The sequence below is a fragment of the Elaeis guineensis genome, chromosome 10 (assembly GCF_000442705.2).
Source record: "Elaeis guineensis isolate ETL-2024a chromosome 10, EG11, whole genome shotgun sequence".
In the NCBI taxonomy this organism is placed as follows: Eukaryota; Viridiplantae; Streptophyta; class Magnoliopsida; order Arecales; family Arecaceae; genus Elaeis; species Elaeis guineensis.
Genome location: NC_026002.2, coordinates 5,486,118 through 5,558,206, shown reverse-complemented (window position 1 = coordinate 5,558,206; position 72,089 = coordinate 5,486,118). Strand labels below are relative to the sequence as shown.

Here is a 72,089-nt window from a genome sequence, read left to right as displayed (position 1 = left end):
AGTCGTCCGTCGATCGTCGGTCGGGGTCGTCCGTCGGAGTCGTCCGTCGGGGTCGTCCGTCGGAGTCGTCCGTCGGGGACGGTCGGGGTCGTCCGTCGGGGACCGTCGGGGTCGTCCGTCGGGGTCGTCCGTCGGAGTCGTCCGTCGGGGACGGTCGGGGTCGTCCGTCGGAGTCATCCGTCGGGGACGGTCGGGGTCATCCGTCGGGGTCATTCGTCGAAGTCGTCCGTCGGGGTCGTCCGTTGGGGTCATCCGTCGGAGTCATCCGTCGATCGTCAGTCGGTATATCCCAAAAGTTGCCCCCCACTCCTGAGTCCGATGTCGTGTTGGCTCGCATGAACACGTAGGCGACGGCTTCGGACGAAAGGAGTGGTTTTCCGTCTCGTCTTGCCCCGACTCTGGCGATCACATCAACGAACGATCCAATATCGGTCGTCCCGACTGTAAGTCGAGCATGCACGTCGGGTCGGAGGTCGGCCAACCTCCGAACGTTGCTCGTCGACATGATCATTCCGCAGAATCTGATAGTCGAGTAGCATCCGACGTATTCGGATAGGATAACGATGGCAAGTCGAATATCCATTGTCCAGCCCTTGGTCGGACGTATGCGTCGGGATGTATGATAAACGGTGGCAAGCCGAATATCCTTCGATCGGTTGTGACCAGATCGGTATGTCGCGAATGCGACTGCGGTCGTCTTGGCGTTTTGCCCTTCTTAGTCGAAGCTAAGTCGGCAAGTTAGCCAGCCGCATTAGTCGAAGCCCTTTGCCTTCAGAGGTGGGGGCCATCGTAGATATTCCGCCCCTTCGATCTCCGTCTTAGAATCCGATGTGTCCTCGACGATCGAGACGTAGATTGAGCCGTTGGTTCGGCGATTCGACGATTAGGCCGACGACGGAGTCGTAGATTCGGCGATCGACAATCGAGCCATGTTGGTCGGGGCCTTTTGCCTTCAGAGGCCGAGGCCGTCGGTTTCGACGATCGGTGATCGAGCCGTTGATTCGGCGATCGATGATCGAGTCATGTTGGTCGGGGCCTTTTGCCTTCAGAGGCCGAGGCCGTCGGTTCGATGATCGGTGATCGAGCCGTTGATTCGGCGATCGATGATCGAGTCATGTTGGTCGGGGCCTTTTGCCTTCAGAGGCCGAGGCCGTCGGTTCGATGATCGGTGATCGAGCCGTTGATTCGGCGATCGACGATCGACCGTGTTGGTCGGGGCCTTTTGCCTTCAGAGGCCGAGGTCGTCGTAGATTCTCCGCTCCTTCGATCTCTATCAGGATCTGCGCACGAGGAGCGGGGAGAGGGGTGTAGGAGTCATACCTGCGATGCGTCGGTCTCGGACTCCGTCGTCGGGGCAAGACCCATTTATCGGTGGAGGGCCTGCTGGGTTCAGCATGGGCCCGACCTTTCTTCCATTTTTTCTTTCAGCCCGTGCCTTAAGTCAGACGTCGGTCGGAAGCTCCTTCGTCCGCGCGCATGTACTTGTACGCGCGCTCCAGCAGTTCGGCGTATGTCCGGAGGAGGGTCTTGTCCAAGGAGTATGTGAAACGGGACCCCCTTAGCCCCCTCTTCATGGCCGAGATAGCCATGTCTTCGTTGAGGTCCCGAACCTCAAGCGTGGCAGCGTTGAATCGCATCACAAAGTGTCGTAGAGTCTCATTTTCTCTCTGCTTGAGGGAGAAAAGACTGTCCGAGGTTCGTGGCGGCTTCCGACTGGTGCTGAAATAGACCACGAAGGAATGTTCGAGCTGCCCGAAGGAGTGGATACTTCCCGAATGGAGGCCAGAGTACCAGGCCCTGGCAGCTTTGCGGAGTGTGGCAGGGAAGCCGATGCAAAGAAGAGCGTCGGTTGCCCCATGAATTGTCATGAGAGCCTTGTAGCTCTCCAAGTGGTCGACTGGGTCGGTGGAGCCGTTGTAAGGCTCCACGTGTGGCATCTTGAACCGATTGGGGATCGGTTCGTCGAGGATGAGTCGGGAGAGAGGTTGGGTGATCTGGAAGTCAACGTCGTTTGAGGACTTCTGTCCGTCCACCTGCAGCTGGGCAAGCCGACGGTCGATTTCTTCGAACCTACGTTCGTAGTCGTCGACCCGTCGGTGCTGGGAGACCCCAGGAGTGGAGTCTCCGAAAGAGTCCGAGAGAGAGGCGGACGGCGTTCGCGGTCGCTTCTCCTTCCTCGCTCGTTCTAGCTGGGAGGGAGAATACCGTCGGGATCGATGGGTGTCGCACCACGGCCGCCCCTCCTCCTCCCTGTGGGAGCGCTGTGGCAGGTGCTCCTACGGAGGCGACGGAGATCGACGCGGGCATCGGCGGCTGCTCCGGGAGGGCATCGAACGTGCCGCCGGTTGCCCGATTGATGATGGCGGCAGCTGGACCGGCTGTTGCTGAAGGCTTTTGACCGCGTCCGTCAGCACGGTCATCTGCCGCACGATCGCCGCGATCTGCGCCTCCGTGGTCACCGCGGGGTGCGGAGAGCTGGGTTCCGCCGCGGAGGGTGGAGAAGCGGCCTCTTCCCGGCGGGAAGAGCGCCTCACCGACCCGGTGACCCTCGATCGCTGAGCTCTTGTCTTTGTCATCCCCCCTACCTGGCGCGCCAATCTGTTGCGGCCAATCCCCTCGTCGTCTGGTCACCGGGAACGAGCGCCTGCAAAAAAGAAAATCCACACTGACCGGAGGCGGCTCCGGCGGGGACCCTCCGACGGTCAAGTAAGAGAGGTGACTAGGCAACAGTGAAATGAAGACAGAGAGCTCAACGAGAGAGGAAGAGAGAGAGAGGGAGCAAGCCCAAGAGTTTTGAAGGGACCTCTAGCACTGTTGCCTTCCCCAATATATAGTGGAGCATGGTATGGCGCTGTCATTAATGACGCAGACAATTGAAGAATTGTCAACTCACTGAGGACTGCCAGAGTCGCCGTAAGGGTGTCAAATCACCGTGGGGCTGTCAAATTGCTAGGGTTGCCCCATATCTTAGGTGGGATAATGTCCCTAGGCGGCAGTGCCGCATGCCGTTGTCAGGACTGACAGTTTCTGGCAGTCGTACGGTATTTGGGAGGGCTGGCCGATCATACGTCGATACTCGACTGCCGGGACGTCGGGTGATGATCCGGCGGCACCGTCGGCTGGTCTGGTGTCTTGCTTAAGTCGGACGTCGGCTGCCACCCCCGACAGTGAGTCGATAATATGGGTTCGACCGCTCGGTCGGTCGGGAACAGCATGGGTCGGTTCGGCCGACACACCTTCGGTTTATCCGACACACCTTCGGTCGGATATTGTCGGCAGCCGTCTGTCGGGGTCGTCGGTCGGAGTCGTCCGTCGGGGTCGTCGGTCGGTCGTCGGTCGGGGTCGTCCGTCGGAGTCGTCCGTCGGAGTTGTCCGTCGGGGTCGGTCGGGGTCGTCCGTCGATCGTCGGTCGGGGTTGTCCGTCGGAGTCGTCCGTCGGGGTCGTCCGTCGGGGATGGTCGGGGTCATCCGTCGGAGTCGTCCGTCGGAGACGGTCGGGGTCGTCCGTCGGGGTCGTCCGTCGGAGTCGTCCGTCGGGGACGGTCGGGGTCGTCCGTCGGCGTCGTCCGTCGGTCGTCCGTCGGAGTCGTCCGTCGGGGACGGTCGGGGTCGTCCGTCGGCGTCGTCCGTCGGTCGTCCGTCGGAGTCATCCGTCGGGGACGGTCGGGGTCGTCCGTCGGGGTCATTCGTCGGAGTCGTCCGTCGGGGTCATCCGTCGGAGTCGTCCGTCGATCGTCGGTCGGTATATCCCAACACAAGTTTATCAACAAAAATCTTTGGACAGATTTATAGATATTATTTGAATTCTTGCCATGCAAACTTGCTACTAAATCACATGTCATAGATCTAAAATTAAATCCATGAAAAAAAATATAGTTACATGGCAATAATCCTATCCGAAAGTACTTGTATTTTTTTGTTTCCGAAGCAGTCCTTTGGAGATAAAAATGGGAGTTAATCTCAATATATCATTTATTTTTGAGAGAGAGGTTTATCCAATTCTTGGAGATGTATTATCCAAAAATCAAGCTTAGAAATTTACTTGTCAAGTAAAAAGATGAGATTGTCGGGGGAAGTCAAATTCTCATGTGCACAATCTAGAAATTTTTTATAATAGCTATGAAATTAAAAAAAAAAAAAAGAGATTGCGTTGGGATAAGAGATAATTTGCCAAAAAAGTTTTATATTATTTTGGATGCCCCCTTATAAAAATGAGTAATGGAGCTTGTTTTTGCTTCAGAATGTAGATGTTTTAAGCTTTGAACTCATACATAAATAGCACCAAAAGGCTAAGGCTTAGGGTAAGCCACTGATGAAATGATTGCTCATCAAATCTGATGATCTCAAGTGTATATTGTGCACCTTTCCTATTTGTTGATATAACCAAATGATGCTTGACCATGTTTTTATAATTAATGTAACAACTTATTAAAAACACATTTCTTGGCTTTAATGTGATACATCATCGGTTATATATTAGACTCTCAAAACTTAATGTGTGGTTGTTAATATGGTATAACTTTCTTTGTTGTCAAAATGAACTAAGGCTTGTACCAATGATCACATCTCTTCGCTTAGTAATTAGATGTTTTGGCTCAACTTTCAGGTGGTGTAGTTTCAAGTATTTGAACTTCGATAATTATAATATAGATATTTTTTTTATCATCAAAGCTTTAACAAGATTCAAAAATTAATATTTTTTTGAATAAAATAATACTGCATATACATTGAAGGGATAGAAATATCATATAATTTTGATTTACATAGTTCGGATTTCCTAGATTGGTCACTTGTACATTACTAATTAATTAATAATATCATGATAAAACCATCTTAACAAGATAGTTGCTATTATGAGCCAAATAAACTTAAACATCAAGACAATTTTCCCAAGTTTTTTTTTTATTTATTCTGCCGAGATCTCTAGGGGTTTACAATTATTTAGCTGTAAGTGGAAAAAAGAGTTGATGCTCACTGGTCATTTCGGTGCAGCTAGTTAGTCCTAAGTGGAAAAGAGAAATCTTCACAAATCATTACCAAATGGAGGCACTTTAAAATGCTAGTCAGTATCGGCCAACTACCCTCCGATCCAAATGTGGTAGAATTTGGTCTAATTAACCGATTCAAAAATTAATGTTGACTTTTACCCATTAATAATGCTATCCTAGTCCCAACCCTTCACACCTGCCCTCAGTTATTTCATCCATGATGACCAAGTATGTCTTAGAATCCATCAGTGCATGATCATTTAGCTTGACTTTGGGAGAAAAGTTAAAAAGATTCAAGCAACATGTGTTCACCCATAATCTTTTCATCAACTTAGTTTAAAATTCAATTGCAATGTGATGCTATTAGTAAAACAGATATATACGTAGTAGTAAATCATCATGATTAGCATTCAAATTTTCATCTTTGTCTTTTAACTCTAATATCACTTTTCAATTGAACTACTTTTCGCATCCGTTCATCATCCTAGTCTTATACCTATGTCCATACTTTACTGCACCAATTCACTCGATATACATGAATACTAACAAACCTCATTTTATAAACCTAAAACCTTTAGTTGTCGTGAATGTGACTTGAAACTACAATGTACTCATCAAAAAGGAGCAATCTCACCAACTAGGAATCATCTTGATAACCATAAAATCTCAAAGTCGGTATGTACGTCATGGCAAAAAGCAAACCTCTAGTTCTCCATAAAGAAGGCCATATGCAGATTCTTTTTAATACAATACACCACCAACAATTAACCATTAAGAATTAATGAAACTTAATACAGCTATAGCAATGCCTTAGGTGACATAATCCTCTTATCAATTCACCACTCTTATCAGTTAAGATGATAACTATCATATTTGTTTTGCATTGCTCATTACATTATCTTTGAAGCTCAACTTACTACGAAAAAGTCTTGATGCATATCCCTGAAACCTAGATTTCGGATCGGAGATATTTATGGATATAACACGAGAGCTATTGTGATTGTGTAGCTCATTGTCTACGAGCTTCTTTTTACTAGAAATAGTCAGATAGAGCACCATGATCTCTTGAAAAGTTTTATCAATGTATAGGTTCATGAATATTATGGTAGTTTTCCAACTAAGAATGCTTATCCTGGCAATAGTTTGTAATGTACACTCAGTACACACTATATGTGGAACACTAGCACCAGAATGGTCCTACAATCATGTAGTTATGCTTACTTTGGGCTTGAGTACCAAAGCTAAACCCTACACCTTTTCCTCCCACCCCAATTTGGATGCGGCACGGCTACTCCAGCTGGTCCACCAATCACAGCCCTATACTTTTCGATAGCGGTGGTCAAATGATACCAAAACCTTTTTACCCCTCCAGGGACTGAGATGTCATTTCAGAAAGTCTAGTGGCCTGAGCGTCAATTTAACGACCAAAACTACCCCCCGCTACCGCGAAGCCTCGCAAATTTTACCCATTTTTATCGCGCCAGAAAAACGTGGACCGGCATGCGGAGGTTTTACCCAAAATTCCCATTTTACTCCTGGTCTTCTCTTATACGAGAGCTGCTTCTCTCCTCTCTTCCCACCAAAATATTATAAAGAACCAAGCCAACAGGGAAAGGAGGCAGAAGACCCACCCCATTTCTTGATCCACAAAGGTGAGATTTTGGGAACAAAAATATATACCTAATGGCAGCTCCTATCGAGATTTTGAGCACTTCTTTGATCCAAAAATCTCCTCTCCTTCCTTCTTCGACCTCTCGAATGCTTCGAGGGGTGCAGAGCAAGCTCTGCTTCTCCCCTGCTTTGTTTCCATTGAGACAAAGGAGTCTTTGTGGGGTGAGGAGAGTTGTGACAACACCAACAGCAGCAGTGGTTACGGAGAGAGTGGTGAAGGTGGCGGCGGAGAAGCCGGTGAGCTTTAAGGTCAGGGCGGCAGTGACGGTGAGGAAGAAGAAGAAGGAGGATTTCAAAGCAAAGATTGCGAGGCAGCTCGATGCCTTCTCTGATAAGCTCGGTAGAAACATCGTTTTGGAGCTTGTCAGCACCGAGATCGATCCACGTGAGCCCATGTCCTTTCTAATTTCTCGACATTTATTTCAACTTTTTGCTGTTTTTTTGGTTTGATTTACCTGTTTGCTAAACACAAACACCTAGAACTATATATTTCTAAACAATATTTCTACTGTTATTTTCTCTAGTATTTTGTTTGAGTTGTTCATTTTGCCTGTGATTTCTGATTTCTTCTTCGATACCGAAGGGTCACAGAGGCCGAAGACTAGCAAGCAGGCAGTCCTCAGGGACTGGTTTGAGAAGAAGAATGCAAAGGGAGAGAGGGTGGTGTACATAGCTGAGTTCATGGTGGACTCCAGCTTCGGCACGCCGGGAGCCATCACGGTGCTCAACCGGCACCAGAGAGAGTTCTTCTTGGAGAGCATCGTCGTCGAGGGCTTCGCTTGCGGCGCCGTCCACTTCTCCTGCTACTCATGGGTCCAACCCACCAGAATTCACCCCAACCAGAGGGTCTTCTTCAGCAACAAGGTCTCCCATCCCTCCTTTGAATACAATTCTAAGAATGATTATAACAATAATTAACACCAACAATGATGATAATTAAAATATTATTATAGTAGAGAAAATTTGTCCATGTGCTAATGCTAATTATTGCTATTTTAAAGCCACTAGAACTTGTAAGCCATGCTAGTTGCCTTAATTAATGAGCCTTTTGGTCTTAATGGTTTGGTTGGAACAGCCTTATTTGCCTTCAGAGACACCCCCTGGCCTGAAGGAACTCAGGGGAAGGGAGTTGAAGGAGCTAAGGGGCGACGGCACCGGGGAGAGGAAGCTCACTGATAGAATTTATGACTATGCTACTTATAATGACTTGGGCAACCCCGACAAGGGGATCGAGTATGCCCGGCCACTCCTCGGAGGAGAGAAAATACCATATCCAAGGAGATGTAGAACAGGGAGGCCTCCAACCAATACAGGTATTGGCACATTTCTATCAGACTGGTATGGCGATAATAAACTCCTAAGACAAGGGCATGGGTGGCAACAAAGATGTCTTATAGATTTATATACGTAAGGTTACATGCATCATTTGGTTTGCTTTTTGAAGTTGATCCTAAGCCAAATTTTGTTCTATGCCAAATGGCAAAATTTGAGGCCAGGGTTGGACTAAAAATTGGTAGATGGAACAAAGACATTCTCCAGTATCAGATGTCAAATTGAATGAATTTTTGTCCCGTTAAGAATATGGAGGGAGTGTTGCTATTTGCATTCAGACACTGAACCTCTCTCTAGCACAAGTGTTAAGAACCAGCAAATTCTCAAGTCCTATTGGCGTCAAAGTATGATAATTTGCTTTCAGAAATCAGATAATTAATAGCCATTGACCGCTATACTTATAATGACCAATGTTACCCATATAGAAACAATATACCGTCACAACATTTCTCACCTCCTTTCAATCCCTTGCGTCGGCAAGAGCTGGATGTTGGTCAGAGTTGTGTGTTCACAATTGCTTCCATGGAAGCACTATTTTTCTTTTCTGGGTATAAAGTATTTGACTAGTAAAACCATGCAATCCTCTAGAGTGTTGGACTTGGCCACATGGAATAAGTAAGTAGGAGGATAGGAGGAATAAGTCTTAATTCTTGTCTGATTGATCAAGTCTAATCCTTCTTTAATCCTGACCAACCCCAACTGACCACATTAACAACAAAAATGGCCCCAAACATGTATACACTTCCATGAAGCCAACTTTATGAAAGACCAATCCCTTTCGGAAGATAGAGAATTCTGCAAACAAAAGCTTCTTAATATCTTGAATTAACAAGAATCTTATGACATTCCTACTGACTAATGATTTGTGTTGCAGATATGCATGCCGAGAGCCGAGCGGAGGATCCATTGCCAATATATGTGCCTCGTGATGAAGCATTCGAGGAGGCAAAGCAGGAGATGTTATCGGCAGGTGCACTGAAAGCATTGCTCCACAACCTTGTGCCATCTCTTGTTGCATCCTTCTCCCCAGAGAGCCATGACTTCAAGGCCTTCCACGACATCGACAACCTTTTCAAAGAAGGCCTTCGCCTGAAGCAGACCTTACAAGACCAGCTGTTCCACAAGATTCCATTTGTGAGTAAGATTGAAGAGTCAAGCGAAGGCCTACTCCGATATGATACCCCTGACATCATAACAAGTAAGCATCTTCTCTTTAATCATAAAGGTATCTAATAAAACTGAATTGAGATAGTTTGAGCATGTCAAAGTATAGGGATGGAAGAAATCCATTGCTTTCAATGAAATGCACATTTCCTTTGCCATCTAACTTTGACATCATTTATGACCAACCTTGAGCTAAAAGCGAAAAAGTGTGGAACTCATCCTGCAACCCCTTAATTATTGGAAGTCATAGACATCAAGCATCTTGGTTGTGGGTGATTGCAACTGCTCCCAACCGATCACCATGCCTAACATGGCACTTTTGTGCACATAGATCTTGGCCACCTGTCCATGGATGCGACTCGATGTTGACAGCTAGTACAAGTCACATTGAGTTCCATTGCACATGCCAGCTACCTTAAATGTTCAGAGACCAACACCTAAAACACCTTGTAATTAAACAGTGATGAGCCAATCAAGCAACATCCATGCAAGAACTCAGGATATACTGGCATCTTCATTTAAACAAATAGAAGGCATGTGAGTATATGCTTTTCAAATTCTATCTCCAAGAAGCTAAAAATTGGATCAAGATGTTATTGATGACAGTGCACGCGTGTGTTCGAGGGATGAAATTTTTATTTTGCCTTCTTCCAAGGCTAAATATCAGTGTGGATCGTCTTACTTAATGAGCATATCATTTTCTTTTCAGTTCTATGAGAAGGCCACTTTAGCCAGTCAATTCATACCAAGCTGCATATCATTTGCCATCATGCAGTCATCATAACTCTACATAACTTTCTGCTGTATATATTTTGACCATTGGTTTTCCCTGATGCCTTCTTGCAGAGGACAAGTTTGCATGGCTGCGCGACGATGAGTTCGCTCGACAAGCACTCGCTGGCATTAACCCTGTCAATATAGAGCGGCTTCAGGTAATTAAAGCATTTCTAAGGATAAGTTTGGCTCAGTTATTTTCTGGTTCTTGGAACAAAGAACATCCTTTCCAATGAGAAATTTGCAAATATTAAGGGTTTAGTTTTTGTTCCATTCAGGTATTCCCCCCTGTGAGCAAGCTCGATCCCACCATCTACGGTCCGCCTGAATCTGCCATCAAAGAAGAACACATCACTGGCCATCTCAATGGCATGTCAGTCCAACAGGTAATTCTCTTTTGAGAAAGAAACAAATTGATAGACTCTTGTTGGAATCCAGAGCCACATTCATGTTAAGATGGGATGCTTTTATATTGCTTGAAGCCCACAAGGCTCCTTTATCAGGACAAATGCTATCAGATTGTCCATAATTTGCTCATTTTTCTTTTAAAACTCTCATATAACAGGCATTGGAGGAGAACAAGCTCTTCATATTGGATTTCCATGATGTTTACCTCCCATTTGTTGACCGGATCAATGCACAAGATGGAAGGAAGGCCTATGGCACAAGAACTCTCTTTTTTCTCACTCCACTTGGGACTCTAAAGCCAATAGCCATTGAGCTCTGTCTCCCACCAGCAACGCCTGGTTGTTCAAGGGCCAAACGTGTCCTCACACCACCAACTGATGCCACTAGCAATTGGCTCTGGCAACTTGCCAAGGCTCATGTCTGCTCCAATGATGCTGGCGTCCACCAACTTGTCAACCATTGGTAGGTTCCATTGACTCATATATTAAGTAAATAATGAAAGTTTATATGGGCACAGGCTAATGAAGTTTACTAGATTGCACCTACTTCAAATCTGCAATTCAAGTGACAACATGGTAACATTTTGGTGGAAATTGGCTTCATTCAGGTTGAGGACCCATGCATGCATGGAGCCCTTCATAATAGCCGCACATCGACAATTAAGTGCCATGCATCCAATCTTCAAGCTGCTCAAGCCCCACATGAGGTACACCCTCGAGATCAATGCCCTCGCTCGCCAGATCCTTATCAATGGCGATGGAGTCATTGAGTCTGGCTTCACCCCTGGATCATGTTGCATGGAGATCAGTGCCTCCTTCTACCGGGATCATTGGCGTTTCGACCAAGAGGGCCTCCCAGCCGATCTCATCAGAAGGCAAGCATCAATTGATTATTTTCAACTTACCTTTATTACACACAACCATCACCAAAATGTTACAGACACAAAGTTTAAAACATTCAAGAACTATTAAATCAAAAAACCAAAAACCACAAACTAGAAGCAAGTTTCGCAACAAAACCTAGAAACTTATAAAAATCCCTAAGTAATGTAATGTTTTCCATTACTAAGGCAAAGTATTTCACTAACAAATCAAGCATGACCAGTCAATTTCATGACTAAATCAAACATGTTTCATCTTTGTAATTATTCCACAAGAATCCTTAAAATATACATTCAAGTATATAATTCAAGATCGAATTCACTTCAAATGATCACCCAATTTTTTGACAATATTAATATATATTTGATGTTATTTTGTGTCACAACAGAGGCATGGCCATAGAGGACCCCAGCCAACCCCATGGGCTGAAGCTTGTGATGGAGGACTACCCCTACGCCAACGACGGCCTCCTCCTCTGGTCCGCCATCCAATCGTGGGTCCGGACGTACGTAGAGGCCTGCTACCCCACCCCACACGTGGTCCAAGCCGACTCCGAGCTCCAAGCCTGGTACGCCGAAGCCGTCCGCGTGGGCCACGCCGACAGGAGCGACGCCGACTGGTGGCCCCGGCTCGGCTCCCCAGCCGACCTCTCCTCCATCCTCACCACCCTCCTCTGGCTTGCGTCGGCTCAGCACGCCGCGCTCAACTTCGGCCAATACCCGCTCGGCGGCTACGTCCCGAACCGCCCACCGCTGATGCGCCGGCTAGTCCCCGCCGAGGGCGACCCGGAGTATGAGAGCTTCGTCGCCGACCCCCACCGATTTTTCCTCTCGGCGCTGCCGAGTTTGACGCAGGCCACCACGTTCATGACCGTCATCGACACACTCTCCACGCACTCGGCGGACGAGGAATACCTCGGGGAGCGCCGGGATTCGTACACGTGGACGGAGGACACCGCGATGGTGGACGCGTGGCACGCCTTCGCCGCGGAGGTGAGGCGCGCCGACCAGGAAATCGCGCGCCGGAACGCCGATCCGGCGAGGAGGAACCGCTGCGGCGCCGGGGTTTTGCCGTATGAATTGATGGCGCCGAGTTCGCCCCCCGGGATCACGTGCAGGGGGGTGCCCAACAGCGTCACCATTTGAGAGGCCTCTCTTTTTTAATTGGCTTTCTTTTTTTTTTTTAATTGATAAATGGCTGTGATTTTTTATTATTAAAAAAAAAAAAAAAAAAAAAAAAAAAAGAGAAAGAGGGAGAGTTTTGGGGGCCATTAATGTATAGTATAGTGTAAATAACTATATGATAAGGTTGTTTACGTAAAAAGGAGAATAGATAGATAGCCTTGATAGCAATGTTACTGGGGGCAGCAAGCATTGTTTGCCATGTCTTATTCTCGAGGGGAAGAATAAATTAATCTGTGATTAATTATGAAATGCATTTTCTATGCATAATTGATTTTTGTTTTGAGTTTTCTTTATGATGGTTGGAAAGGAGAGCAATTAAGCCAGAAAACTACTTGTGTTAGAAAGGGAGCAATTAAGTCTATTTACAAAATTTAACCAAACTCCTTTTAGTAACTTTTTGGCTGGATTTTTATGGGAGATAGAGGACCTTTCATTTATCTCCAAACGAACAAATGAATGAATGGAGAATAAAATAAAGATCTTTTCTCTCTGTTACTTTGGTGCTCCAAAATAAATTAGCTTTGCTAGGAATGGAGGCTATATGAATATACAGTGTGAAAGGGGCTAAAGAACTGCCGTATAGGAATGATTGCATTGTTCTTTTCCCTTCAGCGTTTCTGAGTTTATTCTTGATAGATATTTGGACTTAGCCAAGACTCTACATGAGACTCTTCATCATTTGATGGTACCACATATTTATGAGGAAGAAAGTCAAGACATTGATTGGCCAGCTAGTTGTGGTGTCTTCTAGTTAACTTCTATGCTTTTAAGGATATGTTAATAGATAAGCTAGTTTAAAATTCATTTAATGTGCTATTGCATCAAAGACAATAGTCTAATAAATAATAATCTTCTTAAGTTTTAATACTTTGCTCCCCCTACAAAAAATTCCTGGCTCTGCCCCTGATTACAGAGGCAACTTTAAGTTACTTCATGACACACTAAATCTCTGCTGGTACAAGGCAGCATCCCGATCACCATTACTCAGCCTCCTGTTTCTTAACATTACAGTCCTTATAACCCATGGCAGTTGCTACCTTTGTGCATAAAATAAGCAGTAAGTGCATATTCGACTTCCCTACATCTGAAACAAGTTTCTTTTTGGCCCCTGTACTTCTCATCTACTTAGTTTGATATTGAACAGGTATTTGTTATCCATGAAATTTAAGCCGATAGACCCAACATTTGAGCTGTCCTCGATCTTTCATCACAGCTAATGTCCAAAGACTAAAATTAGTCATATCATTTATATGATAGTCTTCTAAGTAACCTGTTATTTTGTTGCTATTTGCCAACATATAATCATTAAAGCTAAATGATAACGGATGGTTCAATAAGATTTTCTGCATTCAAAGCAATACTGCAATCTTGATCTAACAACTGTCAGAAAACCATTCAAAGAGATGTTTTCAAGAGACTCTCCATCTCCTCTACATCTTTGAATTTTTGATGCTCTGCTTCCACCTTTAATTGTCCACAAGAGAGTGCAACTTGCTTCAATTGCCGATAACAGGTACAAAATCTTTCTTTTTCAGCTGGAGTATAGGAATCCTATACATAGCAGAGGTTGCAGAAACCTATATGGAGGATTCTACGATCATGATAATGAACCCTTCTAATTGGCAATGCAAAATCGACTTGCTTCCTGAAATAAATATCTTCATTCTCTACCTTTAGAAAACTGCAATGTGATATTCAGGAAAACCAAAAGTAGCTAGATATTCTCACAAAATATACAAATACCACCTCATTATTATCTATTCTAAAAATATCATAATTGACATACTGTTTGTCTATGAATCAGTGTTATCCAGACTTGCACATGCAAATTTTGTGGAACTATAAGAGTTAACTAGAAGACCCTATCATAGGAATGAAAATTTTCCCTTCTCATGTTACCTTTGTCAGACATCAGTTCCAGCTTGCATTGTCTTTTGCGACTTCTACTATTCTAGCTGCACCAATACCAACATTTTCCTGACAATCCTTTGCTCCATCTGCACACAATAATGAATCAGTTTTGCAAGCCTGCCTAAGTAAACTTATATATTATTCACACATGTTGTTGCAGAATCCTCCATGCCATTATGTATGCTGCGTTGTTTAAAGGTGATTTTCTCAGGGAGTAGCATGGACACACAATTTTTGTGGGCCAAATTCTTGTAGATCTGCTTTTGGATCAAAATTTTGAAACTAGAATTTGATTACGCTGGTTAGATTTTGGGAGGAAAATAGCTTCAAGCCAGATTTTATGAGAAGAAAATATTGAATCTAAAAATAATTTCAGTTCGACTCTGTCTTTGTGATTTCACTGTAGTTTTTATTCAGCACGTCTTTCGTTCGAGAGATGAACAACGCCGTCGATTGAGTTGCTTCCTTGGTGGCTAAATATACTGGTGAATAGATTTGGCGTCAAAGCCAAATCTGCCTCCAAACCTAGTAGAATATTTTATTCTTCGATCTTCTAGGGTGCACTCATGCTAGATCAATGTGAATATCCGTTTGTAATAAAAAAAAAATTCAATTCTGAAATAAGTACTGAACAATACATGCTATTTTAACAAGACAAGGTAGCCTTTTTTTTATTTATTTATTGAACAAGGCTCCTTCCACATTATTAGGCACAAGCGACAACACATGCACATGCACACCACAGTTAAATTTGACAGTCTTAACCCCACGAAACCCATGTCTTGAACCAAGCAACTACGTTGTATCCTCCTCTCATCTTCTTCCTTTTTTGCAAATTCTAGTCTAATCAAAGTATGCTCAGTATTACTTGATTGTGCAGACATTAATATTTTTTGATCACATAATAATCGAAATTTACGTCCAAAGAAATCGCTATCTTGTATATATAGGTTATTTACATGAGTTTTACTGGTTTGCTACTAGGTACAGCCTACAGCTGGACTAGTCATTGCAAGCATGAAAGTGTGGCATTTTCAAAATGTGATTATTCACACCAACAAGCTTCATGGGAACCCACTACTGTCCCTTTCCACTAAAGTTTGACTTAAAAGGTTGTCCAATATTGCAGGTGGGGACTAACCTATAAATATTGCTTACCACATATAAATGGAATAAGGCTTGTTGGTAATGGTTAGCTTAACTATATCACCAGTGTAGACCATCTAAGCTATTTAACAGCAATAAACACCATAGCAATCACACTGAGGGAGGGAGAGAAAGAGAGAGGCACAAGTAACCAGTTCAGATGCAACCAGAAGATATGGCAGAAAAGAACAAATGAACTAATCCATCCAGTTTAATGGTAAAGATACTTCTCTGGAAGATGTGAAAGTAAATAAAAAAAAAAAAGCAATATACCCGCAAATCTATCCACTCAATCTTGGCTGAAGGTGACTCCGCTACATCCTTTCCAAAATATATGATCCTCCCATAGTTGACACTATGCAATTGACAACCAAGCTCTGCATTAGTATCCTGATAAACATGAGAATCATTATTCTTCTGCTTCTTAATGTTACAGTCACAGCCCTCTTCTGGCACAATCCAGACCACCCCAAATAGTATCGCCACCTTTGGGAATCATTATTGGCATAGTTGAGTCCCATGTACAAGCCATATGCATAACATGTCGCAGGGTCTGGAGTCCAAATAAATAGTGAATAATAGTGGCCCAATCCACGTAGAGAATAATAGTGAGGTTTTCCCTTTTCTTTTTTGGCATTACCAGACTGGAATTCGGAAGTAAAAAGGAAAAAAGAAAAGAAAAGAGGAAAAACATGATATTCCATGCAACGTGAATGACTGAATTTTTGAACATTCATTAGCATCTATTAATTATCAATAGAAGGCAAGTTCTCTTTTTCCTCATTAAATGTGTGACAAAAAATCCTCACTTTCTAAAATCTTAATGAATTAAAAAAAGCTTGTAAATAGTTCATGGAGAAGCTTAATTGTGACCAAAAATAGGGAAAAAATGGCTGTTTATAATGATTTCAGGCACCCTCTACTATGTTATCTATTCTACTATATATTGGAACTCCCAGGTTCTAAGCATGTCCATGAGGTTCCATTGTGTATATACGCATAATAGCAGGGAAAGATAATGGCTGCTAAAATGCATTATATAGTGTTGTAACAATCCATTATAATGCAAGGCCATTATTCTTCACACGTACTTTTCTCTAAATAAAATTCTGCTTTTTCAAAATTTGAATTTTGTGCATCAAATTTCCCTCCAAAAATAGATTGTACCATCAGAAAAAAATATTTGGGTGGGAATAATAGCAACACCTATTGCAGGAAGGTGGAAAATAAAATGAGATAAAACAATAACAATAACAATAGTAGTTGAATAATGGCTTCCAGATATTAGCATATTCTAATGGTAAGTTATAACCACAATAAAGGGGAATTCAAATAGCGCTGTAGGTAAATAAAAGAACAAATGTGCTACATCCAAATACAACAAGAGCAGAAACTCTACATTTTGTAGCTACACTTTGCATATCAGTTATTATTCATTAATTTTGAGTTCTACATGAATAAATTTTCATTCAAAAAAACACCAGGGAAGAGGATATGCAAACAACCAACAAAACTGAAGGCAATCAGGAAGATTCATCAGCTGCAATATTAGTCATTTTACACTGCATTCTTACTTGAGAAACAATAAGAAGAGATGCTGGTCATACATGCACGCACAGACACACACACACAGAGAGATTAAATATTTTCCTTTTTACTTGTCTGTTGTCAAAGAATGTGGTAGGTACAGCTTGCTAAATTATCTTCACACCATTCCACTAGGAAGAGAAATTTATCAATATGAATGTATTGAAGCATGATAAATGAAATGTGAAGATAACAGCAATCAGCGAGTAAATTGTATTCGCCGGATACACTGATAGCAAAGAGGATGAAAAGCAACCATTGGAACTTTTGTTTCGAAAAGATAAGAGAGCAATCCACTTAAACTGTATATGTACATGGGATGCACATAAGAGAGCAAACAATAGTATGGTTGTGATGGAGCTTCTGAATGATCGTGATACATGCATGAATAATAGTATGGTTGTAGTTAATCATTTAATTAAATACCTTTTATATTTATAAAACTTGTTAGCTGATGCAGTTCTATCCTCAACCTATTCTCAAGCTTCAGAGCAAGAATTAGTTAGGAGAAGTGAGGGAACATCAAAAGAGAATCAGGATATGATGGAAAATGCTTTCTAGTGCGACAATGTACTGACAAGACATGACAAAGCCCAGAGTAGAATTATGAAAAGACTTAGATACAAGGCCTTTCAATTATAATCAGGGTTGGAAATGGGTCGGGCCACACCCCTAACCGAGTTCGATCTTTTGGGCTTCGGACCGGGCTTAAGTCCGAAAAAATTTTAAAACATAAAGCTCGAGCCCAAGCCCAATCAGGTCGGGTCAAATCTAAGCTTGTGACCCAGCCCAACCCCCTCTTCCTCTATTTTTCTCTCCTTCCTCTCTCTCTCTCTCTCTCAACTTCCACACGTTTCGTCGCCTCCCTCTTCGATCACCGGCCTTATCCTCCCCTCTTTTGTCGAAAATGGAGAGGTTGTGGAGTACTCCATGGGGAAGACCGCAGGGTGCTCTCTGCTTTGCCAGTCTCATGGAAATCAGATGAGGATAGGTTGGGGTGGTCTCCAAGTGGCGGACGGACGAGGGTGGTGGTGAACGGACGAAGACGATACTATTTTCTGGACGAACACAGACCAAAGGCTAGGGCTCCTTATGACGGCGACGGTGCTGGCAGGACGGTGAAGAGGAGAGGGTGCTCATGCACCAAGGAGAACTTCTTTCTGAAGGAGTCATTCAAAAGCTGGGCTAATTACTGGCAAGCTTTCTGGGAGATTGGGTGGCGGCTCCGAGATCGGGTGACGGCCTAGTCACTAGAGTAGACAGAGCTGCACGAAGTGCGGGCGAGGAGTGGGCATGAAATGAAGAAGAACCTCTTCTGATGGGATCTCATTTAGTTCGGCATCGATGCCGTCATCGATGCCGAAATCTTTGTGCTCACCGGCCAGGAGATTATGAAGTGCATTGCCGATCAGGAAAGATGGAAGACTGAAAGATAGGAAGGGGTTTTAATCTTCAAATGATACGGACTAGAGACTAGGGCTCTTGAGGTTTTAATCTTCGAATGGATGCGGACGAACATACTCCAGATATTCTTACTCCTGAATACCCAACAAATGGCCAGTTACTTATGGGTTGAACTTCGGACTGGGCTCAAGCCGAGTCCAGGCCGAGCCAAAGATCTATTTAAGCCCGGCCCGAAACTGCAAAGGGCTCTATTTTTTGATCCAACCCCAATCTGAATGGTTTCAGGTTGGATCCGAAATCGGCCCAGTCCGAGCCCACTTTCAGTCCTAATTATAACTGCAAAGATACTAGTTAAAAAAAAAAAAAAAAAAGATATTACAACATCTAACTTACTGTATTCAAAGATGGACCAATCTTTGAATAGAGTAAGGCCTCTTGCTGCAGCCGATTGAATTGTTTCACATTTGTTAAGTAAGATTCTTTCATTTCTTTCCTTCCAACAACTCCAGCTCGTTGCTGAAAATAACATTAGAGTAATAAGTTGGGTAGAATTAGGAAAGTATTTATACCTCCAATCCAAGCACAGGTCTTCGAAAGTTGATTGCGGGTGAAGAACTCCAAAGAATCAGCAAATTTTTTTCCACACTTTATGCGGACGGTTGTATTTTAGACTAGTCTCGTCCGGGTGCTTACCTTGTGGGAATTAGCGGTGGTTGGGGGTGAGGAACACCACACTCTCATGGTGCTCTGCCGCGGCGGAGGGCCTTCAAGCCGGAGGTTTTACTGGGCACGTAACATATAATTTTACCCATATTTATTATAATTTTTTTATTAAAATATTTATTATATTCCAAAGATTCATCATCGGGGCATGAAGGGAACCAAACTTGCTCAAACCCAAATTCAAACGTGGTTCATAAATCCCACGATTGTGGGATAGAGTTCGGGCCTTAACATACTTGAACCGAGTTGACATGCTTGGACCGGACTGGACCGAACAGAAGCCAATTCTCAGTAGGATGAAGTCTTTGATTGCAAATTTGAACCGGATTCGATTTCTAATCCCTCGTGGTTCCTTCAACCCACCGAATCCCAGTCCCCGTTTGCTTTATCGATTCCCACTTCCGTTTCACGTTGAGTGACCGCGCCTTGTTATACGTATATATTGGGCGCCTCGCAAACCTTAGGCGGCGGCCTGCCTGTTCCTCCATTCTCCGGCCATCAAAGAACCCCAACGCCGGAATCCTAACCCTAACTCTAATTCCCTCTCCTCCTCTCCTCCCATGGCGTCCTCCTCCTCTTCCACCGGGAGCGACCGCGATGAGGCCCTCGACGAGGACATGGAGGCTCTGAGGAGGGCCTGCATGCTGACCGGCGCCAAGCCGGTCGTCGTCGACGACTCCGACTCCGATTCTGGCGGGGAGAGCAGCAGCACCGATGACATCGATCTCCTCCACCGCCTCCAGGAGCGATTCTACGTTCCTTCCTCGGATGCCGATTCCCTGCCCTTCATCAAACCCCTCAGCTCTCGCCCGCCACCCGATTCTGATGAGGAGGATGATTTCGAAACCCTACGGGCCATCCAGAAGAGGTTCACCCAGTATGAGAGCGGTAAGCAGGGGAATGTCTGTGATTTTCTTGGCTGTTTTGTCAAAGCATGAGTTACTGCCACCAGAATGACTTCCAGCAACTAGCACCTAGGTGGTTTGCCTTACCCCTTAGGCAACGTGGTAGCATTAGCATCAAAGCTTCAAACTATTCATCAGATAATTATTTTAAGCTAGGATGACATCTGGAAACTTGACACAGTGGTCGCTGTTGTGCAAGCCTTTTTGACTCGAACTAGGCATTGGAAATCTTTCTTTTTTTTTTCCCTTCCCAAACATACAAGTTATAACAGCCATGCTCATCCAGAAAGAGTTGTGTGTCTCTATGGTACTTTAATTCAGGAAGTGTTCAATTTGCTACATTTTTTTGTCTTTTATATTTAAGCAAATAGATATTTGATTAAAGTTTTATGTTTAATCAAGCATCTCTTTAACCCAAGGTTAGTTTGGAGTTTGAAAGATTTTCAGAGGAGGTTTGAGCAACAAGGACAATTAGAAAAAAAAAAAAAGAAGGAAACTGGATGTGTTGTGATGACCATTAAGAAAAGAAGAGAGCATCTTCATAGAATTTTGTGCTGTTTTGTTTAGAAGTGTGCCACACTTATAAGCCTCTTGGCATCATATTATAGGAATTCAAATATAGGTGGGTTTCTTTTTTGTAAAAGATAGAAGGAAAGTCCAATCACTAAAGCCTAGAGGGGATCTTTACCGATGTTTTATATAGCAGAACTTCTGAACTTCTAATTCTAATCTCAATATTTGCAGGCCATAAAATTTGGATTTATATTGAATCTCATACATGTAGAAATCTCAAACACTTAAATGATATTAACGTTTCTAAGTCTCACTTAAATTGAGACCATATGACCTTTATTCTGCCAAATCAGGATTTTGTATTATTGCCGTGACATTCTGTATCTTTTATTTTCTTCTTTCTATCCTTCACTTTATCCTATTTTTGTTTATTTTTTTAAGTTATGAAAACATATTTGCGACATTATACAGACATATGGACTCTTTGCCCTATTTTGTATTCTTTCTTCATCATAAGAAACTTATCTTCTATTTTATTTGGACAGATTGGCTCTTTAGAATAATGGCCTCTATTTTTAACAGTCAATAGTTCTGCAGCTCCAACCAGCTATGTCATTCATATCATTGTTTAGTTAGAAATTTCATGTGTTTTACACTTGTAGTGATTTTGATATGGGTTTCCTTATATGTACAGTCGTCAACTCGTTGGAAAGTTTTATTTATCATTATGTTATTTCTTGCAGATGTTGTTGGAAGGAATTCTCAGAACTCCATACAAGATACTGAGATGGTTGTTGGTGATACGACATCTGAACAAGAAACTCATAATACATTGCCCAAGAATGGGAAAAGCATGGTACTGAGTGAAGAGCTTTTTGCTTCTGGATTCACTGAACATGCTGAGGATGGAGCATGCAATGTAAATATTGGGGGTTTCATGAAATCTCAGTTCCCAAAGTCTGCAAAGTTCTTTGTTGATGCCCTCAAGAAGAACAGGTCATGCCAGAAGTTTATTAGGAGGAAGCTGATAGAAATTGAAGCAAAGATTGAAGTAAATAAGGAGCTGAAAGAACGCCTTCAATGTCTTATGGACTTTCAGGTTGCCTGCAAAAGGAAAGCAGGGCGTATATTAAGTCAGAAAAAGGATCCTCGCGTCAGGCTAATTTCAATGCGAAAGCCAACGACCATTAAAGATTCCAAGGTTAACATGCTCACCTTTGTGCTTTTGACTTTGACCCCTTTCTTGTTATGCTGAAGAATTGCCTTCTGTCAAGTTGTGCTTTTTTGAAGATAATACAAGTGTTTTTTCATGCAGCAAACTAAAAATGTTTATTGTTTCTTTTTTCACTTGCATATGCGCATGCATACATCAATATGTCTTGAGATGTACTTAAGGTGTATCCAATTCTGTTGATGTATATTATATATATATATATATATATATATATATATATATATATATATATATATATATATTGCATATTTGTCTCTGAAGTTGCATGAGTTTGCATAACTAAATTATACACGTGTCCCTTGTGTGTCCATTTGCAAACGCATGAGTGTTTATGGGCATGTGTGCAAACATATACACATCCAAACAGCAAATGATATATGTGCGTACACACAAATAGAGAATGCTCCTAATATTAATGTAATATAGTTGGTATTTAATTCACATTGGTGGTTTATGAATTTTTATTTGTTTGCTTGCCTGCTAGCCTGCCTGCCCGCCTATCTGTTTGTCTTATTATGTTTTTTTGATATTTTGGTGTACTAGTCTCATCAGAAGTGAAGTGATATAATCATTACATAGAGGCTCTATTTGTTTATCAAGAAGATGAAACTAACCTAACTTTGTGAAACTAATTAAAGAAGAAATAAAAATGAGAAGTTTGTCATGCTTGATTTTGCTAAGTATTTTCAGAGTGGTTAAGGTTTGGTAACTTTGTGAAACTAATTAAAGAAGAAATAAACATGAGAAGTTTGTCATGCTTGATTTTGCTAAGTATTTTCAGGGTAGTTAAGATATGTTTGACAATTTTGGTACACTTGACTTTTGCTATTTTCTTTAAGGATAACACCAACTTTTTCAGGAAATTTTGACATTTTTGCTGTTGTCTTTGAGGATAACCACAACTTGGAAAAGAAAATTTTGTGGCCTCTTAGAGAAAAATTGACATGTTATTTTCTTATGTTTCTTGCTTTGAATTTTCCTTTCATTGACAAACAATGGGAAAAAATGATTCTAGTCCATCTTCTTTTCTCTTTCTTTATTAACAACCAAAAAAGCCTAAGAGTGCATTGTGGAAAAAGGAAGCCTTTGTATGTAGTATTCTATGCTATTACAAAATATGGAGGCAGTCTTGTCCATTTTTTGTTGACATTGTAACCTAATTCAATCTATATTCCTACATGTACACATAGATATGTAATTGTGTATTTGTATATGCATGGGATTATGAACTTTTTATTGATAATAACTTTACATGGATTTATGTACTGGTTTAACCTATACATAAAATTCTAAAATACTAAAATATGGTTTACTGACTTTGTTGGGGGTTAGATTGAATAGAATAGGCTGATGGGAAATCGATTTAGAAGTTTGTGGAAAGGACTCAAGAAACCTTGTCTCTAGACTCATAAGAGGCTTTGAGTAAAAACATTCAATCGGCATGGGTGGGCGGCCTTATATATTTATAATGTAAAAAAGAAAAGTTGAGAAAAATCTTTGCCCATGTCGGGGATTATAGAAAAAGAATGTATGTAATAATGGTGGAGCATGCAACATATATGGGTCTACAATGCATCGCCACTCAAAATCAAGATATTGGGATTGGAGTTGTGAACCGATTCATAATTTAAGCACAACCAATATATATTTGAACCCCTTTACTTGCAAGAATGCATCTTGGATCTATCAATTATATTATGATCAGAGTCCCACTCATGGTGACTGGTCAAATTGGGAGATGCATTAGGTATTATTGCGGGTTAACAATTAGGAAACTATGGACTCAACTAATATTGAGAACTTCATATATTGTTGGAGTATTATAGATGATGCTGTTAAACATGGACAAGCTTCTTCCAAGGAAAAATAAAATTGGATGGGTATTTGGTTTGTCCCAGATATATCCTGCTTTTCAGTGTCCTATAGACTTATGTGTGAAAAAGAGCCGTAAAAGATAATGTTTTTATTTCTCATCATCAACTTCATAAATACAGCTCTTTAAATAGACTAAAATGGAATAGCTATTATGATAGCTTTATAATTGTATCCACACACATATGGAAGCTAAACAATTGTGCCTAACAATAGGATAAATTTGATCCTGGAATTTATAATAATCACTATCATAATAGCTATAATATTTATGACCATAATAGCCATGATATTCTGACCATAATAGCCATGATATCTGATCTTGGAATCCTTGAGGTCATACTTACCATAGTAGTCATAATCTTGACAACTCATTATGATATTTACTCATCTTTCGACACTCCCTCTCAAGTTGGCACGTAGATGTCAAGCCCAATTTGTCAATGAGAAAATTGAAAAGATGAGAGGACAGCCCTTTGGCAAGTAAGTCGGCCACTTGTTGCGAAGTGGGAACAAACGGCATGCAAATAACTCTAGCTTCAAGTTCTTCTTGATAAAGTGCCGGTCAACCTTCACATGTTTGGTGCGGTCATGTTGAACTGGATTATGGGCAATACTGATTGCAGCCTTATTATCACAGTACAACTTCATAGAAAAATTTACAGAAAGATGTAATTCACCTAAAATTCGCTGTAGCCAAAGTAACTTGCAAACACCATTTGTCATGACTCATATTCGGCTTTCAGCATTATTCCTAGATACAACATTCCGCTTCTTGCTCCTTCACGTAACTCGATTTCCCCAAACATAAGTACAGTAGCCAATGGTGGATTTTCGGTTGGTTGAAGAACCTGCCCAATTAGCATCCATAAAAGTCTCTATATTCATCTGAGAATGTTTTTGGAAAAACAAATTCTTTTCAAAGAAACTCTTCAAGTACCGTAAGATTCTATAAACCGCATCAAGATGTGCTTTTCGAGGAGAATGCATAAACTGACTTTACTCACAGCAAATGCAATGTCAGATCTTGTGTGAGATAAGTAAATCAGCTTCCCCACTAGTCTCTGATATCTCGAAGTGTCAATCGTCTCGTCTTTTTCACTGTCCCTCAATTTGACATTAGTCAATGGGAGTATCTGCAGGTCTACACTCACTTATTCCAGTTTTTTTGAAGAGATCAAGAATGTACTTTCTTTGATTCACAACTAACCCCTTCTGAGAGCGAGCAACTTTCATTCTAAGAAAATATTTGACCAGCCCCAAGTCTTTGATTTCAAACTCTTTAGCCAAGTTACTCTTCAATCGTTCTATCTCAGCAACATCATCACCAGTTAAGATGATATCATCGACATACACAATGAAAACAGTAATTTTCTTGCTCTCTCCATGCTTATAGAATATAGTGTGGTCTGATTGTGCTTGGCAATATCCCCGATTCTTCATCGATCTAGTAAATTTATCGAACCAGACCCTTGGAGATTGTTTAAGGGCATCAAATTTGTATTTAACAGTGAACACCCACTTACATCCCACTGTCTTCTTCTCTCTAAGAAGATCCACTACTTTCCAAGTCCTGTTCTTCTCAAGTGCTCACATCTCTTCTAATATGGCGTTCCTCCACTCTGGAATTCATAGAGTATCCTGCACAGTTGTTGGAATCTCCATAAGAGAAAGATGAGAGAAAAAAGCTGAAAAAGATAGTGATAGATTAGTATAGGACGCATATTTGGACATTGGATACTTAGTACATGTTTTAATACTCTTATGAACAGTAATGGAAAGATTTAATTCATTGAGTACAATTAGAGAATTGGAATTTGAATCATAATTAGAATTAGAATTATCGGAAGAATCTCGATCCAGCTCCGGTTCAGACTCATGACTATGAAGAGAAGCATCGGACACCTTTCCTTTGAAGAACATCCTTCTAGAGTAGATTTTTTTAAAGCGTCTGTCTATATTTACTTCTCTTTCACTCTGATTATGAATATGTGGTGGGACCACAGGTGAACCTTCAAGTTCTTTATTATTTAAAATATTTGAAGGATTTTTATCAATGTTTGTTGTAGAATTTTCACTTTCAGCATCATTTGTCTGGTTTGGATTTTCATTTTCAGCAATAATTTTATTCTCGGATGCAAGTGTAAGGACATCCACACGATGGGGAACAAAAAAAAAATGAATTCATTTTCAAATATACTAAAATTTCTCACATTTTCTTTCTCTCTCTCTCCTTGAAGATGAGAGTTAAAATATGGAGTTTGTTCAAAAAAGAAGACATCTATTGTTACAATTTTTTTTTTTTGAAATGGGATCATAGCACTTATACCCCTTTTGGGTAGGTGCATATTCTACAAATACACACTTAATGGCCCTCGGATCAAGTTTCTCATGATTTTGATCATAATTATGGACATAAACCATGCAAGCAAACAGTCGAATAGGTAGACCAGAGGGTATTCGAGAGTTAGAAAATTTTTTGTGAAAATATGCAAAGGAGTTTTAAAATTCAAAATCTTTGAGGGCATGCGATTAATGAGATGCGTGGCTGTAAGAATTGCTTCATCCCAAAGATAGTTAGGAACATTAGTTGCAAAAAGAAGGGCTCTAGCAATTTTCAAAAGATGTCTATTTTTTTTCCGCAATCTCATTTTGTTGTGGGGTATTAGTACAAGAACTTTGATGAACATTATCCTTTTCAAAAAAAATTGCCCTAAAGTTGAATTAAAAGATTTTCTGCCATTGTCACTCCGAAAAATCTAAATTTTTTTGTTAAATTGGGTATGAACTGTAGAGTAAAAATTTTTAAAAATTTTAACAACTTCAGATTTTTTCTTTAATAGGTACACCCAACAATTTTAGTATGGTCATCAATGAAAGACAAACCATTTTTTTTCGAAAATTATATGGAATCCTTGAGGATCCCCACACGTTACTGTGAATTAATGAAAAATGTTATGTTGGCCTATATGGTTGTGAGGGAAAAACTGCCTATGTAATTTTGTTAAAGTGCAAATTTTACATTTAAATGAAGATGGATCTTTATTTAAAAATAAATTTGGATACAAATGTTTTAAATAGCGAAAACTCGGATGGCCTAATCTATAGTGCCACAACATTATTTCATGATTAGTAGAAAAAGAAACAGACACTAAACAGATATCCTGAACAAGTCTACCAGATCGTGATCCATCTTCAAGAAAATAAAATCCTCCTCTTTCTCTAGCAATGCTAATCGTCCTCCCGTTGCCAGATCTTGAAATTCACAGTGAGAATGGTGAAAATTAGCACGACAATTCAGATCGTAGGTAAGTTTACTGATGGACAATAAATTACAGGATAATTTGAAAACATGAAGGATATTATGGAGGGTCAGTGTAGGTGAGACCATGACCGAATCCTTTTTGGCAATTGCTGAAAAAGATCCGTCAGCAACCTTGATTATTTTATTGCCTGCATAGGGACTATAAGATAAAAATAACCGAGAATAACTAGTCATATGATCTGTTGCCCCAGAGTCAATAATCTAAGGATTTTGAAAATCAAGGGAGGTATTGAATGACACAATTGAATTATCTTGATGGGCTAGAGAATAAGGAGTGATAGAGAATTGTGAAGATTTAAACAGTCGATATAGTTGCTCCAATTGTTCTTTCGTGAAACTGGCCGAGTCAGATTCGATCGATTGCTTCTGAGTATTATCAGTGGTGGCTTGAAGAGCTCCCTATTGGGCTTCTTTTTTTGGTTAAGAGGTTTGCCGTGAAGGTGCCAACAAGTCTCTCGAGAATGCCCCGGCTTCCTGCAATGGTCACATCATGGCTGCTTTTTTTTTTCCTTCTGCCTCCGATTTTTGGATTGCAAGGGCTGAACTTTCAGCTCCAGGAGCAACATGAGACGAGGATGAATGAAGCATAACCTTCCTCCGTTTCTCTTCTAGTCGGATCTCAGAGAACACTTCCCTAATAGAGGACAATGGCTTTCGACTTAAGATTCTCCCTTTTGCATCATCAAATTTCTGATTCACATCAACCAAGAACATATACACCCTATCAGCATCTTCACCCTTTTTGTGCTTTGCATATTTTTTGAGATCCTTTAACTCAACTGTGCGATATAGGTCCAACTCCTGCCACAGTGTTACTATCTTATTGTAGTAGGTGGTAACATCTCGATCTCTCTGTGTTGATCGCTATAGCTTGGACTTTAACTCGAAGATTTAGGAATAATTTTTTCGATCAGAATATGTCTCCTTAACAGCATCCCAGATTTCTTTCGTTGTTGAGAGAAATAGATAGGTCTTTGCAATGGTCGGCTCTATAGAATTGAGGAGCCATGCTATAACCACTGCGTTCTCCATCGTCCAAGTCTTAAAATTGGGATCAGTTTCAGCGGGCTCTTTGACACTACCCGTCGGATATCCAAACTTGGCTTGATCTTTCATGGCCAACTTGACCGATTGCGACCATTTTAAGTAATTATATCATTCAGTTTTATGTGAATGGTAAGCGGAAGAGTAGAGCCAGCGAAATAGTTTGCCCCGGGAGGTGTGCTGGTGACAGTATTACTCTTCTTTATTGTGGCTCCGGATGAGGAGTCTCCTTTGTCTCTGATTGATCCCGTCATCGCTGTCTTCATTATCTTAGATCAAGAAATATTGCTGAACCAAGATCTGATTGCAATAGAAAAAATAGATCGGAGATGATCAATAGCAGAACAGGAATCGATAAAGGCTGGATAGTGGCTGGCCGGCGGCAAGGGAGCCTTTTTCAGGGCTTGTCAGTGGTGGCAAGACGTATAGCAGGTCTGAACTGCGACAGTAGAGAATTTTCTAGCCCTGGCCGACGGTAGCTGGGCATTTTTCTAGAGCGGCTGGCGGCTATGGTGGAGCACGGCTAGGGTTGGCTGGCTCTGATACCACGTGGAAAAAGAGCCATAAAAGATAATGTTTTTATGTCTCATCATCAACTTCATGAATACAACTCTTTAAATAGACTAAAATGGAATAGCTACTATAGTAGCTTTACAATTGTATCCACACACATATGGAAGCTAAACAATTGTATCTAACAATAGGATAAACTTGATTCTGGAATCTATAATTATTACTACCATAATAGCTATGATATTTATGACCACAATAGCCATGATATTCTGACCATAATAGTCATGATATCTGATCTTGGAATCTTTGAGGTCATACTTACCATAGTAGTCATAATCTTAACAACTCATTATGATATTCACTTATCTTCCAACATTATGTATAACCACTAAGACTCGGAATATAATCTATCACATGAATATTTCACTACAAAGTTCTATTTTAGTTCAAAATGATCAATATGTAGAATCAGAACAAGTGATTGCGGTGCTGGAATGTCCACTTTCATTTTAAGGAGAAGGTATGAAAGTGAAAACATATTTATTTTGAAGCAAAGGGAGAAATGAATCAGAGTTCCAATGTCCACCATGCATTTGAATATACACATGGTAATGTTCATTCATTATCAAAAACAAGTCATTATGGATATTAGCAGGAGGTTTTGTAGATCCATATAGCATCTTCTTCGCTTCACAAAGATCAAGGTCAAATGAAATTTCATCCTTTTTCTTTGTTGTAAAAAATGTAGGAAAATTCTTGACTATTCAAGACCCAATCGAACCATATTCAGTGAAATAAAAGGGTATGAAATTGCTACTTAAATAAGGACATTTTCCCAAGCATTCTCTTAACCTTGAAAGCAAATTCACTGGTAGCCCCCAAAATGCTGTTGTTAACTGGCCAGAAAAGGCCTGGAATGGCCATAGGAAGAGCACATGGCAGTGGGGTTAATGAGACAGGGATAATTGGTCTTGAGAGATGTTTTCTCTTCTTTGGGGAAATCTTTTGGAAAGGATGTTGACAGAATCCAGAGGCGATGCCTTTTAGAGTGGGATGTTGAATCTAAAGGCATCTATCTAATTTTTGTGGGACCTAATATGTTAGCCTAAGTTGGAAGGGGTCTAGCCCTCAGATGCTTAATGCCAATTAACCTAGCATTTTGGGGGCAATTTGGTGGAGGCCCCTGTGTGAAGAGAGGGCGGTGTAGAATCTTGTCATGTTTTACCTACGAAAAATGAAGATAGTCATTCACAAAGTAGAGCAAATTGTATATACTAGCACGGTAACACCTATGATGTTAGTGCTGTACACATCATCATCATCATGATCCAAGTCTTTCCCATCATGGGTCTGTTATAGAGTGCAACTTGAAGTTGAGAAGGCTTTCTGAAAGAGCAGATTAACTGACTATGAGCTTGACCTCAACACATTGGGAAACAAATTATTCAATAACAGGGGCTTGTCATGAAATCTATTTGGGCAATTGACAGGTAGAGAGATATCCCTTATTGCTCACAGTTTAAGCTCATGCAACAAATGAGCAGCGCTCAAAGTTCCTCTAAATCTTGAGAGAGTCAAGATGAACATGGAAGATGATAACTTTTGATATAGATAGCTATGTTCATCTCTAAGGTGCAAATAACCTATGTTCCAAATGAAATGCAATTCCACTATGACATTATATGTCTGAGATAAAAGCATTTGACTCAAAGGTCTTGCAAAAACCATCAGAAAGAAAAAAATATTATATTAAAAATTTTTGGTACCTATTATTTGAAAATTATATGGCCATCATTTTAACTGGTTCAAAGAGCTTAGGCCATTCATTATTTGAGGAATTGTTATGAAGTATAAACTAAGTACATTTTGGATTGTATGCTATTGTATACGATTTTTGATGCATTTTCCCATACATAACTGGAAACTTCCTTAGTTTTCAAGAATGTATCTTCTAATGGGAATATGATTAGATTGCCATGTCATGGCCACCTACGTTTGGCACCAACACTTTGTGAATTTAATCAAATTAAATGGTATTACATGTGTACATAAGGTCAGTACATTAAGTCATTAACATAATTCTGGTGAAACTGTTTATTATTTTTCATAGATCAGTGTCATTGCAAAGATTCAATCTGTTTCACCTTTTGGATTTTTAATGAAAATTAGAGGATTTTTTAACAACTTAAACTGGTTTTAGGTCATGTCAACATGAAAGACAGACGCAGAGATTCTTCCAAGCTAGTTACCATCCAAAGACCGTCTCCTTCAAGCCTTTCACATGTTCTTCATGGGTTCAATATAAGTCATTTGGGCATAGATAATGGATATCCAAAACCAATTGCTTTTATGTACAGGGCCTAGAGAAAACCACCATATCTTAAGATTGCATATGCATGGACTTCATGCATTTATCACAATTGCTAAATGTTCAGTGCAACTGTATGAGCTTTGTTTTTGACTGAATTGTTAATCATATATTTTTAATCAACCAAGTGTACTTGATTACCTTGACTTACCCATCATCATGGGGCATGTTGATTCCAAGATTCAGTTCATGCTTCCAGTTAATATTTTCTTTAAAACCTCTTTTGCCAGGATATTACATTACTTCTGCCTGGACTGTTATTGAGTTTACTTGCATAACTAGGCTCAAAAGACATCAGTCAATTCTAGTGCTTTCAAGGTGCGTGCCGTATATCTTTATATAAAGCAAACATCCAGCATGGCTGCTGGATTTTTATGTGAGGGCATGAGTTTCACTTAGAGATGGGTGAGGCTGTGCATCTCACTTCACTTTTAAGTGAACTTTTTTAAAATGAAACTGAACTCATTAATATATGAATAACAGATGAAAGGAATAATAACTAAAATGGGGAGTATATTTATCAGATCTTCCATAAATAATCATGATACGTGGAATCACAGCAATGATTAAAGATTCCTTTGTGTTGAATAAATCATGTTCATCACCTGTCTGCAGCACTGGTAATAGGGATGTGGCCTGTTCAGTCTTTAGAGCTTGCTTGATTGTTAGGTACCTTGCTAATAGGCCAGGGCTGAAATTACATTCCTTGAGGCTAACATACCCTGGCTGTAATCTTATATTTTTCATGCTATGTCATCCTCCCATTACCTTACTATATCTTGTCGACATTTGTATTCCAAGAGCTGTTCCATTGTTTGGTTTCCGTATCTTGCTAAAAGGTTTCTTTTCTCTTTAAAGTAGGTGTTTCATTTTATTTGGGAATAAGGGATGCTGTCTGTTCTATTGTATTATAGTGCTTTCTGGAGTGTAAAATTTATGCTGCAGCAGCACTCGACTTGCTTTATAGGATCGATCTTTAATGAAATGAAAGATGAGAATTGAAAAAAAGATGAAAGAAAAGGTAAAGTTGTTCTCCCGATGAAAATTCACAGACATTGCTTTGGAAACTGGTTCTTTGGATTAAGATGTCATATATTTGATGCTTATGTGCCAGTGATTGTCAATGGACAAATGAAATTTATTATTAAAACCCAAATAGTAGAATTAATTTACAAGTAGTTTTGTTTTGTTTTGTTTTTAGTGAAGGATCTTAAGGTCGTTGAGGTTGGCCAATGTCACATACCAAGCTTAATATGATCTGTTTTTATCAGCTTTTGCTACGTCTAAAATGGGGTTAGGCATGTGAAAGAAATGGTATATTAACTATTTATATCTGAAATCCATATTTGTGTCAATATTAATTGATTTTACTGCAGAAAATTGTTTTCACAAGAACAATTTAGAATTGAGAGTGAGCAAGCAGAGATATGTCGACTATATATATTATTTACTAAGCAAAATGATTGCCTAAACCCGAGTACTTTCCACAATTTACATGTTTTTGTTTCTTAATTTATTTTTTGAAGAAAACCCTTTTAGTGTCCTTTCCGTTAATAACTTTGTCATAAATAAATCTCATCATAAATGCAATCAATTAACCCTGCCTCGTGAATATTAGTTATTCTCCATCAATTTTCATTGCCAATTGAGCATTTGAGGAGACTTCTTTAATTCTTTCACAAAACGGCCATTTAGATTTTCTCAGGTTTTCTCTTCTGACTGTTTTTAACTATTCCTAGTCCTTAAACAGCCAAATGATTGTTCATTGTATTTACTCTATATAAATTGGAAAATGAATTTTTCTACATTATCCTTTTCAGTTTCTATAAGGGGCCAGTGCTTGGTGCAATGGTAAGGGCTTGAGCCGACAAGTGCAGTTGCACAGGTTTGAGTCTTGAGGCAGCCATTTTGTATAAAAAAATTGTCAAAATTTAGGTTTGCCCCCAGTTCACCCCCTCCTAGGAACCTGGATCGCCATGAACATAACTGATCATGGCCTTTTTTATTATTCCTTTTCAATCTCTTGAGGGTCCAAATAGGTTGATTTGATTGGGGGCAGAGCGTGGTTTGAGCTCTGCATTCATTTGGTTTCACTAACAAATGGACTTTTAAGCTTCAATTTCAATTACTAAATTGTTATGTACTGAGTAGGACAAGACATATCAATTGGGTTGCTTCACCATATTATGAACTGAAAGGTTTCACCATACCAAGCTGCTATGCACCTAATCATATTTCAAAATTTTGTTCCAGGTAATTTATATAGCATCTGCTTGATTTGGATACTTGGTTAATCTGATCTATTAGCAGCCCTGAAGATCAAGTATCTTTAAGATCATTTGCTTTGCTTTCATCCTGTTCCAACTTCCTACTCTTTGTTGGTGTGGTTTGTTTCATTTTCTTTTCCTTGTTGTTGTTGTTGAGTGTGATGGTATTTCTCTTCTCATTATAATATTGATTCATTTCACATTTAGTGTGTTTTCTGATCGAAAAATTTGGCCGCATTAGGATTGCCAGACATATGCTTGTCTTTTTGCTTTGCAAATCTCTATCAACAAATTTTCCTGTCTTCATTATCAAATTAACCAGGTCTACTTTCATGGATTGTTTTATGTCTAAACTATCTGATTTAACATAAAACACGAAGTGCCACAAAACCTTGGTTATAAGTCCAATATTCTGGAACTTCTAACGATGAAAATTCTTGTTTCAAGTGGATGTGGGTTCATGACCAGGATATGTGGATTAGATATGGGGACTGGACTTCCGTCAAAGTGGATGGACTGTTAATGTAGATGTTCATGTACTGATGTATAAATTAAAAATCAAGCTATTTAATGGAATATAGAGATCTTTAATACTATTTAGCCAGTTAAAGATGTGAGGGGATCTTTTACATCAATCACTAATATGAGAACGTGATGGCTCCCTGGAAAGAATCTTTTGTATTTGCTTTTAAGTATTGGTATTGAGAAAATGATGAACATAAAAAGCAACAATTTATTGCTTTATGGAAGAAAGTATGATATCACATTGCTGTTCTACATCATTGCTTGTTAGTGTGCAAGCAGTTAGATGAAAAGCCTTTTAGCATGAAGGAAATGATCATTATAGTCAATGGAATTAAGAGAGAAACAGTTTAGATGTTTTTGAGTGCTTTATCTGCTGATGAGCAAAGACATCTGGACTGCTTATTAGTACAAGTCCAATAGTTCGTTTCTATGTGTTCATATATGTATCTGGGTTTGAGAATTGGCTCATTCCTTCGGGAAGATGACCTGATTGATCACTTGTACAGTTATGTGGTCCTTTTGTAAAATAAGAAACCCTGGATATCTGGAAACAACGAACAATAGTCTCTAGGCAATTCATGCAAGCATTACAATTACTGCTGATTGGTGCATTGGCATTCTGACCTGGCTTACCTCCCTCAGCAACTGATAATTATATTTGGAAACTCAGGATGAACTGATCTTTCTTGATCTAAATATTTATTTTGTTCTTTTCCGCTATAACTTCTGCATTTCTGTGTCCAATCTTTATTTCCTTTTTATAGTTTCTCAAGCATCTTCTTTTAATTTCTCTTTTTTTTTGGTTAACAATTAAGGAGAAAGGAACACAAGGCCTTATGAGTCATGCTAGATTCTGTGAATCTTCAACCTTTAGTATGTCATTTGGTGTAGTTAATTCTAGCTATTTGTCATTGTAGGCCTTGTAAATCATGTTAGATTATGTGAAGCTATAACATTTAATGTGTCATTTGGTGTAATTTGTTACGTTCTCATTGTAGGCCTTGTAGGCCATGTAAGATTCTATGACACTTGTGAGTTGTGACCTTTAATGTGTCATTTGGCATAATTTATTCTAGCTGTTCGTCATTATTCATTAATCATACTCATCTGTTGTTTGCTTTGTTTTGAAGCTGCAACTTTTGATCTATAATTACTGCATGCTATGCACAACATTGGAGGCCTGATGACTTGTTCTGATGTTGATTAGCAGACTACTAGACTTTATTTCGCACAAGGCTTTAAACTGATTGTAAGCAAAAAGGCAAAATAAGCTCTGAGATTTAAATCAGCAAGATCTTGAACTGCGATGAACTGATAGAAAGCATGCAGGGGAAATGGAAAGCCTGGGTTTGATTTGATTACAACTGATTGAAGATATCTATAAAATTTACATTTTCTGTTTTAATATACTGTCATTTTTATGATTGCTAAAACTTTATATAAATATTTACATCGATATCTTGGCAGGGATTCAGGATATCTATGAAATTCATGGTTTCTGTTCTAATACGCAGTCATTTGATGATTGCTAAAACTTATATATAAATATTGACATCTAATCTCTTTTAATTGGTTAAAGCAATGCATTGTTTTCAGAAATTATGAATGGTTGGAGCATCATTATCAGAAATCAAGGGTCAAATGTGTACTCATGAGGCAGTAGACTGATGTACGCAAAGAACGTTTGGAGGTTTACCTTTGAGGTTAATAATGGATGCTTCTGGTTGAAGTAGCAGAACTGACAAGATTATTTGGTATGATTAGGGCGGGCAAAATATGACCTGACCCACCAACCCGACCCGTGTTTGACCCGTCATAAATAGGTTTGGGTTTAGGCTAAATGGGTTTGGGTCATAAACAGGTCGACCTGTTTAGCCTGTTTAATAATTGAGTCGGATTTGGGTTTAAGATATCTGATCTGTTTAACGTGTTTAATCCGTTTAATATTCAGGTCGAGTTGAGTTAGATAACCCATTTAACCTATTTAATCTATTTTTGATCTATTTAACCCGATCTGTTTAACCTATTTAACCCATTTAAGATCCGTTAAACCTGTTTAAAATTTGTTTAACCTGTTTCTGATCTATTTAACCTGAACTGTTTAACCTGTTTAACCCGTTTAACCTAATTTGACCTATTTAATAAACGGATTAAATGGGTCGGGTCGGATTACCTGTTTAATAAATAGATCGAATTCAGGTTTGAATTTTTGATCCGTTTAATAAATAGGTCGGGTTTGGATTGACGATTTCTGACCCGACCCGCATTGGCCCGATCCGTTTTATGACCCGACCCGATCCAATTGCCACTCCTAGGTATGAGGAAAGATTACACAAGATCACAATTTTTTTTGATATTGTCATGTAGGGAGTTCTATGTATGGTTGAATACAAAATCCTATCGGTGCTTTGCCTTTTTTATGCTTTGATCAAAGAAATTTGAAGCAGTTCTGCAGTGAGAATACTGATCTTTGCTTTTACATCTGTCGCCATGTTTAACAAGGGCATGAAATTTGTTCCTTTCGGTGATGGAACTATAGCCACATGCAATATTTCTTGTTGGAAAGGAAACCACTCACATCTGCAACTAATAAGAAAGTGTATCATTTGCAAGCATGGACCAAGATATACTGCTAGAAAGGGGGAGGCAAAGGTGATCTGTCTGCTGATTGGAGGATGAGTATGTTGGAAGGTGGGTCATCATTTTGTCTTTTAGAGGTTTTGGTTGTTATTGTGATCTTTGCCATTATGTGCTTCCTTGAAGTCTGAAGAAAGCTTGAGAATATGCTGTAGCATCTCTTTGGTGGGAAGTGTAGTAGAAAGAACTAGAAGTTTTCATAATCACTCTAGGTAAATAATGTTGGGAAGTGTTTTTGTCAATCTGTATTGAAATGGTTTCCTTTTTAGGGGAGAACTTGAGGTGCTTGTCCTTTGTGAGTCTTTACTTGGCATTCATCTGTAAATTGGAGCCTCACTTTTACCCTATGAGAGATTAAAAATTTATGGGGAAATATCTGGCAGTAGAACTGACCTCCTTGACAAGAAAAGTAAAGGAAAAAAAAGGGAAAAAAAAATAAAGCGTGCACAGAAAGAAAAAAGGTCTGTACCTTCTGTTAGGTTTCGTATTCTTTATTTTATTTGGACATCTTTTCTCATGATCTTTTTGAGGATATTGATATTATTTTGGATCTTGTTCTCTTGTATAATTTTTCATAACTCTTGTAAGATGAGGCTCCTGATTTGTCGATGAACCTTGAGGCAAGAACTGAGTGCTCTACTTACCAATGCCCAACTGCATGAGATGACTGGAAAACCTTATTATTACCATGTTCATCCTTATTGATGAATTAGATTCTTTTGGTACTCATACATCATTCTAGCACATAATAGATGCCCTGGTCATTGGTTCTTTTCAGATTTTCTGAATAACTCCGAAAACTTGCAACCAAGGTTTTCAGAACTGTCCCAAATTGGGTGGTTCGAGGCGTGCTGAACCGGACCGACGGAGAATCGGGACGGTTTCGGCTTGGAAAGCGGCATATGCCGGCACCAAGGGAGAAAGAGAGGGAAAGAGAGGAAGAGAGGAGGAGAGGGAGAGAGAGTAGACACCGCCGAAGGCTGGCGGTGGCCCGCTGCGGCTGTTGGAGGGCTGCAGAAGCCTTCGTGGCTCGACCATCGCCTGATAGGACTTTTAAACAAGCGAGAAAGAGAGAGAGAGAGAGGGGAGCGAAGTAATGAAGGGAAGCGCAGCTGGCAGAGAGGCCGCCGGAGCTTGCCGAGTGGCCATCGGAGCCATCGAGCAGCGAAAACCATGGGGACGGAGCCGCGGAACAGGGGCTACTGCCTTTGTTCCTTCATCATCTTTTTTTTAAAAAGGATGATGAATAGTGAAGCCGGCAAATCCATTGCTGGCTTTACGTTGTTTCGGATTTTTTTTAAAAAAATCCGTGAAATAGGGGCGACTGTGGTGCTGCCCACGTAGACTGCGCCGTCCGACGACCACAGCGGTTAGTCGGAGGCTGTTTCGGTGGCCTCTCCAATGGCTTTCCCCCCTTTTCTTTCTTCCCCTCCCTCTCTCTCTATCTCTCTCTTTCTCTCTTTTCCTTCTGGTTCGCTTCCTTTCCCTGTGTTGGTCCACGCTGGTCCGATCCAGTATGGGCCTGTACCGCCGGCCAGCTGGCATGGGTTCTAGTATCGAGTCCGCAAATCTTGCTTACAACAAATATGGTGCTTGTGTGTGTATGTGTATATTATATACAATATTTTCTACTCTTATATTTGTCAATTATCCTTTGCATGCTTCTGGAATTGCTGCAATAATCTCATCTGCAGTTGTATATATCTTGGTTGTAGCCACATGAGCAAGGAACATCTCATATAGATGGTTACATGTCCTTATATGTCCACCTGCAGAATTTGTCATGGCACCATTCTACAGGTTCACTGTGTTGGTTTTTGAGTGCTTTCATTTTTTTTTTCAAATAAAATTCTTAAGGTTTAAGTATTGCCTCATTTAGAACTTGATGAAACACATTTGCATCAACTGACAGAGGATTTTGTTTGTTGCAGGCCAGTTATAAAAGAGTTTCTGCCTTGTGTCTTGGCCCAGCTGAGAACTCCCATGTTTCCAAATATAAGATGGTCCTTAAGACTTTCCCAGTCTCACTGAGAAAACAAACATGGTCAAACATGGAAAAGGAAAAACTTCCAAAGGGTATAAAGCAACAATATCAAGAGATGCTTATTTTGAATTCGATGAATTTTGAGAGGTATATGAGAATGCTTAGGTTTATATTTCTTTTATTACTGATCACATGACCTGAAAGATGGCAGAAGGCCTGTCAGTCAAATTAGTCTATTGTTTTAGCGAGCTGTGAAAAGTTTCAATTTAGATTGGTTTATAAGTTTATGTTGCTTGACATTTTTAACTACATATATATATATTTTTAAAATTTTTTTTGCAGTGATATAGATTCAAATTTAATGTCTGCACTATCAAGCAGTGATCTTTATATCACACCAGAAAAAATAAGGTCTTTCATACCGTTAGTCAATTGGGATCGGTTGGCTTCTATGTATCTCACAGGTCGTTCTGGTGCAGAGTGTGAAGCAAGGTATGAATTGGGGCATAACTAAATAGCTATTGACTTTTTATAATAGTTTATTTAAATTATTTTTGGATCATCTCTGCATTCTTCTTTCTTGACATGAAATATATTATTTTTTACATATGCTACCTGGACACTTGTATCTAGCTCAAAAATGTATTGGCATGTTGGATACACATCAAACACTAAGATATTAATCAAATTCCGGATTTGCAACTTTTGAAGATGGTGGACCATTGGACTCTTCTCCAAAAATGAGATTTGATCCACCACAATGTCATTTGATGTGGGTTGTTGTTCTTTTTTGGGTTGGTTTAGAGCATGGTCTACTGTATTGTCCTTGCCTGGTATTTGGTGAACCATACTGGATGGGAATTGGTACGAAACTCAAGTTTAGGTTGGTATAGATCCTGTAATGCCCTGTATTGAGGTCTATTGAGGTGTGTATCGACCCATACTGAGGTGTACCGGCTCGTATTGAGGTGTACCGAGAAAAGTGAGAAAAAAATGATTAGATGGCTGTTTTGGTACATGATGCATGGCATGCTATACTAGCCATACCATATTGAACAAGTGGGTACTAGTATGGTACCTAGTACTGAGATTGCGGATCTTGGTTAAGAGTGTATTAACATATTTGTGAAATGTCATATTTCTTGTACCCTTGAACTAATGGAATTTGGATGAGAAACATGTATACTGAAAGACCTTAACTAAAATATCTTTTTTTTTTGTTTTTCTTTCATTTGATATTTAATTAGATAAATATGTGCTTTAGTCAGAATATAATATTTTTCTTCTCATGTCCCACTATTTCCCTTTTACCTGTTGTCGAGTTAGACACTTGGATACATGTCTAAAACTAGTTCCTGACTATGTCAGTGCAACATTTCTTTTTAATGTAGTTTTTTTTCTTTTAAATAACCTATTATCTTGAGTATTGTTACCCATGTTTTGGATTTTTTTTTTTTATCAATTTTAATTGTATGCACTTGGTTCCAATAGTTCATATCTTGAAAAAAATTAGTCTAGTTTTACTCCTGTTTCATATAATCTGAAGATTGCAGGTCATCTGGACTCTTGGATAAATTATCCATAGATAAATCTCAGATACTGCTTGTCATGCCCCAGCCTGAAGTCGCGAGTTAGGGATGTGGTAATAACCACATACTCATAGGGCAATTCTCCCACAAGCATGCAAGGTTTCCATCATGTTATCATAATAATGCAGTAGAATAAAATCAAAGCAACTAAAAATCCATTTTCCAACATCCGATAATTAACATATCCAAGCTAAAAAGAAATATTCAGAATTTTTATGCTCAAGAGTCTTACACCAACTATTCTTCAAATAGTAATTAAAATATGAAACTTATAACATGTTTCCAACATTAAACTAAGAAAGCAATACTAATTCTAAGCTACATTGGTCGGATAAGCTTTCACTTCTAATCACATGCTCACAGCAGTACCCTATCTTTGACTGAATCTTTGAATTTGTAATGAAAGAAGAAACTAAATAATGAGCTCAATAGTCCAATAAGTAATTAATACCTTAACTAGATGTTCATATAATAAATTTTATAAATATTTTTACCGTTAGTAAGCATATAAAAAATCATTACATTTAATAAATAAATCCAAAATATCCAATATTGCTCATATATTCATATTCATATTCACAAGTCCAATTTGAAAATATCATGATCAACTTAACAGTCTTTAGCTACCACTATATTATCCTTGTGGTAAGGCCCATGGTACTGCATTTAACCCCTATGGAGTAGGTCCATGATGTCGCACTTGTCCGCTACAAAGTAGGTCCATGGTATCATACTTTTATAGTTAGGGCCATAGTATTGCATTTGACCCTTGCAAAGTAAGTCTATATTACTGCACTTAACCTATTCGGAGTAGGTCTATAGTACCACACTCTAGGCCTTGCAGAGTAGGTCGATAGTAATCAAGTTCCGGAACAATTAAAGTGCTGACATTTAACTCCCATTGGCGGGTTCATAATATGGTCAAGCTAAGAGTCCACATCCAAAACATATTTAAGTTCTTTATAGAATATGTCATATTACAATCAAAATATACATATTCTATATAAACTCTATAAATGATATGCATAATATACCATACTAAATTATTACCTCCAAAGTGCAAATTATTTTTTGTTCAAAAAACAATTTCATAAATTTATTTGATATTAAAATTTATATTAATTAAATAAAATAATCTAGGAAAGGTGGATCATTACTTATCTTGCGAGTTTACAAACAAATCCCAATAAATTCTGAAATTTTCTCTCCAAAAATCTCAAATCTCAATTTACGGATTATAGTATAATATCCCCTTTTTGGACTTTTTCTTATTCCAAATAATTGTATCCCTATACAAAATCAAGTCCAACAATCGGAAAAAGGTATGGGTAATTGTAGAAAAACAAGAGGAAGAGTTGAAGGGAACACAGGCGACTCGAGTTGCTGGTCAAATTGCTGAATAAGGATCAGACCATGTTCATGATAAACAAAGGTTAATGATGATGGAGTTCAAAGGTGCACGACAAGGGTCATGGTGGGGGCTAGGGGCACAAACGAGTCGAACTGCTCGTGAGCTACTGGAGTTCAAGCTCGACTTAACTCGATTATTATCGAGCTTGGGTAGCTCGAATAGCTTTTCGTGTCGAGCTCGAGTAGCAAGATACTCGAGTTGAAAGCTCACGAGCCTATTCAAGTTTATATATATTTTTAATAATATTATTTTTATTTATAATATATACTAATATATATTATTAGTAGACTAAGGCTCAATTTTGAGCTTGAACTCAAGCTCGAATAAGGCTCGGTCGATATTCAAGCCAATCTTAAATTTTGCCTATTTTTCATCAAGCTGAGCTTGAGCTTGGGTTGTTAAGGCTCGATCGATCTCGGATTGAGTTTCAAGCTCGAGTATTTTGAGTTGAGTCGAGCTCGAGCTTTCAGCTACTCAACTCAACTCGATTGTACCCCTAGAAGGGGCCAATGCATTACACGGCCACCAAGATGGTTTAGGACCCCTTTCTATGGTTGACCAAAATCATAAGAGAGGAAGATAGAGAACTGGAGGGACCTATTGTTGGGGTCCACTAATCACAAGAGAGAGAAGAGAGGGGGGGTAAGTGAACAGGCAATCATGGTACTGAATGGTAGCAAAGCATTGCTGATAGGCGGTGGCACTATTGAATCCTAGCAAAGGATTGTTGATAGGCGGTGGCATCAGCAGGTGATGATGATGAGTGTTCGACAAAAGGTTGGAAAAAGAAAAGAAAATAGGGGATCATGTTCCAAATAGGGCTCGATGTCAAATTGAGCCTTAGCCCGCTTGCTGGTGGTTGGGGCTTCAATGTTGCCATAGGTTGTCGCGGAGAGAAGGCTAGAACAAGGGAGAATTTGGCGGATCGATGGAACAGGGTATGACTTGCTTGGTTTGAGTTCCCGCAGTTCTTCACTAAAATCCGGTTGGCATGAACAATACATACAAGGGGGTAGGCTGGGGAAGAAAATGGATAGGATGGGGTGCTTTATACCTTGTTTGCAATGAGGATTGACCGCGGCTAGTGATGGTGCGGATAGTCACAAAAATCTGAGAAAAGAGAGAAAAGATAGAGAAGGAAGAGGTGGAAGCTTTGTAGCCAACGGAGGCTAAGGTTTTCTAGCCCTTGTTATTTACCAAGGAGAAGGTGAAGTCATCCGATTGAAACAATAGAGCCCCGGTTCAATTTTTTTGGGAGTGGGCCTTTGTGCATTGCTCTCGCACCAAGCTAGGCCACTGCTAGGCTGGCTAGTCAATGGACTAGGCCAAGCTTCACACAGCCAGAGGTCAAGATAGGGAGCTCCCAAAAATTGTGCCATCCCAGAAAAATAGATATCTCGAATCCTTTCTAAAAGTTGATTCTCTTTATCTGATTTTTTTGAGATTGTATGCAAGGTTTTAAATCACGTGGGATAGGGTTGTCCTGGTTCTCCATGGAATGGGACTCTCAATTGTCCTGCCCCATCCTAGCAGCAGTCCCGGTTATGCATTCCAATAGATCCATCTCTCTCCCCTTCTTTTCTTTCATTCTTTCTTTCCTTCCTTTTCTCGCTTTTTCTTCTACTTTCATTTCTTTCCTTTCCTTTTTCTATCTCGTATCACTTTATTTTTTTTTTCTTTTTTTTCTCTTTCCTTTCTTCCTTCTATCCTTTCCTGTTGTTCTATCTTCCTTTCTTTATTTCTTTTTCTTCTTGTTTCCTTTCATCTTTTCTTTTCTTTATCTTTCCTTCTTTTCTTTCTCTCCTCTTTCTTCTCTCTTCTTGCATGGATGGGTTTTGGAGTCCCGACCCCGTCCTGGTCTCATTTTCTCATAGAAATGGGATGGGACTTTCAGCCCCCTATCCTATTGGGACTTAAAACCTTGATTGTGTGACCTATGGCTTCCCTGATTGGAAAATACTCTCTCCAACTGCTAACCTCTTCCTGCAATCCACTGTTTACGGAATATCGCGTGGCTAGTCTATATGGGCGTCCATATAGGCCCAAAATATTTTACGGTAGGGGCTTTTTTGATTTCTTCCCTTGATGATGTTGCATTAAGATGCACATGCACATTTCTTTTATTATAGATACGCATGCGTGAGTGGTCTGTGACTAAAAATGCATGTTATTTGAACTCAAATTTGCACCAGGGATGAAACTATAATGCAAAAGCAGAAATAGTGCATTACTAGTAACACTAGATTGTTTTAATGCAGCATGTGTTGTTTATAATATTGAAATATGCTTCTTTTCAATATCATATGTCAATGAATTAATGATACTTCTTTGGGAAAAAGACTTCTTTCTAGCAGAAAATTTAGACGGATCATCATGGTTTGGAATATCATAATATGGGGGCATACCAGTCATGTACCAGCATGATTTATATTGTGGTAGGCCCTGTATTAACTCACAGTTTTTCAATATGCCTGGGTGTGACACAATACATATTTGCTACACCTTGCAAAGGGTGAACTGTACCACTGTACGATTGGTTATTCGATCCTTGCCACTTATTGACATGTGTACATGGGATTATGTCCTTGTTTAGCTACATGACGATTGTTTGTTGACAAGCATATCCACCAAACTATGAACTCATTCTATCTAAGGGTAGTCTTAGTTGATTAATTTTCATAATCTAGAATAATCTGTCACCAAGATTTTGTTTAAATTGATTGGATGCCCAATTGTCAAAGGGCTTGTTTGCTGGTATATCAAAGTTTTGTATATAATGGAGTTAAAAGAAGTAAAAGCACCGGCCACTGGTTGGATATCTAAATAGAGGAAGCATACTGATAGGAAGGAAATATATCTAGGATAGATTTAGAGGTGGAATTACTAGGATTCAAAATAGAAGATTAGTAGTTACCATGATATGCTATTTTACCTATTTGAATTGTATTTTTGTTTGCATTTCATTTTGTGGCATCTCAAATGAAGCATATAAAGGGGCAATATTAATGTTGAGTTGATGCTGGCAGTCACATGCATGTCTTCTGTGATACCATGCATCATAGAGTATTGACCTGTGCCAGCCTCCATCGATCCATGCCTGTTTAGCATAAATCCACACAGCTTGGTACGCCTTGGTGATGAGCCATTTTTTTTTAAAAAAAAACATATATATACATACATGCATATGCATGTATATGTATATATGTTTATATATACATTGTGTTTTGTCAAGGCATATCATGTTCGTATGGAATGACATGACATGACATGGCAATTTCTGTTCTGGCCTGTGGCCTGTACACCCATCAGCATTGACACTTGAATTCTTGTTAGTTATGTAAATACAGTGACCTGCAGTTTATATAATTCTAGACCATGTAGTTCTTACGCTTGTCAAGTATCAGTTTCAGTTGCAAGCCCATGCTAGCTGGCATGTACTGTCTAGAGCCAACAACAACACCTGGAACTAGGTCTGTACTTGTTGGGCCACTCCGTATTGAGCAGTGCTGTCCCATCTGAACGAATGCTGGTTGGATGGGGTTAATACAGTTTGATGTTCCAAGCATGAGGTGTCTCAAGTCCTGCCACAAACCAACCCCCACCCCTTTCCGTGCACCCTCATTTTTGAAGATGGCACATGTCATCCTGTCCCAGTCATGAGCTTGCATGCCCTATGGTTGACTAAAATCCTTGATCTAATTAACAATTGTTTTTACAGGTGTCCTTGTTATGATCGCTTTTGTTCTCCCAATCATTTTGGATTATCCTGCAGCTTGTGGTGCAAGTTCTGAAGTGTTGGCTGATTTGTCTTTGTAGGTGAACCTTTATTGTATCTTAATGGAAAAGTGAAATGTATCCATCATCCTGATATATGTGGAATCCAAGAAAGTGGGTAGTTTTGCTCTGGAAAATGACCAACTAAACAGCTTTGTGCCCTCTTTTGTTAAGAGTAATCCAAGTATTGCATAAACTAGCAAGCTCTTCATCACCCAATTAGCTGCTCATATTGGTCCTGTGAATCAAAATGGTTGCAATTTTTTACATGAAGCAGGGAAGAGTTGCTTAAAATTTTGATTTCTATGAATCATTGTCTGTATTGTAGATATTTGCATCTAGTATTCTTTTAGTTTGGAACTAAAAATTGTTCTGACGCCTAGCTATATCTTTTTCTACCTTAAATAAAAATTTTCTTTCTTAATTTTCTCACCTTTCTCAAAGCTGTTAATCAATTTAGGTATTTTTCTTTTTTTCCATCCATTTGCCATTCAGGTGGTTGAACTGTGAAGATCCAATGATTAATCACAACCCATGGACCATACTGGAGGATAAGAAGCTTTTATTTATTGTCCAGGAAAGAGGGGTTTATAATTGGATTGATATTTCAATTGCATTGGGATCAAATAGAACTCCCTTTCAGTGCCTGGCACGTTACCAACGGAGTCTTAATCCTCATATTCTGAACAAGGATTGGACAGAAGATGAAGATGCTAAACTTTGTGCAGCTGTAGAAAGTTTTGGTGATAATAACTGGCAGCTCGTGGCTTCTAATCTAGAAGGCCGTACAGGTGCTCAATGTTCTAATAGGCAAGTGGCTGTCTCATATACTATTTCATTTATGATTTTTCTTCAAAACAATTTTCTTTTCATATTCTTATCATTTGCTACATGCATCACACAATACCATTCAACTTGTTGATGCTTATTCTACATTAAGCATTATGCTTTTCATTCAATAGACTGATACAACTGTTTTCTTGAAGCTCATCTCATATCATATGTAGGCCATACTGTGGTTTATTCATATACTAGTAAACACCATTTCTCCATAGAGTCATCTGCAATCATTTTCAGCAAGATTCTCATGGAATCATCTAATTTTGAGTCCATTGTTAAACTACTTAGACTGAATATATTTATGGTTTTCTTGATGTCATGTTTCTGATGCATTCATGGGCATTGCCAAAATGAATTCTATGATTCCATTAAGTGCAGGTGGAGAAAATCCCTGAACCCTGATAGGAGAAAGGTGGGGAGGTGGTCTGTGGATGAGGACAAGCGTCTGAAAGTAGCAGTCATGCTTTTTGGGGCCAAAAATTGGAATAAGATAGCTCAGTTTGCCCCTGGTCGGACACAAGTTCAATGCAGAGAAAGGTAATTTTAGAGTTGCCTTGGGACACTATTTATTCTAATGTTATTTATGATCATTATGTGCTCTTTTCTGGTGACAGGTGGCTTAATTGTCTAGATCCATCTTTGAATCTGAAAGCATGGACTGAAGAAGAAGATGCCAAGCTATTGGCAGCAATAGCTGAACATGGATATTGTTGGTCCAAGGTGGCAACTTGTGTGCCTCCACGTACTGATAGCCAGTGTAGGAGGTAAAGACTCATGAAATACCGCCATTTTCAACCTTTGTAGAACAGCTAGAAGCCTCAGTCATGTTCCTCTTTTTAACAGTTGTGCTATGTGATTCTCTGAGACTATATTGGTTCCAGACTGCACACTAATAAATCGAGTTTTGGGAGTGCAGGAGATGGAAGGTTTTACTTCCTCATGAAGTACCATTACTCCAAGCTGCTAGGAAGATGAAGAGAACTGTTCTTATATCCAATTTTGTGGATCGGGAGAGTGAACGGCCAACAATTGGTCCCAATGACTTCACGCCACTTGTAAATTTTTCGGAGGCTGAAAATAATGATAGTACGACACCTGGAAAGAAAAGATCAAGGTATTGCATTAGGTTTCCTCTGATTACTCCTACATGTTTGTTTTCCAGGATTAATTTCTGGATTTTGATGCTTTTCACGTTTCTCTTTTCCAATATTGCAGTGATAATCAACCCAAGAAGTCTAGGGTTAAGTCCAGGAGATCTTTTAAAGAGAATTCTACAGCAGATGGTGTGACAAATTCTTCTACCAATGCAGTTCCTACTGACTCAGCTCTTGTTTGTGGCATAAATTCTGATACTGCTGGTGGTGGGTGCAGCAAGAGGTCAAGGAAGAAAAAATCAAGGTATCTTGAATCAAGTTTTTTCACTTCTTGCTGCTCGCTAGAGTTTTGTCTTGAACTTCTTTTTCCTGATTGCCTGGTGTTTTATTTTGCTGATTTTGCAGTGATGATCAACCTAAGAAGTTGAGGGCTAGATCAAGAAGATCTGTTAAAGAAAATGTAGCAGCAGATGGGAAGGTAAATTCTTCTGCTGACAAGGTTCCTTCAGGCGAATCTCTTGTACATATTGTAAGTACTACTACTGCTGAAACTGGGAGAATTAAGAGGACAAGGAAGAAGACACCGAGGTTGATGGATTCACAACTTTTCTAGTTGTTTTCCTGCTTTCTTTGTATTTCAATTTCCTTAATGTTACTTTCTGTATGGTGTTTTATTCTGCCTACAGTGATGATCAACTCAATAATTCAATGGTTAAATCTAGAGGATATTGTAAAGAAGATATAATGGCAGATGGCATGGTTAATTCTTCTACTGAAAGAGCTCCTGCTTGCTTATCTCTTGTATGTAGTTCAAGTTCTAGTACTGCTGAAAATGGGAGCATTGAAGGAACTGGCAAAAGAACATCAAGGTATTATGATTTAACGCACTTCACTTTCTGCACTCTGCTGAAATACCGTGTCTCTAAGATTTTCATTTTTTTTCCTTGATTTTTATTTCACTTCCAATGCTCCAGCGATAATCAACCTGATCAGTCATTGGTTAAATCAAGAAGGTTCATTAAACTAAATATAGAGACAGGTGCTATCATAAATTCTACTGGTGATAGAGTTCCTGCTGGCTTATCTGCTGTGCCTAATGTAAATTTTAGTACTGCTGAGTGTGGGGGCAATAAAAGTACACAACACATTATCCTTTTTTTGGTGTTTATTTGCAATAATACAGTTGTAATCAACACAATAGATCTAAAGCTAAGTCCAGAATGTCTCATGAAGAAAATAAAACAACAGTTGACATGGTGATAAATACTTATGCTGAAACCATTGCTGGTGATGCATCTTTTGTACCTGTTATAAATTCTAATAATGCGAAAAGTGGGAACATTACAAGGACAAGGAAGAAAACCTTCAGGTAAGGCATTACAGTTCCATGCCGAAATATATTGCCCTCAAAATTCACTGATTTATTTTGTTGGGCAACCTTGACCTTTGATGCATAGAGGACCAGAAGCTCAGTCTTTGACTAATTTCACTTAATCCATCCTTTTCTTGTTTTCAATGACATAAATGGAAGCACTCACATGCAAGCTGCTTAACTTTTCCTTTTCTACGTTCATGCGGTAGTGATGGTGCCATCCAAGAAGTCTAATGCCATAAAGAGATGTCCAGCAGAAAATAAAGTAACGGAGTGTGGGGAATTGTCCTGATGCTGAACATATGAGCAACAGTTCAATTGTTTCAAGGTTAGGGTCTCCAGCTGTTGGTATCAGGCATGCCAAGTGGGTAAGGTACCAGGCATTAAGGTAATTTTTCTTAGCTTTACAGGTGTTTCTTGCTTAGCTTTATAGTGTTTGTTAATAAACTTTCTAACTTAATATATGTCTTGCAACTATCACATCCTCAAACACAGAGGAACTGGGGCTAGCAATGAAGGGGTGAACTCTAGGTAAGTTTACTTCAAATTCTTGCTTGACTGTCTGAAAACTGCAGTGTGTGCATGCATTTGGATTTTGAAACAATCAGTTTCATTGCAGGTTCAACCACTGTTGTCTCGGTGCCAACATCATGTATTTAATTGATCCACTGTTTTAACCCAAAAAGGAAAAAAAAATGATCCACCTTTGATGAGAGTTGTCACTGCCCTTTTTCTGGTTGCATGAAGTGTAGAAACACACAAGCTTTTTGTCTTCACAAACAGGGCCTAGGTAGAGCATTTTCTCCTTGTCTATTGATGTAATGCATTGCTCTTTCGATCAATGTGCTAATGCTAGCGAGTCAGTTGTTTTATGCTTATAATTAGTAAGCCAGGTTCATTTTCCTCTCACATAATGTTGGTCTGCTTTTAAATTGATATTTCCTGGTTACTGTATGCAGCCGATGGTTTTGGATGGTGCAGCCGAGGGTCTTGGAGGGCTCGTGATAATGCACTTTCTCAAGGCGATCCAGCGGCTGTCAGCCTGATAGTGGATATTTGATGGCGATTAGGGGTGCACATGGAGCTTAGATAGATAGGAGAACCAGAGTGTCAATGCAAAGGAATACACGGTTGAGGTTTGCAGTTTGTTTTGTAACTGCTGAGAAAAGGTGAAAGCAAAAAGGAATTTCTGAGAGAGCGCTTTTGATCTTGATTGATATTGCTATGCTAACGTGACTTTTGTGTCTGATTGGTTTGCAAAGGAAAATGCAAGAAAAGAAAAGGACAATGATTGACACAAATTTTCACTGTTTCTTATCTGCTTTCCATCCTTTGGTTTTCCCCCCGCTTATTTGACATGTCTATTGTGGGAGCTCTTTTCCAAAATAATTCAAAAAAAAAACTTAAATATCAAAATATATCAAAATGAAATTTATTTACCAAACTAATGCAAAAGAGAAAAACGCCATTTTGAATGGCATTTTTTTCCTTTCCACGTCACCCCCCTTTTCCACGGTGTCATCGTTCCAAAAAAAAAAAAAAAAAAAAAAAAAAAAAAAGAAAACGTCATTCAAAATGGCGTTTTCAAATTTTCTCACAAAAAAAAAAGAGAAAAAATCGTGAAAAAAATGAAAAAATTGATTTTTTAAAATTTAAAATTAATTAATAAATTAAAATTGTAATTTTGATTGAAATTAAAAATATAAAGATTTGAATTTGTAATTCATTAAAAAAATTAATTTAGAATTTTTATTAAAAATATTTTTTAAAAGATGTCAAAAAAAATCTTAAGAAATAAAAAGAAAATTATCATAGAAAATAAAAAAAAGAGAAAGAAATATGAAAGAAATAAAAATATGAAATTTAATTGAAAAACATCATTCGAAATACTTGTCTTAAAAATTTTTAAAAAAATTATAAATTTTAAAATTTTAAAAAAAAATTATAATGTAAAAAATAAAAAAAATAAAATTTTAAAGATTAATTGAAATTAAAATATTATTTCAAATTACTTTCTCAAATTAAAAATAATTAATTTAAAAAAGATTCAAAAAAATTTGAAAAATAGACTAAAAAATTTTTATAAAAATATAAAGAATTGAAAAAAAATAGAAATTATAATTGTAATTGAATAACAAACTTTATAATTTTTAATTTTAAGAAATAAGAATTATAAATGTAAATGAAATTAAAAATTATATTTTAAATAACTAAATTAATTTAAATATAAATTTTTAAAAAATATTATAAATAAAAAAAAATACGTAATAGAATATCAAAAAGATAAAAATGAAAAAAAACTAAAATTTAAATTTAAATTTATAAAAATTATAAATTAGATTAGAAAAAATATATCATAAAAGAATAAAATAAAATTAAATTAATTACAATTTTTTTTTTAGGGTATTTTATAAATGTGACTTAAAAAAATTAAATTTGAATTAAATTTTGATTAAAAAAAATACATTAATAAGTTAAAAAATGATGAAAAGTTAAAAAGTTAAAATTTTTAAAAAGTCATAAAAAATAAGAATTCTAAATTTAAATTTTAAAAAAAATAAAATTTTAAAGATTAAGTGAAATAAAAATATTTTTTAAAATTAATTTCTCAAATTAAAATTAAAATTAATTTAATTAAAAAAAATTTTAAATAAAATATAAAAATCGTCTAAAAAAATTTCATAAAAAGATAAAGAATTGAAAAAAATAGAAATTCTAATTGTAATTGAAGAACAAAGTTTATAATTTTTAATTTTAAGAAATAAGAATTAAAATTATAATTGAAATTAAAAATAATATTTTAAATAACTAAATTAATTTAAATATTAATATTTAAAAAATATTTTAAATAAAGAAAAAAAATACGTAATAGAATGTCAAAAAAATAAAAGTGGAAGAAAATTAAAAATAAAAATAAAAATTATAAAAATTATAAAAAAAAAATTCATAAAAGAATAAAATGTAATTAAATTAATTACAATTTATTTTTTCGGGTATTTTATAAATATGACTTAAAAAATTTTAATTTGAATTAAATTTTGATCAAAAAATAAATACATTAAAAAGTTAAAAAATGAAGAAAAAAATCATAATTTTATTAGATATGATTCTGAAGTCTCAAAAGCAAGAACAAAAGATGTGTAATCTATTAGAGACAATTTCAATATTTTTGGAAGCGTATTTTCTAAGAAAAATAGATTTATATTTTTTAGTCGACCCCATGAATCGACTCATGGCTAAAAGAGTTTAACGGCACGCAAAATTTTTGGCTGCCACACTCTGTGAGTCGACCCCTTGACTTTCTTTCTGGTAATTTTTTTTTTAAATTTTTTAAAAAGAAGGAGAGAGAGGAAGAGGGAGAGAGAGGAGACAGCTCACCACCGTGCTGTAGGAGAGACGCCGGAGAAGGGAGAAGAGGGAGAAAGGAGAAGAGGGAGAAGGAGAGAAGAAGGGAGGAAAGGAGAAAACGCCATTCTCTTCGGCATTTTTTTATTCTTTTTCTTTTTTTAAAATTTTTTTAAATTTTTTTCATAATTTGTTTAATTATTATTTTTTTAATTTATTAAATTTTTTAAATTTTTTAATGAGGATAGTAATTTGAATGATAATTTTTAATTTAAATAAAAGTTAATTTTTTGTTTTAAATTATAATTTCTATTTTATTACCATTTTTTCTCTTTTATTTACTATTTTTATGATATATTTTTTTAATTTAATTTATAATTTTTATAATTTAAAAATATAATTTTAGTTTTCTTCTATTTTTATGATATATTACGTATTCTTTTTCTTTACTTAAATTTGTAAAGGAAGAAGGAGAAGATCGAGAAGGGAGAAGGGAGAAGGAGAAGGGAGAAGGAGGGAAAAAAAGGGGTTTGGGGAGGGGAGAGAATGGCGTTTTCTCTTTTTATTTATTTATTTTTTTAATTTCTTTACTTATCTATTTGTAATCTTTTAATAAATAAATTTAATTAAATATTAAAAATAATAATTTAAATGATAATTTTTAATTTAAATTAAAATTAATTTTTTTTAAAATTTATAATTATAATTCTTATTTTATTATTATTTTATTATTTTTTTTATGATACTTTTTTAGAATTTATTTTAAAAATTTTATCATTTAAAATTATAATTTCAGTTTTCTTCCATTTTTATCTTTTTAGCATTCTATTACGTATTCCTTTCCTTTACTTAAAAAAATATTTATTTTTTCTAAAGTTCAATTCAAAAAGCAACATTTGATATATTATTATTTATGTTATAATTTTTATAGTCCTTTCAGCATAATATTTTCTCTCCTAATGTTCTGAGACACGTTCGAGTATGTGTATCCATATGCACCGATCATAATATCCAATCATTTAAAATTAAATAATATAAAATGAAATCAATATTTAATATTATTCAATAGAATAAAAATGTCAAACGTACAAAAAAAAAATAGTACAACAAAAATATAAAAATACTAAATACAAATACAACAAAGACTAAGTCCCACAAGGACGTCGCGGCGCCCGTGGTCGCTTGGACCTTCTCAGGAAGGTCCTCGCCGGCTGCTCCTGCTGTGATGGCTCCTCTCCTATATCAGTGGAGGAGATCTGCTGATCATGCTGCTCAGGAATAACTGATGCTGTCGGATCATCTACGGACTGAGAGACCCGTTCAACTCTCTCATCTGGATACACGGATGGACCTGAAAAAAAAATATCATACTCATGTGGCCAACTGGTACCCGATGATGGCATCTGGGGGATGTAGGAAGAAGAAGATGCTGTCATCTGTGGATGAAAAGACGGTGGCATCTGTGCAGCATCAAATGATGACATATGCAGAATATGCGGTGATGGCATATGTGAAGCATATGGTGACGGCGTATAACTCATATCTGGCGCCCGAACTGCTCCATACCAAGGCGCACAGGTATGTGGATCAACACCAATCGCCACCAATATTCCGGAACCTGTTCTCTCCATCTCCCGCAGTATCTGAATCCGCTCGTCCTCATCAGTCGTAGATAAAGCACGACGAGCGTCCAACACAAGATCCGACACAGAATCAGTCTATAAAATAAAAATAGAACAGTTAGTATAAAACAATCAGTATAGTGTATAATATAAAACAAAAATATAACACAAATAACATGAAGTAATTTTCGTAATCTTACCAAAAGACGTATAGTAGAACTCTCGCCCTCGTATCCAGAAACTGCATACTGAGACTGTCCAATGACTCGCACCGTAATGCTAAAAAACCAAGCCATGTAGTCATCAGTATATGAACGGCCTCTCAAAATAGGATCACCATGAACAATGTGATCTCGACGTGCATCCCAAATATCGATGTACTGTGCATGTCTGATACGCCAGTCGATACGAGCTCTCCCTCGTCAGTCAATACGATGAAGTCCCTGGCTGGTATCAAACTGCTCTGGAATGCCCTGAGTCTGACCAAACTGCCGCAGGACACGATCGGGAAGATGCCACTCTACCACATCAAAACAAATAAGTGGCACCCTAGCAGTCCATATGTCGTGTCCAACTGTACACATCTGCGGCAGTATAGCCAATATTCCATCTGTATATGGCTCCCACAAAAACTGATATAATATAGTTAAAATAAAAAAAATTAATATAAAATTATAATAGATTATGAATACTGTAAATTGATATTTGTAAAAAATTCAAAATTTACCCGTCTAGATGTATCAACTAATGTATCCAACTGGCACCTATAAACCCGTGCCACTCTTGTCGATACGTGATGAACGTTGAATGCAACGTTCCATCTGTTTCACAATGTACTAATATTAAATAAATTTAAAATAATAAAATTTAAATAAAAAAAAAATATTTCGATACCTGTATCTTAATGGTCCGTCTAGTCTGAATGGAACATCAGGATCCTGCTGCTCTGATGGCATCTCGAGCAACTGTCGTCGTAATGGACTGATAGTCGGCATACGCTCCCATACCCAAATCTGCAAAATTTAAAAATTAAATAAATGATATATCAAATGTAAAATATAATTAAATATTAAAAATTAAAAATTTAAATTTACGTACCTGTAATAATACAAGATAACCGCCAATCTCGCTCTGATCAGCATAGGAACCCCGACACATAGCTCGGTATAGACAAGCTAGTACTGCACTGCCCCAACTGAGTCGACGAGCGAAATCTAAATCCTCTAATAATGGCAAAAACATCAACTTCATCTTATTCGATGAAGTATCAGGTAACAGGACACCACCTAACAATCGCAGCACCTGACCCCTAACATACTGTTGCACCATCTCCTCTGGTGCATCATCCGCAATATGAAAATGACGATAACGATCATCCAAACACTCAATCCTGAGTCGTGAATGATCAAAAAAATGTGCGTCGGGCTCAAACCCTAACAATCGCAAGCACAAAGCCTGCCACTCCGGAATGGTAAGTGTGGGATCAACTCCGGTAACTGGATCTCCATCAACTGGTAGTCCAGTAAGGATGCTGACATCCTGTAAACTGATGGTCGCCTCACCAAATGGAAGATGAAATGTGTGTGTCTCTAGACGCCATCTCTCAAGCAAAGCAGTAATAAGACCAACGTCCATCTGTATACGACCGATCCGATATACTCCATAAAATCTCAGATATCGTAAATAATCTAACACTCTATCTGGGATGTCCTCTGTCCTCCAGAAATCTGCATCGGATCGTCGTAGATGAAGATGTCTGGACTCCTGCAATAAAATATAATAATTAGATAACGTACATGATTTTTAAAATAAAAATTTAAAAAGTAAATAAGATTGTAATGCTTACGCCGCCATCTAAAATAGTCTGTGATCGATGGTGCTCCTGCAATGTAAGAATGCTGCTGTCTCGGGGACTGGGATATCGTAGATCGTAAGCCATAATACGCTGTCTCAAGCAATATTATCACAGATGTATTAAAAAAAAAGACAATATTAAACTGTCCAAACTGGACAATCAATTGACCAATGTATGTATTTTACGATATCCATATAAAAATATATATTTCATATATATTTTATACGGATAACGTAGAATATTATACATTGATCAATTGACGGGTCTATGTTTTCATGAAATACAATATATTTAAAAATTTAAAATACAACTGGATCTAATTAGATAAAGATAAAAATAAAAATAAATTAATGAGATAAAAAAAACGAGCGTCGGAACCCGTGGGCCCCACCGTCATCGCAGCCCATCGCATCGAAGCCATCGCCACGCAGGGCCCACCGTCAGGGCATGTGGCCCCACCAACCGTCTGGGCCCACCGTCGAGACGCGGGCCCACCGTCGGGGGGGGGGGCCGCCCTGGCCACCGGGGCGCGGGCCCACCACCAGTCGGGGCTGGGGCCGGGCCCACCATCGGGATGCGGGGCTCGCCGCCGGAAAGTGCGGCCCACCGCCGACCGTCTGTGGCCGACGGCCAAGGAGAAGGGAGAGAGAGAGGAAGAGAGAGAGGAGGGGGCCTCGGCCCGCAGCCGGGACGCGCGGCCTGCTGCCGGCCACAGACGGCCGGTGGCCAAGGAGAAGGGAGAGAGAGAGGAAGAGAGAGAGAGAGGAAGAGAGAGAGGAGGGGGCCGGGGGCCAAGGACGGGACGCGGGACCCGCCGCCGGGGCGCGTGGCCCGCCGCCGGCCGTCTGTGGCCGGCGGCCAAGGAGAAGGGAGAGAGAGAGGAAGAGAGAGAGAGAAAGGAAGAGAGAGAGGAGGGGGCCGCGGCCCGCCGCCGGGACGCGCGGCCCGCCGCCGGCCACAGACGGCCGGTGGCCAAGGAGAAGGGAGAGAGAGAGGAAGAGAGAGAGAGAGAGGAAGAGAGAGAGGAGGGGGTCGGGGGCCACCGCCGGGACGCGCGGCCCAGACAGCCGGCGGCCAAGGAGAAGAGAGGGAGAGAGGAAGAGAGAGAGAGGAGGGGGCCGGGGGCCACCGCTGGGACGCGCGGCCCGCCGCCGACCGGCGCGGCCCGCCGCCGGGACGCGCGGCCCGCCGCCGGGACGCGCGGCCCGCCGCCGGCCGACTGTGGGCGGCGGCCAAGGAGAAGGGAGAGAGAGAGGAAGAGAGAGAGAGAGGAAGAGAGAGAGGAGGGGGCCGGGGGCCACCGCCGGGACGCGGGACCCGCCGCCAGGACGCGGGACCCGCCGTCGGGACGCGCGGCCCGCCGCCGGCCGTCTGTGGCCGGCGGCCAAGGAGAAGGGAGAGAGAAAGAGAGGAAGAGAGAGAGAGAGAGGAAGAGAGAGGAGGGGGCCGGGGACCACCGCCGGGACACGGGACCCGCCGCCGGGGCGCGTGGCCAGCCGCCGGCGGTCTGTGGCCGGCGGCCATGGAGAAGGGAGAGAGCGAGGAAGAGAGAGAGAGAGAGAGGAAGAGAGAGAGGAGGGGGCTGGGGGCCACCGCAGGGACGTGGGACCCACCGCCGGGACGCGCGGCCCGCCGCCGGCATGAGAAAAAGAGAGAGAGGGGAAGAGGGAGAGAGAAAGAGGAAGAGGGAGAGAGAGGGGGAAGAGCTCACCGCCGCCGAGACCTCGCCGCCGTGCCGCCGGAGAGACGCCGGAGAAGATCGAGAAGGAGAAGAGAGAAGGGAGAAGGAGAAGAGGGAGAAGGGAGAAGGAGGGGAGAAGGAAGAAGAGGGGAAAAAAGTGGGGAGGGGAAAACGCCATTCTCTATGGCGTTTTCTCTTTTTTTTTTTTAATTTCTTTAATTATGTATTTATAATCTTTTAATAAATAAATTAAATTAAATAAAGAAAATAATAATTTTAATAATAATTTTTAATTTAAATTAAAATTAAATTTCTTTAAAATTAATAATTATAATTTCTAATTTATTATTATTTTATTATTTTTTTATGATACTTTTTTTTTATTTATTTTAAAATAGTTATCATTTGAAATTATAATTTCAATTTTCTTCCATTTTTTTTTAGCATTCTATTACGTATTCTTTTCCTTTAATTAAAAAAATATTATTTTTTCTAAAGTTCAATTTACAAAATTTTTTTCCATATTTTTCCTCATTTTTTAACTTTACACTGTATTTATTTTTTGATCAAAATTTAATTCAAATTAAATTTTAAATTTTCCTCTCATTTTTTTTTCTTTATTTAAAATATTTTTTAAATAATAATGTTTAAATTAATTTAGTTATTTAAAATATTATTTTAAATTTCAATTACAATTTTAATTCTTATTTCTTAAAATTAAAAATTATAAACTTTGTTCTTCAATTATAATTATAATTTTTATTTTTTTTTAAATTCTTTATCTTTTTATGAAATTTTTTAAGATATTTTTAAATTTTATTTGAAATTTTTTTTAATTAAATAAATTTTAATTTTATAAATTACATTTAAAAAATATTTTTATTTCAATTAAACTTTAAATTTTTTTTAAAATTTTTAATTTATAATCCTTATTTTTTGTGACTTTTTAAAAATTTTCACTTTTTAACTTTTTAACTTTTCCTCATTCTTTTAAACTTTTTAATGTATTTCTTTTTTTATCAAAATTTAATTCAAATTTAATTTTTTTAAGTCAGATTTATAAAATACCCTAAAAAAGAAATTGTAATTAATTTAATTTAATTTTATTCTTTTATGATATATTTTTTCTAATCTAATTTATAATTTTTATAATTTTAAATTTTAATTTTAGTTTTTTTTCATTTTTATCTTTTTGATATTCTATTACGTATTTTTTTTCTTTTATTTATAATATTTTTTAAAAATTTATATTTAAATTAATTTAGTTATTTAAAATATAATTTTTAATTTCATTTACAATTATAATTCTTATTTCTTAAAATTAAAAATTATAAAATTTGTTATTCAATTACAATTACAATTTTTATTTTTTTTCAATTCTTTATATTTTTATAAAAAATTTTAGCCTATTTTTCAAATTTTTTTGAATCTTTTTTAAATTAATTATTTTTAATTTGAGAAAGTAATTTGAAATAATATTTTAATTTCAATTAATCTTTAAAATTTTATTTTTTAAAATTTTTACATTATAATTCTTTTTTTTTTGATTTTTTAAAATTTTTAAAATTTATAATTTTTTTAAAAATTTTTAGGACAAGTATTTCGAATGATGTTTTTCAATTAAATTTTATATTTTTATTTCTTTCATATTTCTTTCTCTTTTTTTTTTATTTTCTATGATAATTTTCTTTTTATTTCTTAAGATTTTTTTTGACATCTTTTAAAAAATATTTTTAATAAAAATTCTAAATTAATTTTTTTAATGAATTACAAATTCAAATCTTTATATTTTTAATTTCAATCAAAATTATAATTTTAATTTATTAATTAATTTCAAATTTTAAAAAACCAATTTTCTCATTTTTTTACGATTTTTTCTCTTTTTTTTTGTGAGAAAATTTGAAAACGCCAATTTGAATGGCGTTTTTGAAAACGCCATTCAAAATGGCGTTTTTAAAGGTAAACGGTTTTTCTTTTTTTTTTTAGGACGATCACACCGTGGAAAAGGGGGGTGACGTGGAAGTGGGAAAAATGCTATTTTGAATGGCGTTTTTCCCTTTTATATTAGTTTGATAAATAAATTTCGTTTTGATATATTTTGATATTTAAATTTTTTTTTTAAATTATTTTGAAAAAGAGCTCCTATTGTGGCACATCTCTTTTTCAACAATTTCAATAACTCGTACAATTTGCACGTAAAAGTTAACCATTTATTTGAAAATTCTTTGATCTGAAATAGTACATGCATGAAAATCATCGAAGCAAAATTTGTTTGGTATGTTAACAAAAAAGGAAAAAAAAAAAGTTTGACGTGATCGTTCTATGAAAGTAATAGGTTATGAAACTTTTGTAGTGACATACTAACAGGTCATCAACTATCACCAATATGAATATCCACGCCTTAACTTAAAAAATTTGATACCGGTTTAGAAAAGTAAAGATGAGAATGAACCTACAAAGTAAATAAGTTAAAAAAACAAACAAAGAGCTTGCTTAAATATAAAAAGTATCCATTAAATTAAACCTTTATATCAAGTGCCCCTTCAATTTGGAGATTGAAATATAATGTGTCACAGTCACACATGATATTGCTATATTTGGTCATTGTATACTTTTCTCCTTAACCTACTTTAAGGGATGAGAATCATTCATCATGCTCTTTTTTTTTTTATGGGCACTAGTGTTGTATATGTCATGCAGATCTCATAGGCCGTTTCTATTATTTTTCTATGGCCTGTGATAACTGTATTTATCAGGAAAAATATATAAGGGTTTTTAACTCTTTTCTTTTTTGTGTGCGTGTGTTGTGGTGTCGGCGGTGTGTTGGCGTGGAGGTGGTGCGCATTGACTCTAGTTGGCGTTGGCCGAAGAAATAACAATATATGCACCCCCCTCCTTGCTTTTTCGGCCCATCAAATATGATGGGATTTTTTAAAAAATATTTTTTTAAAAAAATTATTTGCAAATCTATTTCTGAAACTATTTCAACTTTGACGACCAGGCAGTGGTGCGGCGAAATCGCACGTTGGACAGGTGGTTTTGAATTTGAAATTATGATTTTAAATAATCAAAATAAATTTAAAAATAAAATTATATATTAGAGATGGGATTTCAGATGAAATCGCATCTTCAACGTATAATTTTTTTTTCGAAACTACTATAGTTGTAGTGACTGGATAGTAATGCGGAAAAATTACGTGTTAGACATACGATTTCGAATTTAAAATCATGATTTCAAGCAATCAAAATAAATTAAAAAAATAAAATTGCATGTTGGAGGTAGGATTTCAGGTGAAATCATATCTTCAACGTATGGTTTCCCTCTCATTTTTTTTTTCCTTTTTTTCCTCCCGTGCATTATGTAGCCAGCCTTCATTTTTTTTGCTCCGCTCTGCCGACGAGTGCGGATAGAGAGACATGGATGGTCGCTGATACTCGCACGGAGCTGCGGGGGCTTAGGTTTCATCAGGGTTGGGAGATGGAAGGAAAGGGGGTGGATGCAGAGTGGAGTTGTGGAGGGTGTAGGGGGTGGTCGCGTGGGGTGCAAGAGGCACGAGAGATGCCCGAGGCCGGGGAGGGGAGGGGAGGGAGGTTGTTGGTGTCGGAACCAAAGGAGGGGAGGGGATTTGGTGGTCGCATGGAGCCAGATGCAGTGCAGACAACGGATGCTATGCGGACGATGGTGGGGTGGGGCCGCGCTGGGTGCGGCGCGGATGGCCGCGACTTGGGCCTCACGAGGTAGCTGCAGATCATCGAGGGCAGGGGGTGGGATGGCGATGGAAGGGAAAGGAAGGGGGGAAAAGAAAAAAAAATATTTGGGGAGGAGAGAGTAAAAAATATTATTATTTTTTTATTAATAATAATTTGAATAATAATAAAATATTATTATTTTATTAATAATAAAATATTATTATTTTATTAATAATAAAATATTATTATTTTAGTAATAATAAAATATTATTATTTTAATTAATAATAAAATATTATTGTTTGACTAATAAAATAATATTATTTTATTATTAATCATATAATAATAATTTTATCATTTTATCACTAAAATAACATTTTATTGTTAATCAAATAATAATGTTTTATCAGTAATCAAAAATAATAATATTTTATTATTAATAAAATAGTAAAATTTTATTATCATTACTAAAATAATATTTTATTATTAATCAAATAATAATTTATTATTAATCAAAAATAAAAAATATTTAATTATTAATAAAATAATAATAATTTATTATTATTCAAATTATTATTATTAATAATATATATATATATATATATATATATATATATATATATATATATATTTATATATATATATATTTTTTCCCTGCACGACCGCACCCGGCACCGTCTGTGGCCCCATCCTGTCGCTGTTCCATTCCCCTCTCCTCTCTCAGCTCTGATGAATCCGAGCCTCTGTGGTTTTGCACGAGAACCGGAGACCGCCCGCACCCCTGCATCCACGCTCCTTGGAAGAGCAGAGCGGAAAAAAAAAAAAAAAAATAGAGAGAAAATGTTGAAGGACAGCCGCGCTGTCGTCTCGCCGTTATCGAATCACCATAATTGAGGTAGTTTCAGAAATAAATTGGGTTCGGGGTTAGATTTGAAAATAAATTTAGAAAGAATATTTAAAAAAAAAATCCAAAGATGATGGGTCAGATTAGCGTCTGACAAAATTCCTGAAAACCATACTAGATACTGCTTAAGCGAGGTCCAGAGGGGTAGACTCGGTAGATAGTAGAATGCGCACTGGGATGCACTAAAGGTTAATGCGCACGGGGATGCGCTATAGCCTAAAGGTTTGCTCCTTTTAGCAAAGCTTTTCAGACGTTACAAAAACACCTGCCAGGTTTAAAAACAATTTTGGATGATATAACGATATTTGATAAAAAATAATATTATATAATATAATCATATTTTAATATATAATAATATGTAATGTTATGTTGTATTATGTTTTACTGTATAGGTATGATATTATGCAATATTTTTTAGCATCATTATTTTGTGTCAAGCGCTTTGTTTAATTTCCAAACAAATTAAAATTTCACAAAACTTTGGGAACTTATTTGGTTCATGAAAAAAAATTATTCCTTAGAATGTTATTTTATAAAACTAATTTTTAAAAATATGATATTTGAAAAAATAATTTTACTATATTTTATTGATCATGAAAAAATGATTTATATTTGATTGAGTATTTATTTTTTTCATAAAACTGTAAAAAATGCCCATTATGTTCTCAATGCAAAAAAAAATCTTATTCAATTCTATATATTATCATTATTTGTAAATTAAAAAAATTGATGGCTAAAGATATTTTTGGCCATAGATTGTGGTGGAGGAGTAGGATTTGAGGCATTGCAACGAAGAGAATATTCATTTCAATCATAAATCTTTTGATGGTTTTAAAAAAATATTTTTGAAGATATAATTTTTTTTTCCTAAAATATAAAAATTATATTTCTACTAAACATCTTTTTCTAATCCCTCGTATTTGAAAACTTCAATCAAACAACAAAAAATTTTTTCCTATCACGTAAGCCTGCATTGGAGCAATGATTTTCAAGAATCGACATTATATTTTAGAATACAAATCATAAATTATGATTTTTAATTCTCCTTTAGTGCAAATAGGAAGTGCACATGTTGCTGCATGTAAAATTTTTGTTAGTACATTAGACATATTTAAGCATGTCTACATGAACATTATTGAGGATCCCAATAAGCTCCTTGACTGGGTTAGTTTCTTTTAGTTCCTGGCCACTCAAACTCCTAACGGATACGAAGGAAATCCCACGAGGACTCACTACGGATTCTTAACCATCCGGTCCTGCTGATCGCAAATCTAAACTTGTTGGAATCAATGTTGTTGGGATATACTGACCGGCTCCGTTCGACCGACCAACTCCATCCGATCGACCTCCATCTGACCGACCGACTCCATCCGACCGACCGGCTCCATCCGACCAACGATGGACGACACCCACAGCGACTACCAACTGTGCCCCGATCGGAGCGGATCGGCCTACCAGGCCTACGTCGCCTCCGATCGTCTGAGAGCCGACCCCCCATCACCGACTTCCTATCAGGCCCTCCTAGACGCTGAATGGGCGGCATGGGCTGCAGTCCCATCAAGTAGGCGTCGTACGAACGCCAGGGGGCATTGTCCTGCCAGGAAGCCTGGGGGCTGTCCTGCTAAGGACGAGAATTAATTCCTAGGACCTGTCAACTTTGTCAATGGCGTGACAACCTCCGGCAATTTGACAACTCTCCAGTTGTCTACATCACCGACGGCGAGGCCATACCATCTCCTACTATAAATCGGGGAGGGCAACAGTGCTAAGAGGTCCTTTTTCGACACCCTCGAGCTCTCTCTCTCTCCCTCTCACTCTCTCTCGGAGAGCTTCATTGTCTCCTTTTTACTGTTGCCCAGTCTCCTCTCTGATTTGACCGTCGGAGGGTCCCCGCCGGAGCCACCTCCGGTCAGCGTGGACTTTCTTTTGCAGGCGCTCGTTCCCGGCGACCAGGCGACGAGGGGATTGGCGCCAACAGATTGGCGCGCTAGAAAGGGGGCAAAACAAGGTAGCGGTACTTTATCCCTACGAAATTCGAGATGACAAAGACAAGAGCTCAACGATCGAGGGTCACTGGGTCGGTGAGGCTCTCTTCCCGTCGGGAAGAGGCCTCCCCTCCGCCCTCCATGGCGGAACCCAGCTCTCCACATCCCGCAGTGACCACGGAGGCACAAATCGCGGCAATAGTTCAGCAGATGACCGTACTGACAGACGCGGTCAAGAGCCTTCAAAGGCAACCAGTCCGACAGCCGCCTTCACCGGCCGAACAACCGGCGGCGCATCCGATGCCCTCCAGGAGCAGCCGCCGACGTCCGCACCGATCTCCCTCGCCCCCTACGGAGCACCTGTCACAGCACTCCCACCAAGAGAAGGAGGGGCGTCCGCGGCGTGACAACCGTCGGTTTCAACGGCCATCTCCTTCCCAGCTGGAGCGAGCGAGGAAGGAGAAGCGGCCGCGAGCACCGTCCGCTTCCCTTTCGGATTCGTCGGAAGACTCCACCCCTGGGGTCTCTCAGCACCGACGGATTGACAACTACGAACGCAGGTTCGAGAAAATCGACCGTCGACTTGCCCAGTTGCAGGTCGACAGCCAGAAGTCCTCGAACGATGTTGACTTCCAGACCGCCCAACCTCTCTCCCGACTCATCCTTGACAAATCGATCCCCAGTCAGTTCAAGATGCCGCACGTGGAGCCCTACGATGGCTCCACCGACCCAATCGACCATTTGGAGAGCTACAGAGCTCTCATGACGATCCAAGGGGCAACCGACGCTCTCCTTTCATCGGCTTCCCCGCCACACTATGCAAAGCTGCCAGGGCCTGGTACTCCGGTCTTCGATCGAGAAGTATTCACTCCTTCGGGCAGCTTGAGCACTCCTTCGGGGCCCACTTCAGCACTAGCCGAAAGCCACCCCGAACATCGGACAGCCTTTTCTCTCTTAAACAAGGAGAAAATGAGACGCTCTGACATTTCGTGGCGCGGTTCAACGCGGCCACGCTCGAGGTTCGGGACCTCAATGAGGACATGGCCATTTCGGCCATGAAGCACGGGCTGAGGGCATCCCGGTTCACCTACTCCCTGGACAAAATCCTCCCCCGAACGTACGTCGAGCTGCTGGAACGTGCGTACAAGTATATGCGCACCGACGAGGGAGCTTCCGACCGGCGTCTGGCCGAGCCCAAAGGCCCGAAGGAGAAGCGGAGGAAGGGTCGGGACCCCACTGTGCCTAGCAGACCCCGACTGACAGTCGGGTCTCACCCCCACCACGGGACCAGAGGTCGCCCCGACGGTGGAGTCCAAGGCCGATGCACCCCAGGTACGATTCCTACACCCCCCTCTCTACTCCTCGTGCGCAGATTTTGATGGAAATCGAAGGGGAAGAGTACCTGCGACGGCCTCCGCCTCTGAAGGCAAAGGACCTCGACCGACGGAAGTATTGCCGATTCCACCGGGGCCACGGCCACAATACCGAGCAATGTATCCAGCTTAAGGATGAGATCGAAGCCCTCATCCGCCGAGGATATCTTGGTAAATTCTGGAGGAACCCCCCGACTCAACCCGTTGCCGACCGACGACCCCAGCCGACTGAAGAAGCGACGACTAATCAGCCTACGGTCGGGGTCATCAACATGATTTCCAAACGGTCGGGCCTGGGGACATCTGCTGGAGGGGAGCCGACGAAGAAGCCACGCCCGGACGATGTAATTACTTTTACTGAAGAAGATGTCCGGGGCATCCAAACTCTCTACGATGATGCTGTTGTTGTCTCGACAACGATAGCAAACTATGATGTAAAAAAGATTTTTGTAGATAATGGAAGTTCGACGAACGTTTTGTTTTACTCGACCTTCTCCCGGATGCGACTATCGACCGACCGACTCAAGAGGATCTCTACACCCCTAATAGGCTTCGCTGGGGATGCCGTCACAACGGAAGGAGAAGTTACTTTACCCGTAACGGTTGGCACCGAACCACGATAAAGCATAGTCCATTTGACTTTCGCGGTCGTCCAAGTGTCCTCGGCTTATAACGCCATACTTGAAAGACCTGGATTAAACGCCCTCAAGGTGATAGTTTTGACGTACCACCTCCTGGTTCGATTTCCGACCAAAAATGGAGCCGAAAAAATGCACGGAGACCAACAGCTCGCTCGTCGATGCTTCCAGATCTCCGCTCAAAGCGAGGAGTTGAAGGACTCCCTAGTGATCGACAAGCTAGACCAACGGAAGGAGGAAGAACAGGGTGAACCGGCCGAACAGCTCATTCCCATCGCAATAACGGGAAACCCCGATCGAAAGGTGTGGGTCGGGTCTCAATTACCCGACCCCGAGCGACGACATCTGGTGGAGCTACTAAAGGCAAACACCGACGTATTCGCCTGGTCGGCGACGGATATGGCAGGAATTCCCCCGGAGATGATGACACACCGACTCAACATCGACCTAACGATGAGGCCGGTGAGGCAGAAGAAAAGGTCTTTCGCTTTGGAAAGATAGAGGATCATCGATGAAGAAGTGGACAAGCTACTCGAGGCGGGCTTCATCAGAGAGGCCACCTATCCCGATTGGTTCGCCAATGTTGTCATGATGAAGAAAACCAACGAAAAGTGGAGGATCTGCATCGACTACACCGACTTGAATCGGGCTTGTCCGAAGGACAGCTTTCCACTCCCGAAGATCGACCAGCTGGTGGATGCGACGTCCGGATTTTGACTGCTCAGCTTCATGGACGCCTTCGTCGGATACAACCAGATTTGGATGGTGCCTAAAGACGAGGAGCACACCGCTTTCATGACCCCCAAGGGCCTCTACTGCTACCAAGTAATGCCCTTCGGACTGAAGAATGCCGGCGCCACCTACCAGCGACTTGTCAACAAGGTCTTTAAAGACCAGATCGGGTGCAACATGGAAGTATATATCGATGACATGCTGGTGAAAAGTTTGCGGATTTCGGATCATATCCGGGATCTCGAAGAAACCTTCCGCACTCTACGACGACACCGGATGAAGCTGAACCCGACTAAGTACGCCTTCGGAGTGACCTCGGGGAAGTTCCTCGGATTCCTCATCTCGCAACGGGGAATCGAGGCTAACCCCGAGAAGATCAAGGCCATCATCGACATCTGCCATCCGAACACCAAGAAAGAAGTCCAACAGTTGAATGGAAAAATCATCGCCCTCAGCCGGTTCATCTCTCGATCGGCTAAAAGGTGCCTCCCGTTCTTCAAGACTCTGAGGCAGGCAAGGGGCTTCTCTTGGTCGGACTAGTGCCGGCGGGCCTCCGAGGACTTGAAGGGGTACCTGGCTTCCCCACCGTTGCTTGTGAAGCCGGAAGTTGGAGAGACGCTGTATCTCTATTTGGCCACCTCTCCCAAGGCGGTTAGTTCGGTCCTCGTCCGAGAGAACGAGAGCCAAATTCATCAACCTATATACTACACCAGCAAAGTGCTTCGCGGTGCTGAAGCTCGGTACACAGAGACAGAAAAGATAATTTTCGCCCGGACCGTCTCCGCACAACGACTCCGACCATACTTCCAGGCGCATGCTATAGTGGTCCTCACCAACCAGCCCCTGAGGGCGATATTGCGCTAACCTGACACATCGGGACGACTGACAAAGTGGGCGATGAAGCTCAGCGAGTTCGACATACAGTACTGACTGCGACCTGCCTTGAAGGCCCAGGTCCTCGCCGACTTCATCGCAGAGTGCCCGACGACCGACTAAGGATCGGAAGGCGAGAACCCTGAAGGAGCTGCGGTCTCCGAGCCTGACCTGGTGTCCACCTGGGTACTACACATCGACGGAGCCTCAAACGCCTAGGGGAGCGGGGCTGGTTTCCTGCTCACCAACTCGGAGGGAGTGGTTACTGAACACGCCCTCCGATTCGACTTCAAGGCCTCCAACAATCAGGCCGAATATGAGGCGCTCGTCACAGGCTTAAGGTTGGCGCTGGAGCTCGGGGTCGACCGGCTCAAAGTCTTCTCCGACTCTCAACTGATCGTTGGGCAAATCCAAGGCGAGTTCGAGGCGCGGGATCCGACCATGGCCAAATACCACCAAAAAGTAAAAGATCTCGTGGCACCCCTCAAGTACTTCGAGATCTTCCATATCCCCAGGTCGGAGAATGCCCGGGCCGACGCACTCTCCAGGCTGGCGACTTCAGCTTACGACGCTTTGGGCCAGATGCTCGTGGAGAATCTCGGGCAGTCGAGCATCGACAAGGTCGAAGGAGTGCTGCAACTAACGACCGAACCAAGTTGGATAGATCCGATCGTTCGGTACCTGACCGACGGGATCAGTCCTGAAGATCCCGCGGAGGCCAGACGGCTCCGATGGTCGGCCACCCAACATGTGATAATGGATGGCCGACTCTACAAAAGGTCTTTCTCCCTTCCCTTGCTCAGGTGTTTGGGACCGACCGACTCAGACTACGCACTCAGAGAAGTGCACGAGGGGATCTGCAGGAGTCACTTGGGGGGCAGATCCTTGGCCTACAAGGTCCTGCGGCAAGGCTACTACTGGCCCACCATGAGGAAGGATGTGGCTGAGCTAATCCGGAAGTGTGAACAATGCCAAAAGTACGCCAACGTACAACACCAGCCAGTCAGCCAAATCACTCCCATTATCGCCCCATGGCCCTTTGCCCAGTGGAGAATCGACATACTCGGACCCTTTTCTCCGGCGTCCGGACAACGAAAGTTCATCGTCGTCGTGATCGATTACTTTACCAAGTGGGTGGAGGCCGAGCCCCTGGCACAGATTACTGAGCGAAAGATGGAGGACTTCGTCCAGAAGTTCATCATCTTCAGGTTCGGATTGCCGCATACCATTATCACCGACAATGGACGACAGTTTGACAACCAGGACTTCAGAGACTTCTGCACGAGGTTTCGCATCACTCACCGATTGACTTCTGTCGGGCACCCACAGTCCAACGGCGAAGTCGAGGTGACCAACCGGACCATACTACACGGGCTCATGACCCGACTGAACGAAGCCAAGGGTCTCTGGGTCGAGGAGTTGAACTCCGTCCTATGGGCGTACCGGACGACACCCCGGGTCCCGACCGGAGAATCGCCTTTCAACCTGGCCTATAGAACGGAGGCCATGATCCCGCTGGAGATTGGGCTACCATCAACTAGGATCGAGCAGTATCAAGAGCTGAATAACTCCGAGTGCCGGAGAGCCGACCTAGACCTCCTCCCCGAGCTTCGGGACGAGGCTCAACTTCGCATGGCTTCTTACTGACAGAAAGTAGCCCGATATTACAACGCCAGAGTAAAGCCGAAGCTCTTCCGACCCGGAGACCTGGTCTTGAGAAAGGCGGAGGTCTCGAAACCCCTAGACCAGGGGAAGTTGTCCCTGAACTGGGAGGGACCCTACAAGGTAGCCGACACCTACGGACCGAGAGCTTACTGGCTGGAGACCCTAGAAGGGACGATCATCCCACGGACTTGGAACGCCGACAATCTAAGGATGTACTATTAGTGAACTCTGTATCCCCCTCACTTGGAATACGAACTCAGTTTTAAACTTCGGAGTCTGGAATGCCGACTCTTCGACTGTTGTTCGACGCTCACCAAGGGATGCGAGTCCCCGGTGTCCCATCTCGGACTTGACGATCCACTACGAACCGACAGACCGACCGTCGACGATGCATCGGATGCTTAAAGGACCGACGCATCTGCGACGACGGGAGCTACACTCCTTCTACATCTAAAATTCCCGGCCAAAATGATTGAGCGGAACGATCGGCTGACTCGCCGGCCCCGCTCCGACCGGGAAGGGCAAAGCGCCCTAGCAACCAACATCGCATTCACGACTGGCCGACCGGGTCGAGACCGATCGAAGGGTATTCGGCTTACCCCCGTTTACCACACGGCGCGACGCAAATACCCGACCTAAGTCTGGGTAGCGAAAACTCGACTTGCCATCGCTCTCCCGACCAAACGTGTCGATCATGTAGGATGATGTACCAGACACAGTCCGACCGATCGCATCAGACGACATTCGGGTCATCGGGGTGCACCCGAAAGTCGATCGACTTTCGTCCCCCCGAATGACCTTCGACTCCGCCGGCACGACCGACTCAACGGACTCGTGCCTGGAAGTCGGTCGACCCCCGACTCATGCCAGGATGACGTACGTTCGACTCTGGCATTCGGTTTATGACCTAATGACGGACGTCTGGTCCAGGCCTAAAGACGGGCGATTAATGGTCGGAGTTCGTCTTGCTTACCCTATGACGCACTACCGACTATCTCGACTGACAAATCGGGATATCGTAGGGTGCCCTAATGCGGTACATCGGGACTGCGTCTCTCCGACCTTATGACCCCACGACTACAGGTATATCCTGACAGGCAAAAAAAAAAAAGTCGAAAAGGAAATCAGAAATTTCTTAAGTCCTTTTAAGTCTACAAAATCGGATCGAAGCCCGGTTACAAGTGCGCAAAGAAAAATAAAAAACAACAAAGGAGGATAAGGCCACGATCATCCTTCGGAGTCGATCTCTTCGACTGATGAAAGCTCGAGGATGACCGGTGTATCTACAATGATCGGCACTGGGTCGGCGGCCGGCACTGGGTCGGCGGCCGGCGCTGGATCGACGGACGGTGCTGGATCGACGGACGATGCTGGATCGACGATCGGCGTCAGATCGATGGTCGGCATTGGATCATGGGCCGGAGCTCGATCTGGAGTCAGGACCGTCTCTCCTTCGGCAATCTGCTCTGGGACGGCCTCTCCCACCGCAGCGACGTCCCCCGACGACGGGTCGGCCATCTCTTCCGTGGCTTGGTCCTCAGCCTCCGGTGGAATGATACCGCTGAGATCCAGCTCCGGGTACAGAGCTTGGACTGCATCCCGACCATCTTCATACCCCACCCGGTACGACGCAAAGCCGGTCTCCAGCAGGTCCTCCCGATACCTGTCGGAGCCACGGAAGTCGTCCACCGCCCGACTCAGTGACTCCTTCGCCGACCTGGCCTCCGCTTCCGCCCGATCGAGAGAGTCCTTCACCGACTTCGCCTCTGCCTTTGCTATGTCGGCATCGGCCTGGGCAATCGACAAGTCCTCCTCAGCCTTGGCGAGGTTCTTCAGGCTGACCCGGAGCTGCTCGCGTTCGGCCTCGAGCTCGGTGGCAACGCCGTCCCGTTCGCGCTGCAGACGGTGTGCTGTCCGACCCTTGCGCTTGGCCTCCTTTCGGGCCGACTTGAGTTCGGACTCGAGATGAGAGACCTTGTCCTCCAGCCTCGCCTCCCGGTCGGTCGACTGCTTTAGGTGTTCGACCAGCGCCGCCTTGTCAGCTTTGACGACCGTCGCCCTGTCCTTCCAGGCCGCCCGAATGTTCCCGAACCTTCAGTACCCGGCCTCAAGTTCGGACATGGTATAAATTAGCTGCAAACATGGACGCTGCGTCAGGAAAGCGAAATAATGAGAACAGTAAGAAGGGAAGAGACGAAGTGGAACTTACCCCGACCATGGTCGGATAGAACGAAGATAGCATCTCGGTTACCTGCCGAGACCTCAGGACCTCCACATCAGCTAGGAGAAGGATCCCCTGGCATAGCCTCCTGGCCAAATTATGGTCGGCCAGGGCCGACAATCCTTCAGGGGCCTGAGCGCCAGGTGACGCGGCGGTACTCCCCGACCTTGGGTCGTCGGCGGGGGCCATCGGGGCTTTCCCCCGATCGGCCGCCCCGGTCCATAGATCGGGCAAGGAAGGGATGCTCGAGCTTGACTGAGCACCCCTCGTTGCAGCTCCAGATGCCGTTGGATGTCGTTCGGGTTCCCGAACGGCGTCCGACGCCACTCTCGTCGGCGAAGCCGCCGACGTTTCTTCAGCCACTTCCCCCGTCGGTCGCTCCACCGGTTGCACCGTCGGAGCCGAGAGTGTGATCACCGGCTCCGACTGTTTGGTCCCCGACGCTGCGACGGTCGGCGCCGCTGTTGAGGGTTTCTTCGACGGTCGTGAGGGTCCGACCTCGGACGCCGGTCTCTTCCTTGCCGCATATTGTCTGATTTCAGCGTCGGTTAGCCTCATCCTCGACGGTGTCCCTGCGATTCCGACAAAAGGATCAGTATATGCTCGAGAACAAATGCCAAATAAAAAGACAACCGAGGGATCGGACGATACCTAGGCGGGGGACCAGGCTCAGGCCAGCATCATAGAGGGCTTGTTCGGTAACAAGCTCCCTCTGCTTCGGGACCGACATGTCCTTGAGTCGGTGGAAGTCCTCCCGGTTGTCCACCTCCACCCGGCTGTTCTCGTTTGCCTCGGTTTGGGGCATGCCCCAATGAGAAGAGAAGCCCCAGGGAGAAGAAGAAGAAATAAAGAAAAACTGGTTCTTCCACTCGTGAATGGACGATGGAAGGCCAGTGATGAAGGAAAGACCCTTCCGAGGATTGAAGAGCCACCACCCTCGGACCTTAGGATGGGATCGGAGGATAAAAAATGCCCGGAAGAGAGAGATCCGAAGGTTGGTCGGCAGGAGCTGACACAACAGGGCGAAGCTGATTATCAGCCGAACCGAGTTCGGCGCCAGTTGCGCC

The 72,089-nt window shown here is 40.5% G+C and overlaps 2 protein-coding genes across 5 annotated transcripts; both read left to right on the top strand.

The window, feature by feature from the left end:
* The first annotated feature begins 6,592 nt into the window (after positions 1–6,592).
* Positions 6,593–12,447, top strand: LOC105053112 (putative lipoxygenase 5). The gene is made up of 9 exons (XM_010934151.4): positions 6,593–7,044; positions 7,243–7,523; positions 7,735–7,972; positions 8,866–9,189; positions 10,002–10,087; positions 10,208–10,315; positions 10,495–10,799; positions 10,945–11,211; positions 11,607–12,447. The coding sequence occupies exons 1-9, from the start codon at positions 6,672–6,674 to the stop codon at positions 12,361–12,363; spliced, it is 2,739 nt and encodes a 912-aa protein (XP_010932453.2). The 5' UTR covers positions 6,593–6,671; the 3' UTR covers positions 12,364–12,447.
* A 7,180-nt stretch (positions 12,448–19,627) lies between these two features.
* On the top strand, positions 19,628–49,752 carry LOC105053113 (uncharacterized). Of its 4 annotated transcripts, none has more exons than XM_019853139.3 (15): positions 19,628–20,061; positions 21,335–21,792; positions 38,308–38,507; positions 38,703–38,852; positions 45,630–45,944; positions 46,353–46,511; positions 46,589–46,738; positions 46,891–47,088; positions 47,190–47,372; positions 47,474–47,656; positions 47,878–47,937; positions 48,650–48,828; positions 48,936–48,971; positions 49,060–49,230; positions 49,400–49,752. In XM_019853139.3, the coding sequence occupies exons 1-12, from the start codon at positions 19,734–19,736 to the stop codon at positions 48,672–48,674; spliced, it is 2,409 nt and encodes an 802-aa protein (XP_019708698.2). In that variant the 5' UTR covers positions 19,628–19,733; the 3' UTR covers positions 48,675–48,828; positions 48,936–48,971; positions 49,060–49,230; positions 49,400–49,752. The 4 variants fall into 4 exon arrangements, with proteins under 4 accessions (XP_019708698.2, XP_010932454.2, XP_029122846.2 ...); XM_010934152.4 differs by having other exon boundaries at positions 47,755–47,937; XM_029267013.2 differs by lacking the exon at positions 49,060–49,230 and having other exon boundaries at positions 47,755–47,937.
* Positions 49,753–72,089: the final 22,337 nt, after the last annotated feature.

Coding starts and splice junctions, on each gene's coding strand:
- LOC105053112 (XM_010934151.4), top strand. CDS start 6,672: ATGGCAGCTCCTATCGAGATTTTGAGCACTTCTTTGATCCAAAAATCT. Junction 10,088..10,207: donor TCAATATAGAGCGGCTTCAG/GTAATTAAAGCA, acceptor TGTTCCATTCAG/GTATTCCCCCCTGTGAGCAA. Junction 10,316..10,494: donor ATGGCATGTCAGTCCAACAG/GTAATTCTCTTT, acceptor CTCATATAACAG/GCATTGGAGGAGAACAAGCT.
- LOC105053113 (XM_029267014.2), top strand. CDS start 19,734: ATGGCGTCCTCCTCCTCTTCCACCGGGAGCGACCGCGATGAGGCCCTC. Junction 46,739..46,890: donor ACTGATAGCCAGTGTAGGAG/GTAAAGACTCAT, acceptor TTGGGAGTGCAG/GAGATGGAAGGTTTTACTTC. Junction 47,938..48,649: donor ACTGGCAAAAGAACATCAAG/GTATTATGATTT, acceptor TTCATGCGGTAG/TGATGGTGCCATCCAAGAAG.